The sequence below is a fragment of the Neopsephotus bourkii genome, unplaced genomic scaffold (assembly GCF_033783945.1).
Source record: "Neopsephotus bourkii isolate Nb327-2 ecotype Australia unplaced genomic scaffold, CSIRO-AGI_Nbou_v1 NB_196, whole genome shotgun sequence".
Taxonomy (NCBI): Eukaryota; Metazoa; Chordata; class Aves; order Psittaciformes; family Psittacidae; genus Neopsephotus; species Neopsephotus bourkii.
The window spans coordinates 4,053,813-4,113,968 of NW_026900709.1; the positions used below are offsets into that span (position 1 = coordinate 4,053,813).

The window sequence follows — 60,156 nt, forward strand, 5'->3', positions numbered from 1 at the left end:
GTGCTGCAGCCAGGAGTTCTACAGTCAGCTGAAGTGATAACGTGATTCGTTTCAAACCTGCTACTTACCATTCCCATCATCCCCTTGAGTCAAAACAAGACCGCTGAGGAATTTATTCCCGTGCTACCCTCTCCATGCCACTCACTCTACAGTTATCTACCTTGGCTCTTGTCAGGCGGAGGTTTTCTCTAGATGAAGAACTGTCTTTTATTCTAATACAAAGCCTAAATGTAGCCCTGAGAGGTGAAAGACAACAGAGCTAGGAAAACAATCCAGATTCGTGTTTCTACAGCAGCAGCAACTTCAGATACTGAGAGACAAGTGACATTAAAAAACCCCAGCTGTCCTTAACTATAGGAATTGCTGAGTGGGTTCAGAGGAGAGAATTCAATGCATTTGCATGGAATTAAAAAGACCATAAAGAAATTTAGAGGTCTGCAGCACTGTCGACACCTGTGAGACTCAAGAGTGAGGACTAAAGTGCAGTTAAAACTGGGGCTACTGAAAAGGAACGTGGCTTTATGTCATTTCAAGAACAAAAGCCTTCTTGGCTAGAAGTGGGGATATTCTAGAGTGTACATGTGGACATCCAGAGCATACTCAATTTCTACCCTTGTTCCAAACCGGAATCTCCCTTGTGGGCTTCCCATTGATTAAAAGATACAAATTTATCTGATTTTTTTGCATTCTCAACAGCTGATGTGAAAAGATCTCAGTTAAAAGATTCAATTAATCTTTTTATCCAATGAATATATTGTAGGAAGATTAACTGCACTCAATTTATTACTTTATACATTGTATCATTTAAATAGTTGCAGTTCAGTTTTAGGATCCACTACCCAGCCACCTTGAGCAGGTAAACTGCTTTATAAAAGGTAACTGCTTTGATATACTATCAAAGTATATATAACTTGGAATATTCCGAGCTCACTTCCCCCATCCTGGCCATCTCCTGGGGTGCTTGTCTGGAGTCAGTCAGCGGTGCTCCTGTCACTGCATCTATTTCCCCACTGCGTTTAGTGCCACCATCTACCCCAGGGAAAGGGAGATTCCCAGAGCAGCTGGTGGATGTCACCCCATTGGAGCAGGGTGCTGCAGTTAATGCATCCACAACACTCCTCTCAGTGATCACAGTACGGCACACAGGGACAGGTATCAGACTCCCTGAGTAATGCAAGAGCTGTACTGCCCACAGAGAGGAGTGTTCTGAATACATCTGCTCAGTCTTGTTCCAATTCTCATTTTCATCACATTATTTTGCATTGGCTTCACTGTGATAAGCATTTATAGTTTCTGCTTCTAAAACTGCCTGAAAAAAAGCACAGTTTTTAGTTACAGTCACATTTACCACCTGGAGATGCGTTTTATTCAGCTTCTCCACTGTTAAGACGTGATTTCAAGAGAGCAGCATTAAAATACTTCCTGTTCGTGCCTCCCCACAAAGCCCTGCCAGTGTTAACCTCCCTTCATGCATGCAGCTCCTCCCCACAGTAAGGATGGAAGCACAGCAACTTCATCCTTTGAACATTCTTTCTGCTATCTGATGCAGTTGAATACACTTTACCCAGTGTGAGATATACTTAGCTGAGAAACTTTATATATATATATATACACAGCAGCATTTTTGTGTATAGTCTATTATCTAACATGGCCTGTTAAGTTTAGCCTACCTCTTCCTCCTATGTATTATCAGCATCATCATGCACCTTGATGCCAGTGCTTCTTAGTGAGTTTCTCAAACTGCTTTTTCATAGACTGCAAGTTGTCTTTCAGGGGGTGAGTGGTTCTGAATTTCCACTCATGAGTAGATTACTGACACATCATTATACAAGCTATATGCTCAGACAGCTTTTGGCTTAGACGTATTAAAATCCTGCATAGGTGAAATCACACTACAGGAGCAACTGTTTCCTACAGCCTCCAGAGGTTTTCTGTACAAACATAGCTTAAACTGTTCAAACTCTAGTGTAAGACAACATTTCCCTAGGCTTTTGCATTAATGCAAGGCAAGTCAAGTGAAAATTACACTAAAACATAACAACAGTCAGCTTGTTTTCCCTACCAATATTTACAACACCCTTTAAAAACATAACATTCTTCCAGCTTGTGGAAAACACTAAACACCCTCATTCCTTACTCACTCACACAGTTCAAACTGTCACTGTTGTGCAGCATTTGCTTCCTTGCTTGTCAAAAGCATTAACAAGTTAGCAGAACACCCCGTCATGTAATTCTTCTATTAAAGAGAGACAGAAAACCAAATTATTTTGCAGTAGGAGTATTGCTACAGCAGGATTAACACAGTGAAGAAACAGGACAAAATACAAAATGAATCTGGGAAAAGGTTATACCAATGCATTTAAAGTAGTATGACTTAAAAAAAACCAAACCAAAGAAAACATCAGACACGTTTGTGTGAATTATGTACATGTCCATCTGATGCAGTTACTTATCACATACATGTGACCTGAGTGACTCCATCTTCCTGGTCAAATTGTCCATCATCCAGTTCTCTCAATACTCCATCACTGCTACTGAACCCTGGAAAGCCTCCATACTGGGAGGATCCCTCCTTGATCCAACATTGCTTAGGAGGAGATAAGTGAAACTCATCGGGTGGTTGTCCAGTTTCGACAGGGCGAGAAGTAGCTGTATCTAATCCGACGCTTCTGCTAGAGACTTTGCCTCTTTCCTCCCCAATAACTTGTCTTAAGGATTTCTTCTGAAACACAAGAGGATGTTTAATGTTAGCTCACTTAGAGGTACTTTAACATAAGGCAGCATTTAACACTATTTCCAACTATGAACTCCAGAGGAAAAAAAATCTTTAAGGTCCCTTCCAACCCAAACCATGATATGATTCTGTGAAGAACTTGGTGTAAATACAGCTTGACATTAGTACAGGGATCTCCTGACACGCTTCTTGGAAGCGATGGCTGCCGAAGTCAAAGTAAGCAGGTTGTGAATTAATCAAACAACAGACCTATCAGACTGTGCTAAGGGTCCTCTGAGGCATCATATATAAATAAAAGGTTTATTTCATTTTAGCACCAGGAGCTACCCGTGGCACTCAGATCAGTGATGATGCAGCATCTCCAGAGGCAATGTCAGTGCCTTAAGTCACAGCAGAACAGCACGGCCAGGAAGGCAGAAGTGCCCTGGCCATCTGCCTGGAGCCTTGCTGTCAGCACACGCACTACTAACCCAGGGCACACAGCCCTGTCCAGAGGAGGAGGACATCCAGCTGAGAAGGAACCCAGCCTCAGCACACAGGACACAAGCACTCTCACAGGGGAATATGCACAAATACAAACCCTTTAAAAAGAAAACCAGCCTGCAAATGTTTTTGCCGTGCTCTGGCAATTTCTGTGCCTCCCTTCTATACATTGCTATTTTTTTTTTCCTGAAACCCTTTTGAAACAGTAAAAACAATGGCCCTTGAGGCTAAAGGAAATGTATTTAGGGAAGCTGTTACAGGAGACACTGGGAAATTACACTAAGGGGAAATACCATTGCCTCAGGAGAAACAGAAGGAAATAAGCTTTGCCTGGATGCCACAGTAAGAGGATGGAGAATTCTGCTGAAGGGAAATAAAGGAAAAAAAAGAGAAAAGAAAGAAAGAATAACCTCAAGCACTGTGTGTTTCTATCTTGGACCTCCTCCTCTGAACTATTCCTGTAGAAAAGGAAATGGTCTGTGATGAACAAAGAGCCCACTGAGGCAGTACAGCTCGTAATCCAAGAAGCCTTTAAACCATTACACAAATCAGAAGCCAGGTCATAATGCACTATCCCATCAATATACAGGGTAGAGCGATGAGCTGTGAGGACATAAAACATACCCTCCTGAGAAAAGAGACCCTGGGGGAATAAGAGACCAAGTAATAGGGTTTTTCCCCCCAATTCTTACTGAAGCAGAATTTCCTTTTGAAATGGAAAGGATAACTTTGATCCAAAGATTAAAAACCCAACAATGCCCAGCAATACAGACTCACAATAATTAAACGGTTTTTACTAAAACGTTTGCAAGAGGTTGATAAAGTCATATAGCTGTGTCTATCCACATCCAGGGACATCTGCAATAAGTATATTAAAGTTTCCAGAGCGAAAGTTAATGCTTTCAGATTTCAGCAGCTGTTTTGCACCTGAAATCTATTTACTCACTGCAGAGCTAGCACAACATCCTGTACTAGTTAGGTATTAATAACAAATCTATGAATTTAAATTGTTTGCCAATTCAGACGTCTTGGTAAAAAAGCAATGAAGTAAAAAGATGAAAATTGAGGGGAAAAACCAACGTAACTGGAAAAACAGAAGGAAAATGTTACTCTGCTGAATGTTTCAGCTTCAGCCTGCACCACCTATTTATTCCATGCTAAAATAACCTCAGCACACTGAAATTTACTGGTGGAAAAGTAAAATAATCACTGGTACCTAAAGAGCACATTTAGATACTAAGTTTGTTCAGTCTTTAAACACAGTAGTCCTGATGTAAATGGCTACAAATCAGCTATTTCTTGTTTACTTTCAGTATGTTAATGCTTAAGTCAAAGACTTCTCATTACAACACAGTAAAATGGTAACTACAAAGCACACCATTTTATTCGTATAAACTGAAGCTGCTGATCAATGCACAAGTGGGTGACAGAATTCAAACTGTGAGCATAATGCTCCCTATTTTTAATTTAAACCACATCTCAAAGATTCATCAGTTGCTCAGACTGAATGCTTTCACAGAGCTGACTTGTATTGCATCTCTGGGCAGAATCCAGTCAATCATTCTAACTCGTGTCATGCAGCTATGCTGCCTTTTAAGAGATGCTTATAGGTAGAAATAATATGCCTTACCAAGGAAAGAGTATTCGTATCAGGAGTCTATGCGCTTATTATACAGTGTATTACAAAAAGTAGGGAAGTATCAGGAAAAGGAGGATTATTTCATAATGACTGACACAATTATATTTTTATAGTTACAATACTGATATGAAAATTATACTCCAAAAAATACTTTCAGGAATGTATTAGGAAAGCATGTAAAGACAACTAAGTCAAGCATGAGAGCAGGCATCAGAAGCTTTGAAAGCTGAAGATACTCGGATGTAGGGAGAAACTGAAGGAAAGAGAAGGGAGACGATACTTGGACGCAGGGAGAACTGAAGGAACTGGGAGAAAAGAGCGTATGAATGAGATTAAGACATTGGCCAGGGAGACTACACAGAACACTGAAGTGGAAAACACCCAGAAGCTCAAGTTTTTTGAATTAAGAAATAAATTATAGGTAGTGTCCAAGAACTAGCTGGGAATTGAGATGGCAGTGGAGAGAAAAACAGGACTGTAATTGTGCATGCTGAATGCGGTTCTTCCAGGCATGGAAATAACAATTATCAGGGGACACCATGAGAAGGAAGTTAGGCTGGAGAAAAGCAAAAGCCTGGAGAAGAACAAGAGAAGTTAGAGCGTACTTTAGAAACACTAAGCAAAGAGAAATAAAAGTTACAGTAACAGACTGGATAGAAAGTAGAAATCACAGAGAAAGATCAAATATGGATGCAAGAAATTTAGAGACCCGTGAAACTACTGATACAGATGGAGGAAAAAGAGACCGGGTATCACTGAATTAATAGTGTACAATATTGTGAATGACAGTTTGTAAAGTTCTACTGTGGTGCTTGACATGAGGGAGAACGTACATAATTTTCACAGCTGTTTAAGGCATGCTGGTTAGAGAAGGGTTGAATGGCCACTGAAAACCAGAAATAACAAGAATTAAAATCCTTCCAGGATGTTGGAAGACTTGGCAAAGAGCAGCCCACCTGTAGCTCATTCTTCTGTGACCACAGCAGGATCTACTACAGCACTATATAGTGCAACAACTGTTGTGACCTTGACTCTGAGTAGAACACAGTTAAGTGTCAGTTACTTAATCCCTAAAGCACTTTTATAAACCACGGTAACAGGAGCCTCACTCAAAAGAGGCAAGGAGTTGTTGAGGTCCAGCTGCAGGAATCTTAAATCCTCTACTTCTGCCACACACTTTCATGCAACAGCAACTAACATCCCTTTATCCTGTTACCCTCCAGATTACAATATCCTTTGCACACTTGTTTTCTTCTACAAGTGTGAAAGTAGATGTTTTGGAGGTCAAAAGAAAATGTTTTCATGTAAAACAGATTTCAATCAGAACATTTAAGAGATCCTGAAGACTTCTAAAGAAATAGTTAAGCATAGCCAACCTTATCCACCTGAGACACAGCAGCTTCATTGCACAAAACAGGTTTTCAGCATGCTCATGCTTTTCTCTGTGGGTTAATTTAAGAGCTATATAGCTAAGGAAAAAATAATATACAAGTTAAGCTGCAAAGACCTCTGCAATCTTGACCTTGTTGCAAGGGAAACCCTCTTCTGCCACCTTTTTCCCTTAATTTTGAAGCCTAGCTTGTTTCTGCATCTAACCATTAAGTGAATGACTCATTTTTTTACATTAATACCACAAAGATGTTACTCACCTCTGGTGTCTGGACAGCAGAATTCCACATAACAGGTCTCTGAAGAAAAATGACTTGCTTTGTGGCCAGATTTCCTTCACTAAAATGTAAATAAAATAATTTCAGTATTGTAAAGGCAATAATAGTCACTGTAACAAGTTCATATCTTGTTACATAATATCAATCACATAACAAGCCATAACATAAACATATCGTATCAGTCACATAACAAGTTCATATCAGCTATTAAGTTCGACTTAAGTCCATGGTGAGAAGGGGGACAGACTACCCAGCATTAGCTGCTTTATTAATTCCTGAACACTTCAGTAATCACTTAAAGTAAAGCGTAAGAAGTACAGAGCTGGGTTAAGGTGTTAAATATGGAAACAGATACAGAAGAAAAAAATCTGTATTGCTATGATTATTTAACATGTTTGATCTTGAAAGTTTAAGTACCAGAGCTCCTACTTTAAATCAAAGCCTGCACCTTTACCTCTGCAGTGAACCTAACCTTCACTGTAACATACACAGCAACATGTTGCTACCTATTGACACCACAATGAACAGGCCCCACCTCAATAGATCCACAGCTTCAATAAACCTCTCAATACTTTATGGTACGAAACTTGGAAGTGACATTCTTTACTGCTAAGTAGAAAGTGTTTTCCAGTTGCAACATGACATCTTACTGATGCAGCTGGAATAAGCTTGCTATTTCACCACCTACAGTCTCAGCTCCACATGCATGAGATAAATGACACTGGTTGTTTTGTATATGGGAAATACATGCACAGGAAAGACCAGAGAATATGGTAGGAAGATAAATAAAGGGAAAAAAAAAGAAAGAGTAACTTCAGTTTTCAGTGCTGGAACTTTCAGAAATGTTGATACTGTTGTGGTAAATATAATTTAAAGAAGTATGTTTTTTATTTTCTACCCCCAAAGAAATGCTTTTAGATAAAATAAATATGAAAGGACAAATTTGTTCCTCAAACCAAAGAGATGTTACTGACAGGATGTTTCACTACTGTTGCACTCTTTTCGTACTCACGATAAACCCTTTTCAAGTTTTAAGGTATTCATTTTCAGCATCTTTCCACCAGAAATTCGGTCAGCACATTGATGGCTTATGTGCTACAAAGCCTGACTCTGTGACACCGCAAGAGTGCAATAATTTCAAGACCAGAGGTCTAGGATAGAAGGATTTAAAGAATTCCTCTGCTGTTCTAAATACAAGATACTACATTTTGACACTCTTCTCCCATCAACTTCTGCAGCATTTAATGAGAGCTTCAGGCATATGAAAGAAAGGCACTGAAATACTTCACACAAGAGTGACTAGATTTAAGAGCATGATGAAGAAAAGTAGCAAAAAAAACCAACAACCCACCATAAAAGAGACATGTAGTGAGGTCATTTGAAGGATTTATGATTCTATCTAGTCTATCAATCCTAAACCAGTATTATTATGCATAAGCTGATGGAAATAACTACTAAAGTAATGTAAGGTTGTACTTTAGTATGGGTATGTCACAATCTGTAAGTACCACACACAAAGTTGAGATAACTGGTTCAGGTTTCATGCCATGGCTAGGACTGACAGAATTAATTTATAATTACGATTAGGGACTTACTCCAAGAAAAATCAGGCATTAAAACTGTTCCTATGACATCAGGAAGGGCTTGTTAACAGCCTGCCCCAGCAGAGCTTCTGGAAGTAAGCTCTCAAAGTACACAAACCAGCACACTCAGCTGCATCTGATCAATACTTCAGTGGTGATGGTTTTGTGACTGTGTTTAGTCTCTCAGCTGGACTGAAAGGAAGATTGTGAAATCAGGTCACGGCGTATGTTTGCACATCTTCCTTGGATAAGAATAGAGAACTACCTTAAACTCCAGCTTGTGGGGAAAACAAGGAGGCAAAGGAATGAACTCATCAGTTTCCTGCTCTGAGAGCTCCTACCCTGCTATTTACATTCATTAAAAGGAAATGTGTTACAATTTTATGTCCTGACAAGGAGATCAACAATCCTGCAACCTCATTCCAGTTGGCTAGGCATCTCTCCCTTCCCAGTTATGTCTGTTTTGATAACATCAATTGGGAAACCTCTCCTCTAAATGAGAAGGCTGAATGCAGTCCCTGGCATGGGGAAGAGCCTACAGCTTATTCTGTAACAGTGTCTGCATTTCTTCAGAGAAAATCAAAAATCCCCAAACGTTAAGCTACAGCTTGTACAAATTCTACTAGAACAGAGGAAAGACACGATGGTGAGTAGACAATAAGTAAATTAACAATTTTCTAAGTCTGACCTTATTAAAATGCCACACACGACAAAGCAGCTATGAGCTTAATTCACAAAGAACTCAATGACAGTGGGATTTCCACTGAATTTAAATGAGAAAAAGCCCTTAGAGCAAGCCACTCCATAGCTTCCCTTGCATCTCCCCATTCCCTCTTTGCCTCATCAGTCAGGGCATTTTGAGAACTTGCATTCAATAGTTTGTCATAATAAATTAATAACCAGAGAGTCAGTGTTTTGCACTGTGTTTGCTTGCCTGCTTTCCAGCACTCAAGGACAGTCTCACTGCCCCTTTTCAGGGACTACAGTAGTCTCACTGCCCCTTTTCAGGGACTACAGTAATCAGTGAAGGGAAATAAAGGTCATTGCAGAGCAAGGCTGCTGAAGCCTTTTCCTGTCTCTTCTTTTAAGAGGGATGAAGAGCAACAGAAACTCCTTCGTTAAAACACCAGCAATTTGCTTTCTGCTTACGCTGCACTGGCATTATATTTGTATTTCTACATGTCTTTATTAAACAAATCCTCCAAAACAATCATCAAGCTGGAAGCCAAGTAGTCCTGCCAATGGCTCTGATTTTTTATCTATTTTTATAATGCACAAACGTTTCACATACAAAGCACTTCATTCTAAGGTTAATCAATGTTTTCTGAAAAATGAACAAAAGGACCAAGATGATGACTTCTTTTAACCCATCCAGGTGTTCTGAATTTCCCAAAATAATACCCTTTGGAACTGCACAGAACCTAGACTTTCAGTTATGAGAGAGACACCAGCCTGGGACAGTCTCCTGGCTTAAGGGATCCATTCAATGAAAAGTTTAAAACACCTTAGAAATAACTCTAGTTTTATATCACAAACATGCATGAAATTCTGTAAACTTGTGATAATGACATATTAGTAACTGCAGCAGTACTAAGTTACCAGAGAAGTAACTTCTAACGTATTTTTCCCCACTCACTAGATTTAACTCCTAAGATGACTATTAATTTTATGCTTGATACACAACTTCTGAACCTGGCGTAATTACTGTCAATCTACTGTCTGAAGACACTTAACTAGTAAGAGCTGTATATAATGCAGGGTGCTCTTCAGGTCACCAATATTATTGTGGATCTGTCTTGGATTCTTTTCCACTTTTTTAGGTCAAAACTCCTTTATTGACTGCTGACACAATATAATTCCCAATATATGGATGGATGCAACAAATATTCCATCATATGTACTTTTTTGTTTAATCATGCTCTATTTTCTCACATTCCTGCAAAAAGAGAAACACTGACAGAAGATGGGAATTTCTGTGGGTTTTAGAGCATGCTGACCAAAATAAAAAAACCCCAAAGCCCCACTATGCTTATTTTTTAAACAGCACTGCACAAAACAGCAACTCAGCAGGTTTCCCAAACATTACATTTACCATTGCTCTGTTTGTAACAGCAAAGATTACATTTCTCAAGAATAAGTTTCCTGCATCCAACATGCCTTAGCCACTGAGGTAGAAGTTAAAGGACTAAATAGGCCTACAGACTGCTGCCCCGCCTGAAACAGGCCAATGATCCATGACACTCAGCTGTTACATGCACGACACTTCACACAACAGGACATTTTATTTTATGGAGAGGAACATCTGTAAAAGAGAAAAACTCCAAACAACAAAACCATACAGGAACAGACGTGACAGCTGGTGGTTTCCAAACTGCTTCACATCCTAACCATGTGAAAACCAGAGAAGCAGCACAACAGTGCATGACAACACTGTCACACCGCAGCACTTGTGTTAGCCTGATGGTCACACTCTTCATTTTCAGACAAGCAGTGGGCATAATGGCTAGGAACAGATTGTAGATGTGGGATAGTTTTGCAGTGAATAGAAGAGGAAGACAGAGAATACAGCAAAATAATATGGCTACTAAAAATGGGGAGCAGGCTGCCCTGCTAACATTTTATTACTGGATAAGACTTTTATTTATGTACTTTGTCCAATTATATTTTTAAATAAATACGAAAATATGAATTTGCCAGATCATCCCAAAACGATGCTCATTTTGTTTTTTTCCAGTGTTTCTGAAGCCCACTAGTATTCAGGCTGGGTTTTGAGGTCAGAGTTCCAAGTCTGGGAACAGACCAGCTGTTCGGCAGCATAAAGTGTCCTTCTTTATTGAGACATTTGACTTGCATTCCTAGGATAACCCACCCCCACAGTAATGGCATCGTTCATATCAGACACATAGTAACCATGTTTCTTCTCCTCTATAAATAACCAACATCAATGCCTCAAAATAGTATTTATCAATCACTACTTAGCCTATCAGGATGGATACATTCTTTTTTGGACTCCAATGAATTCTTAATCCCTAATTAGGAGTTCTTGCTCATGGGCTTTTAAACTCTTTTTAAAGAAAACTGAATAGCACTGTTTTGTACAGGCATGTAATCCCAGAATGCTTTGGATTGGAAGGGACTTCAAAGATCATCTACAATTTTGCCTGTTGCAAGCACAGACTGATAACTCACAGAGTGACTGACCAGCAGCTGCTCAGGACAATCTTGACCTTGCTGTCCAAACCCTACAGGGATGGGCACAGTTAACCTCTTTGCAGGACAGAACTGGTTTGAGGCTGAAACCTCTGTCTCATCCTATGACCTACAGCACACCATGACTACTAAAAATCTTTCTCTCCCATTCTCCACTCACATCCTTCCAGAAGTAGATCCAGATCCTGAAGGCTCTCAAGGTCTAAGGTCTGGCCAAAACTTTCAGCTGTTTATGAAAACCAGGCTCAATGTTTCACGTACCCATAAGTCACCATGTTCAAAGCTGAAACATTTAGGCTATGAAATTTTGTTTGAAGAACTGAATGGATAACCATTTTTTTCATATTCTGGAAACTGCTCCTTTCTGGATCAGAAGCTTTAAAAGTTCAGAATTTAATACATTACAGAGAAACACAAAACAAAGTCCCTTAAAAACATACTAGCAGAACACACCATACTGTTTTACCACAACTTCTTCTGTCTCTGCATTTAATCAATTGGTTAAACTATTAAAAACACAGCCCCCAAGAAACTACACCACCTTCTGCCTGACCAGAAAGACCTCCTTCTCACATGGGTGAGTTGATTTAATTATGCCAAATCACTTGAACAAAACTTCACTTTCGTGAAGCAACTCTCTTAGAACCTTTCATTCACATCCTTTTTCATGCTGTCTTGATTTAATACAGTGAGGTCTGGATCCAAAGATTACTCAAGTCCCCCACTCTTTCCATTGTCCTTAATGAGCCCTAAACCATGCCTCAGTACATTTGTTTTCAAACCTTGGCAATCCTAGTCTAATGGGAGGGGAATTAAAAAGAAGGAAAAAAAGAAGGAAAAAGGAGAGAAAATGAAGAGGTGTATGCTTAATCCAGCATTTCATTTGACAGTTTTTAGCCTGATACCATAAAGAAAAGCACAGTAATCTTTTTGTTGTTGCTGTTAAAAAAAAACAACCAACCAACCCCAAACACCCCCCCCCCCCAAAGCTTTATAGGGAATCCAGGTCTTCTATTGAGCTCTTATGTTTATAAAGCCCCTCATTCATCTAAATAAATACTACAATAAAGAAATGAAAGCCAATAGTTTGGTACTGTATTTGAATCAAAACATATTGTCTACATCAAAGAAGAGTAACAGCCCAGTAATTTGCTGGATTAGCACATTCTTCTCCCTAATTTGCAATAAGCACAACATGACTGTCCTGTGACAACATGACTTTTAACACAGTTTAAACGAGTCATTCACCAAGGTCCTAAATTAGTGAAACATTTCAATACTTGTTTAAACTTGAAGCACACGAGTAATCCCATTCCTGAGGACTGGCTGTGTGCTGAAAAGTTTCCTAAATAAAATCTTTCATGTTTAGATATAAACAATGGATTTAAATTCAGGACTATCAGTTTCATTTGAAACTCACTGAAGCCAGCAGTCCTAAAACAGTATCATAAAAAGGATTACACCATAATGCTCCTTACATCTCAAGTTTTATATGCAGTTAGCATTATTAGCATTTTTAATTCCTTTTACATTTAAATACCCAAGTAATCATTTGATAATTCTGGGAGGTACACATCAAAATGCTGTAATAGATTGTTTGGGTACCTGTCATGTCGTACGATAGGTGTAGGCAGGACACAGGTCAGGAGCCATCCAAATTCAGCCAGCGTGTGCAATAAGGGTCCATAATCTGTTTTAATTTCACACCCCTACATTAATAATCATAAAAAGTAGTAAAGTGACTCTGTACATGTTTTATTTGCATTTCTACAGAAATTAAAACGACTCTCCTAATTTATAATGACATAACCCTTTGAGAAGACACTAAACTGTGCTGTTTGCTGTAGATTCATTATTTCAAACTGAAAACCATTTCAGAAGTTTAAGACTATGGAAGACTACGAAGTCAGATAAAACACACTAACTTTAGGATATGAGTCCCGATTCAGCAAGACATTCAAAGCACATCTCACTTGTTAAAGCTTGTCATGTTGCTAAATTAACACCTAAAGATTTTTCAACACTATAAAAGGCATCTCAATGAATTTAGGTTTTTACTTCACATGTGAATAATAAGCATCTCATATAGATAGATACTTCATGTATATGAAGTATATACTAGCTATGTAAGTTTTGGTGGTCAGTGGTTTGTTTGGGGGGTTTTGGGGGGTATTTTTTTCCCTATTTTCCTCTCTTAATTTGAAAGGTCTTAGTTTTATGTTATTTCTTGTCACATTGGTTAAGTGTATTTACCATTGAATGTTTGAAAAGTAAGCCCTTCGTATCCTTCAACAATGATTACTTTTGGATCTCATTAATGCCAAAAAAATCTTACAATGTTAGAGTATTAAAAAACATTAGATAATTTTATTGCTCTACCATGCTACAGTAGTACATGTAAATTTACTAGGAAACATGAAGTCGTTCATACTTAGCAGTGAAATGTTACTAAGAATATACATGTAAAAGCATAGTCTAGTAATTCGCAATCAATTTTTTCTTGTGCTGTTTCTAGGTTTGGCTATTTTCTTCCCCTTTTTATTGAAAATTACTTCAGCAAATTGTCAGTGGGACTGCATTTTTTGAAATTATGTCTGAATTGGTCTGAAAGAAATATATAAAAAAATCCAACAAAACCAAACATTTTCTTTGGTGACTGAATTTGCTGGTCTGAATGCTTGCAAGTATCAGGCCACAGTCCCTGCAGCATATTTTTTATGCATGCTGATCAATGGCCACAAGCCTGACTTGATTTTTGTGGTTCAACACTTTGGCTTATGCAGGTGGCTTCAAGAAACCACCATAAATGTTCATCAATCACTAGTACAAGCATTCTAAGGAAAAAAAAAAAACAAACCCAAAGAAAAATATAAGTAGGAAATAGCATTGCTAAATAATCACCAGCTTACCTCAATGACTGTCCATTGTTCGACAACTATAGCATCATTTCCTTTTCTGTTAGAACCTGGAACCCCAGCACCTTCTTCTTCGTAGATAAATAATCCTTCTAAAGATTTAGGCAAATAGTCCCCTGTGAACATAAAGGCAAATATAAACTGAAATATAAAGTTTTAGGTTGGTATCTTGCTGAAATATGTACATGGACTTGTTTTTTCTCATTGAACAGTCCTTTAAAATAAAATAAACCAAGACAGTGAACAAATTTCTTGTTATTTCTGTTATTTCTTGTTATTACTGTGTCAGGTGACAACCTGATGAAGTATGTGAGTCCACTTATTATTCAAGCCCCTTTACACTATACAAATTGAACTATGGACCATTTTACTTTCTCAAAAGCATTAGCCACTTCAATGCTTGGATCTGAATTCCAGTTTCCTGTATTCAGCATATCCCCTGCACCAGATGGGCATAAACCTTCTTTACTCAGCTTCGACATTGTATGCTGACAGTAAGTGTGGCATTTAGTGTGGTGGGAGAGACCATAAAGATAAGTGAAGCATGACGTGCCTAGCTACTGTTACTTGAATAAATACAGAAATGGCCACAGGAAGAGCCTCAAACGGAAGTTAACTCCTGCTGGGAAGGAAGTTTCAGAGCACAAATCCCTGACTCACTTGTTGAAACCTGAGAGTATCTGGTTAGCCCAAACTGAAGCTGAGCATCAGATATTGGTTCATTTTATGGTTTTGCTTCTCCTAAGAGCCACTGGAAGCCTTTTGTACCTTAACTGCTGACTATCTTGAACTAAATGTGAGCAGTAAAATTATCTGATTGCTTTTGCCACAGACTCGAGGAAGGCAGACAGATTTAAAGAAAAAAAACCCCAAACACCTAGCAAACAAAGAAAACTTCTGTAACACAAGTGGTCTGGTTTTAAAAACTGATGAGATTGGCACAGAAGCTATGCTATGTAAACCAGGAATTCCCATTTTTTTGAGCACGCATGTTAATGTACCATAAAATACCAACTATTTCTTCATACTATTTTTTGCTATATTGCATGTATCAGATTTATGTAGTTTAAGTTATGATTAGATATTTGCATGCATACATATCTCTTCAATGTATTTGCAAATATATCAGACATGTTGTTTTTAGATGCACAACTATAATGTGACTGTACATGGAGCCAAATATACAGCTTCAGGCACAAACATGAATATCTGCACAGCTCCTAGCAATTCATAAATACTCAATCTTAGAAACTCATGGACTTTTACCTTTCTTTGGCTGCAGGTAAATACTTAAAATGGGCAGCCCACCTACAACATGGTTGCATATTCCCATTTTTTTCAAATATGATAGAATAACTACATTTTAAACACTATTGACACAAGATAACTCCACTCATTGGTATTTTGACACAAACTGATAATTCATAAAGTGTAGAATATCAAATTCACTTCTACTGAAAAAGCTACATGTGGCTAATGGGTTCACCTGCCCATTCTGTCAGTTACAGTAGTTTATCTTTGTTAATATCGGTACTTAAAGATTAATAAAAATAAAAAATGCTGCATTATAAATAAAATAAAGCAGAAAAAGCAAAAATATTGCCATTGCCATGGCACTTCTACTAATCTTAGGTACTTCTATGATAATGAGAGCCTTTCAAGGCAGTTACAAACGGCAGAAACACTACAGTGATCCAAATGCCTGATAAAAGGACTTACCTGGATTGCTTTTATGACTGCATCCTCTTTTGGCAGCAGAACACAGAAATTAGTGATTATTAGGATTTGACAATGATTTTTTAATTCTTTTAATGTTAAAACTTTCTCCTACCTTAAATTGGGTATTGCGTTTTGATCCTGGTAACAACAGAATTCTGCAGACTCTACAGAACATCTGTAGAGTCCAAACCAAAGGAGGATTTCTGCAGCTGTCTGAGTTGGATTGGTGTTTTTGTTTTTATTTAAATGGTAGATAAAATTTGCTCTTTTCATTAAAGCTATATAAAAGAACAACTACTGCTACATATATCTCACCGTTTAAAAGCAATCAAATAAAAGTGAGGTGAAGATGACAATTAGATGTATATGCAGACATGCAAGAAGTAATTCTAGTAATGAGTCCAAGTGCTTAAATGCTTTTCCTTTCCAAAAAAGCATTCTAGGTTTCCCTTAGCTGAATACCAAAATCTGGTTATAAAGCTCTCCAATATTCACCTCAAGAACAAATGTTTTAGCTTAAGAACTCGGTAGCTAAATTAATTTCTTACTGTGGTTACAGAAACTTACCAGCTGCAGAATTCCATTTACATAGTGACCTGTGCATTTGAATATTGCCAGTTTAATTCAGCAGCATCCCACCCATAAATCTAACTGAAATACATACCAGTCAAGTGGGGCTGAAGCAGAAGCACCAACTGCTGCAAAGAAGCAGCATGAAATCCCTAAGTAAGTCATAACCTGGGTATTAAAGTTATTCACATAGAGAAAGGCAGACAGCTACAGGGGAATGAAAAGACTGTAAAACTGTTGTTGGACAACAGCTGCAAAGATTAGTATCAACAGCTGCCAAAACCAGCCCTCAGTGAATTATAACATACCTCCAGAGAGTTTTTTTCCAGCTCTAAAATATCTGTAATGAAAACTAGGAGTTTGATTTCTCACCTCTCCTCCCCCAAAGGAAACTTTGCTCTTCCACTGACTTCAACAGATAGGAATTATAATTTAGAGCAAAAAAAGATGACTAATGCAGACTGCATGATTAGACAGTTTAAGTGCACAGAATAGGCAGTTTGAGAGAGAGCAGCTGCCAAATTCAATCTGTGGTACATATTATGATGTTGATTTGTTCCTCTGACAATCACTAAATGTACTGTATTGCAGAGCTCCAGAAACGCCGTGATTCATACCCAAAACTGAACTACTGAGAACAATGAAAACTGAGTTCTCATTATTTGTTTTGAATTTTGAAGGATCTACATCATCTAACTTCCAGAGATTTTCCGTTTTCCTTTTTTTTAAAGCCCTTTGCTAACCCAAAGCTTACAAAGGGGATGCTGAATGCATTTTATTTTAAATCAGAATATCAGAAAAAAGCATTAGACACACAGTATTAGAACTACTCAAAACCCCAGTGATTCTATCCTCCTTGTATAATTCCTGTAAGAAGCAGATGAGTAAAATGAGTTATGAAAGCCACTTTAATACATTATTAAGTAAAGTACTACACTTGATTATCAGCGTGTGTACTGCAAAAAGTGTTTAAGGTCCTTGACACCTTTTTGCAAGACTCTTCTCCACTGCAGCCCTGTGTTTTGCTTGCCTACCGTGAACTGCCGTAAGTGATTCTGAAGGGGCACCAACAACTTAGAACTCACGAACAAATCCAATCAAAGTATCACACAACTGAAGTACAAATTCTAAGTTTGTTATCAAACAATATTTATTACAATAATTAATAAATTCTGAAACACTTAACTATGTCAGACTTTCTTGGTCTATTCCCCTAACACTTGGGTACCACTCTTTTTGCATAATTGCGCAACAGTAGCTACATCCTATTTTTTTCAACACTTCTAATTTCTGGCTCTCAGACAAATTCAGTTCAAATGGAAATTAATCTTTTAATTACACATTTTACCAACAACAAAGTTTTAGAGTTCAAAATACTTCAGTCAATGAAGAGCTGCTTCTGTTATCAGCAGGGATACAGCACTATCTCACAGCTCTGCCAAAGCGCCGGATTTGTGCTCAGCAGGGTGTGTAGCAATGGGCACTCCTGACATCAGGCCTGTGTTTGTTCACTGGGAGGATGAAGGCTAGCAACCCTGAAGGAGCTAGTATGATCTGCCAGAATAAAAACTTGAGATAGAACTGAAACTGGCAGAATAAAGACGAAAATGTGAAAATCCTGTGGCCTGAAGCTCTACCATTGTAACAATCTGAGTGTTAACTGAGCTGGTAGATTCTTGCAAAAGAGTAAAGGAGGGACCAGGGAAAACTTCTCCCCAAGCCGTGTAAAATGGTCTCGGAGGATCTGCCTACAGTTGAGGGCAAGGAGAAAACCCAGATTTCTCTATTCTGTGTACGTCTACATCTGACTAAAACAACCTGCAGAAACATCCTGAATCTTCAGGATCAACAGTTGAATTTTAATGCAACTTGGGTGTTTTGGAAAGAATTTTTAAGCCCAGCAAGTAGCTGAGAGAGCAGGAAGTACGGAAGTCTGACTTAGGTAACAGTACAACAAGCACAATGAGAACTCAAAGCGCTCTTTTGTCTCAATAGAAGTATTCAACAGAGCCCGGCACAGGTATCTGCAGTGACCAGCAGAATATAAGCATGAGGGGAAACATCTACCTAATTATTTTTCTTCCCCCCCCCCCCTTATCTTTTCCTTAAAAAACAACAAAACCCCCCCCAAGCATAAAAGATTAACTTCATGATAACACTACACTACTGCTTTGGAAATCCTCAGTTTGATAAAACAAAGCAGGAATTTCAGTTATTCAAAGCTACAACTGCCCAAAATCCCAAGTTATTCTCTTTTCAGGTGTCAGATTCGATAAATTTACAATGATTATCTGACCATGGTTACATACTGCCCTTCACACCAAGCAGCAAAACATGATTTACCTTTTACACATGATGTATTTCTACATAAACAGACAAAAGCTCCATGATATTTGGGGACAGTACTCACCTTTAGAAGTTTCCCAGTGTACAAATGAATCAATTAATGACAATCCTTGTTTATAATAAAATGTGGTTAATTCTAGCCAGTCTGCTTCCAGCGTACTAATAACTGGCCCCTTTCTTGTTACTTTCATAGACAAGACGCCCTCGTGATAGGTCCAGCAGGTAGAATCGTCGTCAAAAACATTGAAGACTGTATACAGCTTGTCTAAGAAAAAGGAAAAGAGAATGAACCTCTGGAAGACAGTGCTCCAAAATAAAACCACTATTAATCTCTTATGTCAACACGGGTTTCTAACTCTAAGCAATACTTTCAAGGATAGTTTCCTGATGTGACTGTACTCAGCTTGAGCCCTAAACACACTCAGGATAAGTGTGAGGGGGACACACTCTGGGATACAAGAAAAATTTGAACATATTACACTTGGGTTGTCACTGGACCTTTTAGGTGGGTGGGTTTTGCATGGAGACAATACACTAAAGCTACGAAAACCCCAGTGGAAACAGGGTCCATTTCTGCTACTCATGGAACTCTGACTACAAATATTTGAAATTACTTTAATAGAAGACTGAAGACAATTTTCTGTTTGTTGTTTTTTTTTTTTTTAAAGTACCAGGAATGCTTTGTACAGTACTGATTTTGACCCATTACTTTCTGAAGATGACTTAAGTACCCATATAATTAGTTACCTACTGGGGTTTCCCACACAGTAAATGGTGAGTTAAGAACATAAAACCTGCATATCCTCAAATGCTTTTTATATATATAAACTGCTCTCAGACCATCTTAACAATTCAGTACCTGAGCAGCTTAAATTAACATAAACCAATCTCTAGAAAGCAGTAGTATTCACACTGCCAAAACAAAGGAACTTGGTTTAGCTGACACCAGTTAAGATGCTAGTCTCTCTAGGCTCTAGAAATAGGGGGAGATTTCCAAAGGTGGATCTGGACTGTTAAGTAGTCCAATTCAAACTCTGGGAGAACCTCTGTTTATCACACACAGTGCAGGTGACATCAGGTGCCTGGAATAAGGTGCGCTAAGGACAAAATTTGGAACTCTATCAGTAAGAGATGACTCTCCTTTTTATACAGTTTTATTTTACTTCCTCCACAAGTGGTTGTGTTAATCCCGACAAGCCTTCGTTTCCTTTCCCATATACTAAAGTGAGATCACTGTCATTTTTATTCAGAAAAAATACTACCAAGTCTCCTAATACAACTATTCAATTGCTCATGAATATCAGAAATTGGGCATTTGCAAGTGGTCAAGATTCTTCTGTTATGACCTCAAAATCTAGAACTCTAGAAATGAGTTTTGCATCTTTTGAGCGGACCTAAATAGAAATGGCATACTGAAGTGGCAGTACATACCTACATGGATGTAAGACTGCCTTTGAGAATTCACATCAGTGCACTGCTTGGTACTCTAGCTGGCCATACCGGAATATACTAACGAAGCTCCTTAACAGAAGAACGAGTTCCTGCTTTTTACTTAGAGGTTTTTTATTCTGCTACATGTAACAAACCTAGTATTTCAAATTGTAAGGAAAAGAGTTAAGCTTTAACAGATTGTTCTATAAAGGCTGAGTTGTACACCAAAACTCCTTTAATAAAACTGTTAAGGAATAAGAAGAATTTTCTCAGTGCTTGGAGTCATCATCATCCTGACAGTCTACAGACTGGAGAATGGGCTTAGCTCTTAACAGGAAAGTGAAAAGGTTGCTTTTGAGAGCAATTAAAACATGTCTGGCCCATCAGGGAAGAACCTATTATGTCAAAATGTAATCTGACATGGAAGTTTCATGCTGCCCACTTTCTACACAATTACTATCTTGCATTAGTTCTCATGCTTTACTTCTTCCTTTTTACCTTTCCCTCCTAGAAAGTCAGGAGGCCTTACAGTGCTTCAGTATCAGAAGTCACTGTTTCAGGCACTCTCTCACACAGACATAGGCAAAATATCTTCTACAACTAAATTTTCTACCACAGCACCAATATTTCCCAGTGATACTTTTCCTTCCCATACTACTTCCTTTTCAATGCTTACTTTTCTCTGGTGCAAATTCATTTTTTAACAATTATTCTCTTTGATTTCATGGTCAATGCATTATTTTAAGTGCTCTCTTTCAGGATGCTTTTTGAAGGCATGTTAACCAGAAATAATCCATTATGAACAGATTTGTTTAGGTACATTATGCAAGGTGGCTAGAAGCACATAAAATTACAGCTCTAGCTGGAAGAGGCTCTCTTTGTTGTCAGTTTCAAACAGGCAGAACTGGAATAATCATAATACATTCTTGGCAATATATTACACGTTTATTATTTAAGTGAAAACTATAAGCATTTAGGAAAAGGATTTAAAACTTCATCCTAAAATTTTTTTACTGCCACATATTACATACATATGAAGCAAAAAAAAAAAAGGTACGCTTGCATCATTTTTAAAATCAGAATTACACTGCAGGCAATTTTTGTTGGTTTGGGTTTTTCCTTTTCCTTTAAACTACAAACTAGAATTTATAATATTCTATATGAAAAGTGAAATATTGTAATATATTACCACAGTCCACACACACATAGAGAAGGTAAATTCCGTTTCTTCAGCTGGCAGCTTATGTAGAAATATATGCGGATTTAACAAGATGCATCTTTGAAAATAAGTACTTGATACAGTAGAACATACTGTTGTTTTTTCTGTTTTAAAACCACCTTATTTCTGCAGTAAACAAGCAGCATTTATTACCGTCTCCTTTCCGGGGTTTAACAGGGCTGACTTCTCTTCCAAACTGGAAATCTGCATCCTGTAACAGACTGCTTTCTCCTTGCATTTCCTCCTCTATTCCGCTCTCAGATGAGTGACCACTCAATGTCCCTTCATGCCAGTTTTTATAGTTTTCATCAGAATTTTTTCTTCTGTGTTCTCTATTTCTTCTACCTAGTGTTGATTCCAGTTCTGCACTTCCATCTGTGCTTGTTCCATTACAGGCTTTAGGTTGAGGAAAATGTTGTGTTACAAATCCCACAAACTTCTTTCCTCTTTTAGCAGCTTCGTTAACCTGCATTTACAACAGCGATTTCAGAATTGCATGTAAATCAAAAAAACCAAAACCAAACCAACAAACCTAATCACCACCAAACTTCTATATATGTGTTCTGTTTAACTACTGCTGATTTTCAGGGACATAAAGACATTACACTATACTACAGTAGGGTGGTTTGTCTTTGCACACTGCCCATGTTTCAAAGTAAATGGAAGTCTTCCAGCATGTCTTTGGACTCAGGCCAAGAGAGGTGGCCAAAGCCAGTACTGACTTCAGTGTACTAAGTACTTCGTTTCAAACAAATGCAAAGTATTTTACTTGTTATGTCACAGTGACAAGCAGTACAGTGGCATGATAAAATAGTACTGTTTCTCTAAACATGTGATAGAAGTCAGTCATTCTAAAATTACTGACCACTAATGCTATAGAAATATGTTTGTCATGTGTCGTGATTCATTATCCTCAGGCTTCCTCAGAGGCCACTCAGCTTCACTATTACTGGGAACAGCGAAGAAACAGGAAGGAGGGAGCTAGAAGCAAAATAAAACCCACTTTACTCTGCTTTCAGCCAGTGGTGGGTCTTTTTCTCTGCACCAAACTCTCAAAATATAACTGTAGAATATGCATCACCTATGAGATGTGTCTGTTCCTGGTGGTAGAGTTTTGGTTTATTTTTTTTTTTTACCCTGGGATAAGGAGTGCTGCCATTTAGAAAGCTGATCCCACTGCCATCTTGTGCCACAAACCCCCCTGTGCAATAAAGTCCTTCCAGGAAAATACAGAAACCCCAGCCCAGAAAGAAGAAATCACTTGGGAAATACTGGATTTAAAAACCTCTGTGATAATTTCAGAGGTCATTAAAGATCTCCAGTATGCTTTCTCCTCTACTACTTTCCTTGGCAACTAAAGTAAAAGATATCACTGTAGCTCTTGTAATAACAACAGTTTCCTGTTTCGGCAAGTCTTCAGTTCTGCAGAGGAAGTTAAGCACAAAAAGAACTAGCCACTGGAAGTTCAGTTTTCTTTAACTACACAGTATTTTTAAAAGCTATGCCTAGTGGGTATTTTATATTTGCTATAGAATCTTACTTAAAAATTGAATGTATTCACGTTCATTAGGAATACCCAACTTAACCCAGAGCAACATAAAACTTCAGATTTTTTTTCTTAATTCCAGAAAAAGCTATCATACAAGCATTTTATAAAGACTGACTGAGTCTGGGCCTCATTCTACTTTCAGTGGTGCAAACTGCCAGTTTCCCAAAGCTTTACAGGGCTTAGTACCAAGTCCTAAATTAGAAAAAACAACTAGTGAAGAAAAAATAACTGCCTGCACTTCAAAAAAAGACTTTTTAGCTTTTATGAAATAACCCAAGGTTAAAACTCAAAAGTAAAAACCCATCAACCACTCAACAGAATGTATATATATGGTAGAAAAAAATATCTGAAGAGAAGTTTGAAGAAAACCCTCCATTACCTTTTCTAACAGTTCTTTCACTACCTCGTTTGTCAGTGTTTCATACATTAAAGGACATTCCTCAATCAGCAGCCTGGGGTGCCTTTGTCCTCTGGGTGCTGCATGCTTCTGGCTAGGACACAGAAAGAAAGCAGTCTTTGTCAGTAGTTTGCTGCTAACTTTGGCAAATGCTTGCATATAGAATTCTTTTCTTTTGGAACAGTTATGAATAAAACCCTGGCAATGCTTCTTCATACTTTTATGTAGAGCTCAGTGGGGTTTGGTGTTTTGTTCTGTTTCTTATATGAAGTGGCAGGTATTATCTATTACAATGTCAGGGTAAGAACAGTAATATTTAAGAATTTCAGTGAAGACTGTTAATAGACATCTTTTGGAAATTGAGCCTTACTGACAAACAGCCCTGCTTTTGTAATAAATAAACCACAAAATCTCTGATAATGCAAAAAATACAAATTTAAGCTATAAATGTAGCAAGGACAAACCAGGTTCAGTTTTGTAGAAAACACAGTATGAATAGAAATGGATCTTTTACACTGTTAACATGCTACTCTATTTTTTTGGTAAGTAAAGCAGAATTGCAGCTACAGGATGAAATACAGTGTAGGCAAACACTAGAAATACTATGCAGTAACAATTACTTTGGGTTAGGTAATACTTAAATCACTCAGATATGAGAATCTGACAAGCTTTAACTTTCGTTTAAATAACAGTACTCATCGTGCTGTATCTAAAGCCAGTTAGGTTACTACCCGAACAACAGTATTTGGTGTATATCAGTAATATAATGGGATTTTATTTGATACTTCCTTCACACAGTTTTTTGCTTTAGAATGAAGCATCAGCGAGAGACCCTCAACTGTACATATGGCATACCTGCATAGGAAATTGGGAAACTACACCCAGCAATTTCACATGTAGGCTGCAGGGTCTTGTCTGCCACCTATTCAAGGGCCTAATGGTTCAAACCATAAATTCATAAGGATGCCACATCTATAGAGACAGGACAAGTTGTGGGGGTTGTCTGCTGTCAGTGTTGCCTCTTAGAAGCCTCAGCTCCAGACAGTAAATATTCTGCTTCTCTTACTCAAGCATTTGCCCACATGGACAACCTTCACCTCGTTTGCAGATGGATTTATAAAGGAGAGCTGTATGAGCAGCAAATGCCACAAACTATGCTTGTTTAAGCAAAGTGTTTGAGAAGCGCCCTCAAACGAACCATGTTTTACAGCAGAATTACTGGATTGGCAAGGGGCACCTTCCAACTCGCACCCTTCCAGTCTTCCAAGAAAAAATGAAAGAACCTTTGTGCCTTGCACTATGACTCAGGATCAAAGCAGGAAACATGACAGCTCTTCAGTGAAGTAATGCTTTTCTAGTTATTCAAAATAAGATAAACAGGTTACCTTCTTTGCATTCAAAGGAACTAATGGCAAAGTTTCTTTGTACATTTTCTCTATGAACACATGGTGACTACAATGCAGTGAACATGGGTATAATAAACAAGACTATGGAGCTTAAACACAAACACAAACCGTTGACTATCCCTCAGTATCAAAACCAAGCTTTTCTATGAGCTTCATTCACATAATGAGTATTTCCTTCTTATTAAGATGGAAAAATAAACTCTGACAAACTAATTCACACTTTATAGGTCATTTTTCCTAAATAATGCTTTTATGGGAAGAGTGAAAACATGAAAGTTTTGAAATTTAAGAACAAAAAATAGACATGAGAGAATTTAAAGCAGCTTACTACTCCCTTAGTGTTTTGTGTAATCTTGCATTTGCTGCAGGTTTTAAGACAGATGATACTTTACTACAAAGATGTATTAAAAGTAAAAGGGTAAACTAACAATTTATCTTCCCACAAGTGATGATATGCAACTTTGGATTTTGTTTGGACATATTCAGAGGCAAAGTAAACATTAGCCTATTGCGTGCTTCATGTTAATGAATAAATATTACTAATTTCATTCTCTGAGGTGCTCAAGTTGGTAATAAACTATGCATATGTTGAGCAATCCACTTATAGACAACTTCAGTAATGAATCAAAGTATTCAACTTATTTCACTGTTACCTTAATTTTAATCGTGAAAGAACCACTCGATACATGTGACTTGCAGGGAAACTCCTTCTACGTCCAATTGGCAGCATAATAGGATGAAGAGCTCCTACAACATATCCTTTGCTGTAATATTCTTCCACCTTAGGTGCTATATCCAACACAGAACTGATCTTGATGACTTCTGGATTTGAGGAAGCTAAAAGCATTGAAAGCAGAAGAGAAGCATGTGATTCTGTGTATGCCCATATACTTTTGGGGTGAGCTCCTTTTATATAAGCCACACAAAATCTATCCCAAGGCTTTACTAAGAAGCTACACACCTACTTATACAAGGAAAAGCAGACTCACAACTGATGCAACAGTATTCAACTAGTTGAAGTACATATTTTTTACTAGTTACTCTGATATATTTTTAATCTATTTGGCAATGCTTTCTGTAGGATCTAGCTTTGCCAAGCTAATTCAAGAGCTACATCAACATCTAAACACGCAATAGGTCTGAACTTAAAGCAACTATTTTGCCTAGCCAAAGCCTCAAACATTCTGAAGCAATAACCTTCAACCCTAGTTGTGAGGCAAATTCATGTACATGGTCCCAAGTCCCTTTTCCAGCAGACCTAAGCGCATGTCACTTAAGTAAGCTATGTAGTGTCAATAATTTCTAAGAGGGTCTCTTGGAGTGTGTGCAAGCATTTCCAACCAACAGGTAAGAGCTAGGCACTACATGGCTACTGAGGGAGACTACAGAAATAAAGGGAAAACTCTTTGAAGAATGGTCTGATCCACAGCTTTCACACAGAGAAAAGGAAGATTCCACACTGGTAATATATGATATATTCTGCCACAGTCAGTCTGTGGCAGGTCAGGATTTCCTGTTCCCCTCAACTCCAACTGGAATTGCAGATGCTCCCAGAAAGCATGAAATCAATACTTATGCACAGACTGTAACTAAACAGTACTTATGCCAGCATATATTTGTCATCATCAAAATCTTCATCGTTTGCAGATATAAATTCTTATGACAGCTTGGGTTGGAATTTGATGGTCTTTATCAGTGACCCTTGCACCAAGAGATGTACTTCTTTGTGTTCTAGTGGGTCCCTCCCTTTCTTTGCAATACTTTCAGTTCATTAAGACCAGTGTCCAACTGTATTAAAGGATGCCCTAACTGGAATTAAGTGACCTCACAACACTTGTTCTGAGATAAAAACATTTGAACATGCTGCTCTAAACATCCCCTTTCAAACTAGACAATAAGCTGAAAACAGTTATATACACCCATTCACCTTTGATTCTGTAATATTTATATAAAATACATAAATACAATGACATAAATCTCATTCACCAATATGTAAATGTACTTGTCAAGAGTTAATTTCATGTTCTTACATCCTCTTATATACCTTCCCTCTACTGTAGGTGGGCAACAGCAAGGAATTGAAGGGCTTTATTAAAGTCACAAGGTCTGTCTATCCTACTGGTTTAAAGCATCACAAACCAGATATATGAATATTTAGTTTGCTTAAATCTTGAATTCTAGGAAAGTGAACAAGAATTCTGTTGGCTCATGAGTAATGTGTTCTGTAAAACATCAACCTCTACACTGCTTTCCCACTATAAAATGGGGATAATACTGGTATAGATACATTATGGAGAGCTTTAAAAAACAGAAACAAAACAGCAACAACAAAAAAAAAACCCATCAGAAACTAATGTTTTCCAACACTCCAGTGGTTTTAAATACCAACTTTTACTAAAGGGAAAAAGGAAGGGAGGCCTACTTTGGTTGTCACCATAAGAGCTTTAATAGCTTAGAAAAACTATCAAGAGAAACCAGAATCATGTATACTACAAGAAATGCACTACCAAAGAGTATCACTAGTATATATATCAATGATTTATTGCTGATAACTAGCAAAGTCAACCTCTTAATGTAAACTCTGCTGTTTTCAGTCATAAGGAATGGGCTGTTTCACTTTCTTGTGCTATCTTGACTTTCATTTTTTTAAGCAGACAGTATATCACAGCTTGCCTTTCACAGATAGATGATATTTTGCCCTTCGGAATGCCTCCATCCCATGATTCTACTCACAGTAAGTCTAGAAGACATTAAGTATGTAATGCAGAAACAACTGCTTTACAGCCCACAAGCCAGAAAAGCAGGAATGTATGATCATAGCTCATTTTACAAATGTCTTAACCATTTTTCATTAAGAAAATTTCCTTCCTAATGTAGTGTCAACAGGTAGCCAAAATACTTTCACTAGTAACAGAACTGCAGCTAAATCAGTAGCTGTATAGTAAACTTCAGATGCATGACATTGAAGATGATGACAAAACAGCTACTTCATACATATTCAAAATGCTATTCAGAGTGACAAGAACTTCACAGCATGTCATCTTAGTGGGCTTCATCAATATTCCCTCTTTTCCCTAAGAGGAGGGCTGTGAATAAAGCATAAACATCTGCTTGCGTAGATACACCGAAACTACCTCTACATTATGGCTAAACTGACCTCAAAAATAACAGCTGTTTTCATAACCAAGATATGCCTCATGATTGAGACTGCAGAATTTACAGTCCTTGACAGGCATTTAAAATTACACTTCAGAGTCCACTGCTCCTTTGCCTTTGTACTATTAAATCCCACCAAAATAAAAGACTGGCTGTCATTTTCTTGTTAGGGATTCTCCTAATGCAGAACAACCTCCACAGAACTCAAAGCTGATTTTTACAGTTGGAATGGGAGTATTCTGGGGACCAGGAAGAAAGAAGCCAAGGTACAGTACACTGCTGGTAACCAGTTTAGATGCACAAGGACTTCAGCCAGTGGATTTAGACTATAGCATAGTTGACCTAGTCTGCATCACGGCCTGGGACAAGATCAGGGACTCATGAAAGTCTCCCCAGCAGGCTCACTTCAACTTCAGATGACGAAGCAGGGAATAAGGAATAGCAAATTGAAGTAACACATTTATGCTTGCTATAATTTTATCTTAATGCAGGACATAGCTTACTGTAGTATCTTACAAAGGATACTTAGCACAGATTTTCAGTTTTACTTGGTACTACCAAGATAAAGTGGTGGTAACAAGTCACTCAGGCAAATGGCAGTCTCAGATGTTGGGGAAGATACTGCTCTGGACACCACCAGAGAGCCATGAAGACAATATACATCATATACATCTTGACAGTGGAGTGAAAACTTTGAGCTAAAGTGCTAAAAGGCTCTCACTTAGGTTTCATCTAGCTAAAGGATATTCAAGTAGCAGCAAGTATGCGAGTGAACTGAAGGGAAATGGGGGCGGGGAGGAAGCCCAACATATTCCCCATAGTACTTTAGCCAATCCCTGTATTTCATAAGCAAACAAAACTCAGAAATGCCTCCAAGACAGTAAACACTTTTTTTTCCTGTACTCATTATCCTGGCTCTAAAAAGTAAAGACCCCAAACAAAAAGTATTTTAAGGCCAAATAGACACACAGCTAGAACCATTCAACAGAACAGTTTAAAATCAACTTGCTTACAGTTAGAAGTCTAAAAAGTTAGGCAACTATTTGAAATGGATCTCACTTATTTAGCATTTAAAACTCCACAGTCTGTCAACGAAGCTAAGCACTTCTGAATATCAGACTGTACAGGGGAAACCAAACTTTTACTGCTGTACTGAGAGGTTATTAAAATAGATGCACCTTTATTTGCACTTGTTTGATGTGCTCTTTCTTTAAAGTCACAACCACCTTTACAACAAAGGCTTTACACAACACTTTCAGAAACTTGTTACTTTAAAGCACAGCAAAACTATCCAGAACAATGAATGATCTTCAGTCTCAAAAAAAATTGTTTCGTTATCCCTTCTGTTATCAGTAGGTAAACTAGGTATGCACTTGGCAGCTTAGCTTTACTTCCAGTACATTACCACTACTACAGTCAACATAACATTTCTTCAAAAAGAACAAGCCGATGAGAAACTGTTTGCGGAGAGAAACAGAAAAACAAATACAGTTGGATGTCAAGTATAATAATAGAATGTGGCTTCTAGAAGTATTTTGCAGGTTTTTGACACAGATTGATACATGAATAGACTGATACAAATAAACCTGTTACTATGGACCTTTAGTTAAAACTAAGCAGAGGCTAAGTTTTGTTTACAAGCAAATTCCTAAAACGTAACACAACATGCACTTACACTTTTCTCCCTTTATTCAACCTTTCTAGCAATTGCATTTACTTCAAACCCTTATTATCAAGCATTTCCAATAGACTGGGTTGTTATAAAAGGCAAGTTACTACAAAGTGACTGCAAAACTGAGTTGTCTGTTCTCAGAGGGCAGCCATCTGGGCTTGTTTATATTTTCAAGTTGGTGGAACAGGGAGTTGCTCTGTTAGAGACAGGACACCCTCGGGAAGGAAGTATCCCACAGAGCACTGTCTGCCTCTAGCTACGCATACAAATTTTGGTTTATTTCGGTCACAATCTCAAAAGACTATTCAGCAGCTACAAGTAAAGCAGTCAGAAAAAAATAGTAAGATGAAACTGTAAGGCTCTTACTAAAATACCTGCTGAGACGCTGGGGTGGGCATAAGAGGGGAAGCTACTCCTGATATACATGTAAGCAACAGACTTCTGCATAAAGTAGCAAGGACAATGACAGCCTGTTTTTGGAAGTTCAGTCCATTTTTACAAACTGTTACTCACTTAAGGCTCAGCACAGTGTGTTTTCTGAACCATCACACTGAATGCAACACAGCCATTATTCAAAGTGAGTAAGGATGGCAGCATCTGACTCACAGGAAACTACGAAAAATCTCTTAACAGTTTTTTAGCCAGCTTCCTTGACAAGGTCAGCTGTGTAATTTGGAGGGTTTGGTTGTTAAAAATACTTCAGCAGTTTCCATTGTAATTTTATATAAGTGAGGACCTTCACCATGATTTGTGTTTCAAAATAAAAGTCTTACTTTTATCAAAGCTAGCCAAAATGTGTCTAAGATTTACTGTAAGTTAAATAAGACAGAACAGAGTTAAATCTTATTCCTTGCTTTCTCTGCATAGTAAACATAAAAAGATACCTTCTAGAGTAAAATCCAGCAATACATATTCATAAGCAGAATCCGTCTTTGTTTCAACTTGTGGTCTCTTCAATGTAGAAAAGATTTTTCCAGGGCTGCTATCATCTGGGTCTTCCAGCTTTCTCAGTCCGCACCCCATGGCAAGATCTGCAAGTGATTAAATTGCAGGAAAAGGCTGGGGGGAGCAGCAAGATCTGTCGCTCTCACTACAGGGGAAAAGAAAAAGTATCCAAGTAATTCCCTTTGATTTTGTTTTCTATTAGCTGTAAATCCAGACAGAGAAAAAGTCCAGTTCCCAAATCAAAAAGCCAAGGTACTTTCCATTCATTTTTTTATATAGAAACAGCAAGCCCGTGATGATTTCAAGCTACAAACTTGGCAAGAGTAGGCTTGATTTCACGGCAGTGTTAGAGCTGCTACAAACTAGCAGAGATTTTCCATGCCACGTCAATTTACAGCCAGCCCCCTATCAGGGCTCTCTCGCAGAGGACACCAATAGTGCTTTGTTTGTCCTTCTAGACTGGCTGGGGGGGGCGGGGGGGGCAGAAGGGAGTAGAAGAACTGAAAAAGAAAGTTAGAAGCTTGTCTGTAACTACTTACCTCCAGAAGTTCTCAACAGCAGTGAGAGGGAAATAAAGCAAGTTAGTCAGAATGAAAGAATGAGAAAAGAGCCTCAACATGGTTGGAGACGAAAATCATTTCCAGAAAGGAAGTCAGCTTCAAGAGGAAATTGCTTCTGGCATCTCAAAGGGCAGAAAAGTAAATGAAAAGCAGTTTAGTCCTTATTTTAGATTTCAAAGTTTGGTTCCTATTTCCTTTCCACAGGAACTTTCCTCCAGAGTGAAAAAGAAAAAAAAAAACACAAAAAACATGAGCAGAGTGTAATATATTGCAATAATATAAAAATAAAAAAGTAGTACTTTCTTGTCAAGAAAAAATAATCAGAACCTACATTGCTAAAATCAACTTAAGTGATTGGTTTTGATAAACACTGAAAAATGACACTGCAATATTCCTCATTTCAAATAGCAACTTCTTCAAAGTTATATATATCAATATAGTTACAAAATTTTGTTCCCCTTTTTTCACGGTATTGAACAACCAAAATCCTCTCAGGCTGACCTCAGCTCGTACAGCCAGGGACTTCCAACACTTTCCTAAGTTTCTTGCTTTAAGTCCTTAAAACAGTATGATTTTAAGAGTTCTTATACTGCAAGTCACTTGTAACTGCATTACACCTGATGCAGACCATGATAATACATGGGGAAAGACTGATTTTCTAAGGCCTTCTACTACTGGAGCAGGCAGTTAGAAAATGTACCTTTTTATTTTTAGACTGGATCTACAGAACCTAAAAATCATCTACATAAAACCAGGGATTCACAACACCATTTTGAAGGAAAAGAACTGCACATTTGAATTTTACAAGCTTTTTACTTTTTTTCACTGAAAAACACTGATCTTCTAAGTCATTCACTGCAAGTGAAGCATTAACCATTTGTGGTTTGCTTCCTGTTATACTGCAAGGAAAGTGATCTAACTTTTACTTCAGTAGCTTACCAACAAGGGTAAGTCTGCAGGCTATACCCCTTTTGAAATCCATGTTATAAAGTTACTTGTGTTTGGAAGAATTTTAGATCACTTAGTGCAGACTCCAGGACTGAAGCCGTAATTACTGCTTTTAAGTCCTTGAAAGAAGCTCCCAAGCACTGAAACCCAGAAGGAAATCCCTCAGTGTTGTCTTCTTGATTAAAACCTACAAAAAACATCACAAATAAGCAAAATTCTTCAGCTTCCTGCATGTCTGCTTGCATAGAAATTGCTCCCAAAAACTTTTTTTAGTAAGGGTCATCCCTGAATTGTTGCGATAGCACACATACATGTAAATTGTCCACTCAACCTTGAGAATCCTACTGCTCCATTCCATACAGTCCGTAAGACCCACTGTAACCACTTGTATAAAGCCATGGCACGACTAAGATGGCTGTCAGTAAAACCTTTTTGCAGCACTAGTCCAGTTGCCAGCTGGTTTCACTTTTGTTGTGTTTTTTGGTTTTTTTTTTGGTTGTTTCTTTAATTTAACTAAAGATAGCTACATTTAATGAGGCCAGAATATTGTGTTTTGAAGTCTTTGTGGTAAGGTTTAAACCACATTTCAACCCTCTCACCAAGACAGGATTTTTCATAGTATATAATGAGCTCTTCAGACACCTACACAGAAACACTATTACAAATAAAAATAACGGTCCTTCATTTGGGTAACCCTACATTAGTTAAGTAGATACAAATTTCCATTCGGAAGTCAGTCAACGGCTACCACTGCAGATGTGACTCAAAAGCCATTACACTAAACCAATTAAACCAAAAATCCCATGTGTCAGGATTAAGAAAACCAAACCCAACACTAACCAAGAACTAGCACCATCCCTCACAGGAGATCAAAATGACGTTAAAGCACTCAAATGACTCCAGAGAGGAACAGGATCCTATGGCTTCTGGATTCAAGAGCTAATTAAGTGGCCCAATACGCAAAGGCTCTGAGAACTGGTATCAGAGAAAAACAAATCCCTTAAACAACCTTGTGATTCACCAAGGTGTGGTAATCACAGCAACCCCCACTGAAAGAGCATGTGACTCAATCAATAAAGTCAAAAGGTAAAACAGTATTTGGACCAAACACTCACTTCAGGTGATAACCAACCATGTCTGCAGCTTAGAAAAAGCACATCTGAGCACCACTTAAAAAGAAAATTCAAAAAGTCACCATTATCATTGGCTGTAGACCAGTCACCACTGACAGAATATTTTTAAACAGAACATAGACACAGTAAGACACAAGGGGACAAATCACAAACCCAAGTAAAATTATTCGGATTTCTTCAGAAACTGTGGCTACGTGAACAGCTACTATAGGACTCAAACCCAATGCATTACTCCCCCCCCCAAAATTAATCATCTCAAATTACAACACTTTTGACCTTCACAGTTCCTCTCTGAACTTCTTTTTAAGCTTACTTCCTTTATTTTATGACTCAAGCCAAATGTAAAGTTTTCGCTTGGGACAGGATAAGAACATAAAATAATTCCATCAAAAAATTCTGCAATTCAATTGTCAAGTATTTTTCATATCCCCATCCTCAAGAACTATTGTTTCAACAAAACACTGGCAATTATGTCTTCTTTGTGTAGAATGATTTGATTAAAGCTGTTTTGTCCATAATTTAAAGATATTAAGAAAGCAGTGGTATTTCATTCTGAATGCTACTTGGTAGCCTTTAAAGGCTTTTGTTCTCCTTTAAAGAAATAATTTTGTGAAGGTACCAAGACCAGCCTTGTTAAACATGTTGACCTGAGCCGAAAAGGCTGACTTTTTTGCAACAGCATTTAACTTAATGTTCTAAAAATAATTAATAGAGATGACAACAGTTTGTTTCAATGACTGCATAAGCACAGTTTAATGATGAAAGTTCAATGACATTTTTCCATATTTTTGTAAATACATACTCATCAATACTACAATTAAACAAAAGTTACAATCCAAACGGTAAACACTGACGAACGTGAATTGAAACTTTTAGTTACTAACCCAGAACTTTACTAGAAGTTAAACTTCAGAAACTTTATTATTCCTATATTACAAGTAGTGTCAACATAAAGAGCTTTAGATTTAAGATTACTAACAGTTCTTTTAAATGAGATCTACAAATTTATTATTTTGTATATCCACAGTATCTCGCTTACTAAAGCTGCAGTAGCTAGATCATCTGCATCTGCCACATAGTATGACATAACCCAGCCATATGATCAATTAAAAGTCACATATTTGAGAATGAAATTGGATGTTCTAGTTTATCCAATTAAAAACAACTGGAAGTATTACGGACAGCATTCACTTTGCCTTTAATATACACACTTTATGTAGACCACAGCACCACTGACAGAGGTACAATATGATCATATTGGGCCCTTGAAATTAGTTTCAGTACTTCTTTAAATTATTTGTGACCCAAAAATCTAAGGCAGCCTTATAAGACCTACATTTTCCCATTACATCTTGGCTACATTATTAAACATTGTTAAAAAATATTACTGTTCTGCTTTCTATGTATCTATTTGGATTTTCTGCATAACAACCTACAAGGATTACATACAGGATTGCACACATGTATCAAGACACTAGCATTGTATTTTTGATCCTTAAAATACTGATTTAAAATGCATATGTTTTTTACTAAAATAGGAAACAGAATAAACTTTTATACAGGTGAATCAAACCTACTGTAATACTTCCAACATTATAAACCTGTTTTACAGTGACTTTTGCTATAAAAAACTATTTACAAACCTACACTTTGGAACTATGTTAAACAGAGAAAAACAATTCAAGGGAGCCATGTGTTCTACTACTTTCTGCTTTTGCTACTAGAATGCAGTTTAGCCATTTACTTAGTAACAGCTATTTTTAAAATCAATTTCACAATACAAAGAATTCCCAATTAAAAATTAAAAATGTAAATAGATTTTCAAGGACTATGAATACACTTCTGATGCTCAGACTAGAAGCAACAGGAACCAAAGATATTAGTGAACTACAGAATTCTACTTAATGCGCAAAAAATAGTCCTCAATCAAACAAAATACAGGAGAGAGGTAACTTCAGGAACTTTTCTGCTTACAGGTTTTTATTCAGTTATCTTATAGACAACGTTAGCACTAGCATTTTGCCATATAAACATAACATGAAATAGGCAACGGTTGGTAGAAATACTGTATCAGCTAGCTCTGTAGAAAATACTAGCCAAGTCTCTAAATTCTAAGGGGTGAAAGCCAGAAAACCGATCTAGTTTGCTAACACATGAACGTAACAAGTAGTGCACAAAGACAGTTATTTGCTGTTAGTTACTGAATGCCCATAGGGTAGAGCTCTAATCTGACGTACACGTGTAAAGCCTTGTAACTATCAATGGGAAAATGCAGAAGACCCAAGAGAATGTAACCCTTCTCCAGCCCCCAAAATCGGCGAGGGACCAGGCACTTAGCAGTTGCAGTTAACTAAATGACTTGCTTATAAGAGCACAAGAATCTCCCACATTACGGAAATTTTCAGTGTCAGTAGAGTAGAACTGTGTAGTTAAAGAGAATTAAAAAAGTCATGTATGCTAGAACATCAAGATAATGCCATTGTAGGCTCTACCTGAGGAAAGGATGTAGTTCTCTCACAACACATACCATTTGTGTGTCCCTGTAATGGAATTCCAGAAGTCAGTTATTGTGCCCCAATTTTGTCTGCAGAAAAATGCAACCACTGGAAACTTAAAGGTTCGGTTACGACTGGTTTGATGTTATGCCATCATTCTTGGCAAGCATTCTGAAGAAAAATAAGCTACAGTATCAACAGAGAGCCCTCAGGATTTCTACAGTGACCTACAGCTCCTGGAGGAAAGCCACCATGCAGAGCATCATCTTGGTGTCTTATAGGTTTCTCAAGTCAACAAGAAGCATTGTCAAGACCTGGTGATACAAATCCAACAGTACCTCAGTACCTCCACAGCGATGTTACAGGACCCACAGCACAATGCTGCAGGTATAGTTATGTGCCTAATACTGAATATACTTCCCAAATGATCAAGTGCATATGCAAGTAAAACCAAAGTAAATGTTCTCTGAAGCAAGGGCCATGGGATCAACTCATTATCAAAAATTTAACATCTGCAGCAATTAATGGAAATAAACTACATTCTGTGAGTATCTGGACTAGGGCCACAGTCCGATAACATGTAAGTGACTGCACAATATTTGTACATTTACAAGCTAGCTCCTCAGCTGAAAGGACTTTCCTGCAAGGACTTGGGATTACATATTATGAAGTCTGGGTCAAGGCGCATTTGTTTCATGATACAATAAATAAGGCTCTAAGAACCATTCTTTTGCGCCTTTAGAGACAGCACCTCGTTAAAAAAATATAATAATTGACTACATAAAAATTTCTCCATGGAAATCTCTTGCTGTCACAGTGTGCCAAGATGTCTGTAATATATTTATATTGATGAATTCTAAAATCTGAGTATCGAATGGAAGAACAACTGGACCGATGTTTTTTAGTTGTACAAAATGGCTCAGAAACACAACAGTCTACAGCAGATGATTATTTCCCCCCTCAAGAATGGGCTGAAATCCCCATGTATCCAATGAACTGTGTATCTTTTTTTATACGAATTGGTAAAATAATCCCCCACAGCTGCTACAGTAACAAGTATTTTAAAATAGAAGCTATTAAGTTACATTTCTGCAGATTTTTCTACCTAACAAAAGGCAGAAAGTCACTTGAAGAAACTGGCAACCAAGTCATGGTACATGGCACCTCCTTTCACAACAATTTGCAAACAGTGTAAGAACAGAACTGGAGTCCACCTCTCTTCCTGCACAATATGAAAAATGCTACTAACTGCTATAAATCTTTAAATATATTTACATACTGCACACAGATTATTTACTGACTGCAGTGCCCACTCTATAAGATGCCTGAATAATTAAAAAAAACTCAAGCAAAAAAAAAGCCCCACAAAAAGATAACCCCCAAATTATGACAGAGTAGATAAAATTGAAAAGCTGAAGGATATTTACATAAAGACCTCAGTGCTACAGAAGCAATAAGCTATAGCCTGCACTCCTATTAACTAGAAGCTGTATTTTAATCTTTGAGGAATCAGCCTTTTATAGAACAGATGCAATTCTAGCGGGTGAGAGGAGAAGCAAGTCAAAAAAGAGAAAACTATCTCCTTGCAGCTAAAGAGGAAGCAGTGTTTCATCTCAACTTGTGATATTGCCAGGGAGTACCTAAGTTGGGCACAGACAACAGAAAAAAAGTAAAAGAAGCAAGGAGTTTTCATTGGTGTTGTAATAGCAGTAAGTTAAATCTTGCCTTTTCTACATCTAAAAACATAGTATAAAACCAAATTTATTGCTTATCGTACACAAGAAACGTCAGCTTCATATGAGAATAAACTAGTCATCCAAATTTATTATAAAAAGTTATTATTCTCAAGTACTAAAATGATACGTAAATTATATACCTTAAAAAAGTGAAGAACACCAATTGTTAAAAAAAAAAAAAGGAAAAAAAAAAAAAGGCAGGCAAACTCTTTTGGAATTAAAATAAAATGCACAGATTTAAATAACCAGACTTCAATCAGCAGCACATAAATGCTGTCAGTATGTGGGAAAATGGAATTTACTTTGTAACTAATGTATCTTTAAAGTTAATGTAATCCAGAAATTAAATGTTAATTTTCCCTTTTAATAAAAAAGATGCTAATTTTCAATCTCTGTTAGTAACCAAAGTTTATACAGTAGGCTGTGTATCAGAAATCTCCATTTTGTCCTGTAACAGTCTTTTTACAAAGAAAAGAAATGCAGGATAAAAATTATGGTTTCATGTGTTTTTACCTGTCCAAACTACAATACTTCATTTGATTACTTTACAAAAAGGAGTACTATTTGACTTTAGCATTTTCAGGCAAATGTTAGGAGTTAGGAAGAACATCTGCTCCATGTGACAGGTAGTAGATAGCTAAAAGAAAATAAAATTTGGTTTACAGTCTGTAGAAGGTGGTATGAGAATTTTATCTTCCATTCTGTAATCTGTGTCTAGGATGAAATGGGGACTTCATGTGCATTGAGGTTTCAGACTCTGATGAATGATGTGAAAAATTTCTTCTCACAGAATGCAGCCTCAGTTCCTAAAGAGAAGGAAAAATGCTGTGTTGCTTCTTCTGTTTCAAAGGGTGTCCTATTTACTTCATTAATAATGCTTCAATGAAAACTTACAGTCCAGTTTGATACTGCGTCAGCTAGACAGACTTAGTTCAAAAAGGAAAAGCAGATTTCCATTCACATAGGTGAAGTCAAGAGTGGTAAGAAATATCTTTATTTACAAGTATGGAATCTTAGAATGAGTTAAGAATTAATTTACTTACAAAAATAATCAAATGCTGTTCATTGATCATGTAGCCTCAGTAAAAGTGCCAAGTTATTAAAGCAACTGTACCCTCTTTCTAACTGGACAGGGAAAATGCACTTTTATAATATGCTACAGTGCAAAACTATTTTAACGAATTGTATGTTTGGTTTTTTACCTTTTTTATTTTTGTATTCTCTGTAATGTAGATCAGAGCAATGCATTACTATGGGAATTTATAATAATGCTAACATATTTTCTTTTAGTAGCTAAAACTCAAGACTTGTAAGACTTGATCTGAATAACAGATAGCTGCCCTATTTGTAAACCAACAGATAGGCAACTGGCTGTGATTAAATAGTATGTCAGTGGATGCCACTAGTTGCTGACAAACACATGGCAAGATTCAGGAAACAGGGTTATCATTTTAGGTGCCCACAAGAACAGCTTCTAGAATGGTATTCTGTTTTTATTTCTTATGATCAGATTCTCTTACAGTCTCCCTTTCTGTCTCAGCTGCTCTGTATCCCACTTGTGGAACTCCCATCTGTTCTATTCTCTTCTTAACCAATCTGAGTCCTTTCTTCCCAGTCCTATTAAGCCATATGACAGACTAACTAGCCCTGTTTTCTAACCTCATCCTCCTAGCTCATGCCTTTTCAGCATTAACATTTTTGTTTTGCTAACCTTACCCACCTTTTAAAGCTCCTTTCTGGCTCTGACAGTTTCCTAACACAACCAGCTGTAACTCTTATGTTGCTATCAGGATATTCAAGCCACTTGAATCTCAGGATTTCAGTTTCTTTCCATCATCTACTAGCTCTGCATCATGCTGTGTGTTACCTTCTTAAGTATCTAGCTTCCAGGGCCATCTAGTGCCAGTCTCCCTGCTCACTTTAGCTTCCATTACATCAACCTTACAGTCCCAATCTATTTCTCTTACTCTTCTTTCAGTTTTGACTCTTACTAGACTATTGAGGAAACAAATACATTTTCTCCTCTCTATTGCCTGGTCCCAGAAGAAAAGAACTATGCTCAGTTTCACCTCAGCAAACTTCTAATATTTTTTCAAAGCTACATCTAGAGATATATCACACAGACACATATACAGACGGTGAATCACACCTTAACCAACAGCAAGCCCCTGTTACAAACCACTGGGCTGTTCAAAGCCTATCAGATAAGAAATTGACACAAATTGTAATGAAACAACTGACCGCAAGTTCCACAGCAGGCAGCTGCAAGCTGCTATGGCGATGATGGATCTCAGCCACACAGGAAGGACTGGACAAGAAAATCAGTGCAGGCAGACGAGAGCTGCCTAAATGGCTTAATACTGAATGCTCCATAGTGTCTGTCAAGTAAAGAGAGAAAGAACACACAGATCAAAGCAAGCAAAAGAAAACACCCCACTAAACAGGAATGAGAACAAACTATTAGAACTAAAAAGAAAAAGATTGTAAAGAGAGCATAGAATGGAACAATGCAAGAAAAAGCATGCCATCTAGAGTTTTCAATGTTAATGTTAAACTAACAGATTTGGTTTCGGTGGTGTTTAAAATGCCTGCTTTACAGGCAATGGACTTTACTACAGGTGGTGACAAGCCTCTTGTTAAAATACGTCATAGAATCGTAGAATAGTTAGTGTTGGAAAGGACCTTACGATCATCTAGTTCCAACCTTAAAGTTTGGATTCATGTGTCTGAGACTAAGGTAACTTTGAACAAAGGGTTTTTTTTCTCTCTCTTCATTTCACTGCAAGTGGAAAAAAAACCAAAACAACTTACCTATACAGAAAATATTTTGTAAGGTTTTATTATTTTGTTCCAGATGGAGTATCATACAATAACACACTACTTATTGTACAAGTACTAGTATAAAATTACTACGCTCTTCCCAAAATTACACCAAGACTTCCTCTTAAAAAAACAAGACAATTTATATATATACAGATGCATGTGTATATATACCAACACATATAAACACATGCATATTTCAGTGTTTTATACACACAGAGAACCTAAATTTTACCTTCTTATATATATATACTGTAGACTGGAATTGCTCAAACAAAAAAAATACGTTGGACTTTAAAAAAAAAAAAAAAGGAAAGAAAAAAAGAACAGCCAAGAAAACCCCAAAACTCCCCTCCCCCCCCAACCCAAACCACACAAAAGAACACCAAAAAAACCCCAACTTTAAAGCTATCAAAAAAGATTGTGGGGAATAGAACAAAGTAGTGAAATGAACCAAACATGCAAACAAATCTGCAAACCAGGATATGTTTCTGTCACCGATAGGTTCTTATTGTTAGAGGACTTAATCAGGTTTTCAGGAAAACACCTGAAAATACTTACTATATTTAAAGGGTAAGCTTTAAAGAAATACTATAGCTGTGCACTCCAGTTTAGTGTGCAGCACTTTCAGATTTGCATTAAGGAAGATCGTCAAACATTGTCAACTAAAACTGGTCTATTGTGGTGACAAGAGCGAAGAGTTTAGAAATTCTAAGACTGATTCTCCCTAACAAAGCTAAATGTCCAAGCTCAAATAAAGAAAACACCCCTTTTAGGGACCTAAGAAGTCTGCTATAGGAAAAGACACTATAATCCTATATGTCAGCCAAAACATTCTGTTGGACACAGACCATATAAACAGCAAAAACCTCAGACAGCCTGGAACCATGCCTACCCCTGACACATATACTGTACCTGGAAAAGATGACTGAGAATAGAAAGACACAAAAAGTATGAGACAACACAACAAACCCTCCCCACCTCCATGTCTGCCTTTTACACCTTTGCTCAGTTTATGCAGACTGCAGTTATGTTGCTCAGCTTCCCCAGGCCTGTGTTGCTCATGGATCTCCCTCATACACACACACTATCCACTAAGTATTTACCAGGCCAGTGCCTCAGAACTCAACCACCAGAACAAAAATTTAACTCACAGGTATTTCTCCCGGACCCGAAACCAAAGCACATGAATTTCAGTCTTCCCTCAAGTTTCTGCTGTTACTGTAGACCACACAGACCTTGCTACTGAACAGAATCTCACAGATGTCCTCTAGGAGCATCCAAACATTAATCTCCAAATTAGAGAATGACTTAGAATCTGAAACACTGCACAAGATCCAGTAGAGATCAATCCCACATCCCGGCTTCCTAAAACACAAGTGTTACCTGGCGGACTTTAAAAATGAATGTCAACCTTAGCCATTAGTACAGATGTGAAAATTAAATTACTTCCACAAACTCACGAACAAAACACACAGTAATCACCAGAAGAAGACATCTTCAAGTAAATACATGGGATCATTAGCAAACACATGAACAAGGGGAGGGGATTAGTATTTTTGATTCAAACCTGATCTGAAATACCAAATTTGGATCTAAAAAATAAACTATCGCTGGAAGTTGATGAATGTGTTTCTCTGCTTTTCATTTAAGGCTATTACAGATATTGTACTAAAAGTCACATCACCAAAAAGCTATGTAAGTGGCTGAATAGAGAATGAAATACAAGTTAGGAAATTGCCAGAACTGAAGCCTCCTTTGTTAACTGCTATTACCATTAGTGAACCGACTTCTCTTTTTATGCATCCACAACAGCAATGGAACAAACTTAGAATTGTTATTTTCTTCTTCAGCAAAGCTTTCATCCATTTTGTTCACTTAACCTTGTGACATCATTAAAATACAACTGTAATACACAGTTTTAACTTGCGTCTGGAACCTTGAAGAAGTCTACAACTGCCAACAGTATCTGGCTACTGGCTGTACCCATCCTGCCCTCATGACTTAGAGCTCCTAGAACAAAGTGTATGTTTATTCCTAACACAATTCCTAATGTACTGGAGGCAATTCGCACATGACCTTTAATATAAGGTTGTTACTTTAGGCATCTGCTCTCTCTCACATGGCCACTACTTGGCAATTTTCAAGCAGCAGACACATCTGTTGGGGTATTTTAACAAGACCAGCATTTTTGTGAAGCTGGGGAGCAGGTGGTAATGACACAACCAGTTGTTAATACATAGCAGGCTGCTGTCAACATTTGCTCCTTATTTTTTAACCCAACCATTGTTGAGTGCTCAGCTACAGTAATAGAAACAATGCAAGCTGATCCTGCTTGTTATATGTAGGATATTTTCAAAGCTTTGAGCGGGTATGTGAAAAGGTAAGGTGAAATTTGAAAAGGAAGAATTATATTCCAGAACTACTAGTTACTACTAAACAAAGCTAAATAACTAATAAGAACTAAAACCTGTCAAAATCAACTTGGCGTCATCTTGTAATTAATGAAAGACTTGCTGAATTCTGACAATTTTAAGGGTTTAACTGTACCTGTCAATCTACCCGGGACGTGAACAGACAAGAGTTTCAATTACAGGTAACAAACTTTAAGAAAATGGGTAAGAATGATCAAGAAATACAGTGAAGGAATAGACAGGATCAGCAATTTCATGCTCAGTTTCATCAAGTTTAAATCTGCACTGCTAACACAAATCTTACTTCCTCTACCCTATCCCAAATGTATTGTATACATACAAGAGTTCATGTAGTTGCTTGATAAACCCGTCTGAGGAACTGATCCAAGTGTGAGTTAACCCTTTTTGGGTGGAGGGAGTAGGGCTTCATCTTTAACTACATCAGTTCCCTGACCTGGTATACCATAGCGGCTAACAAAAACCTCTACCAGCCCAAGGAAACGGGTTGTGTGGAAAACTGAATGAATTGCTGGGTTATGCTAGCTTTGGCTGTAAGTGAAATCACTTCTAAAGCTATGAATAAACACAGAAAATACTGTATCAGGAGGTAAGTAAGAGTATGAATTTTCAGCTCATTTCCTATGCCACAGTAACCAAACATGCTTTGACTATGCATGCATATATGCATGTAAGTTAACACATTATCACCTGTCACAAGGTAAACTTCTTTGCCTTTGCTATAAGGCAAGGTAAACTTCCTTGCCTTTGCTATAAGGCAAAGCATGGTACTATGGCAATTACTGTAGAAGAGGAAGAGCTGTTGTGCTCTAGATCTACCTTGTAACTTACTTCATGCTATCTTGCTCATATAGCCTTGGCCCTAGGAAAGATAATAAAAGTCAAGTTTCAAGGTGAAAAAGCTTCTTTCTCTTTCTGATACAGTAAGTATTCACTCATTTTTCATTCTGAAATTACTGCTGCTTTTTTAAGTGTTTTCGTACACTGTTAGAATATAAACCAGGTATTATGATCACTGTGTTACACCAACTTCCTTTTAAGTATTCCTTAAAAATATGAGTCACTCAAATCATGTCTCAAATTCATATTCAGCTTTTTTTTTATTAGAGTACTTGCATTTTATTCCAAGACAACACTTAATGTTACAGCCCCCTCTACTGGAAGTATTTAGAAGCTATTGTTACACAACAGTCTGGAAGAAAAGATTTTTCTCCTAAAAGAAATGTAAAAATATTTAAAACCAAACTAAAATGCCTATAGTGTGGCTTTGATTCATTCACATCCAGTCTGCCATTTGTAGTTGAATAAGCATCTTTCACAGAAGACTAAGTGCTGTAATATCAAGTAAAACTACAGGCACCTTTAGTTCTTTGTTGTCAAGCAAATCTAGGCTAAATGTAGTTTAGACATTATTTCATATGTTGTGTCAACAACCTTACTGATTGAGTTAACCCAAAAGGATCTTAAACTGGAACCCCCAAACCCCCAGCAACTTGTATAAAGTGACAAGGAAGAATCACATTTTAGAATGGCCATTCAAGAATCAGAATTACACAAAAAAAAACACCCACGGTTGGCCAACCGGCATAATTTTTCATGCTCCATAGTCCAAAATCCCACCTCTCCGCAATATGAGGTGCTTATGTAAGGCTGCAAGTAATGAATTCAGTTTCCCCAAGACCCAGAGACAAGGATTTGTAACTGCCACTTAAAAGAACTGAATGAGGTTCACTGTTTTGTCTCAAAATATATTTTTCATATGCAGTTTTCTTTGTACCTCCAGTTTTAAAATACCTGTATTTGCCTTTTGGGGTTTTTTTTCTAAAACAAGCAATACCCATGTCCTCTGTAACGAAGCCTCAAGTGTAGAAAAATCTGGTTCTCAGCAACATTTCTGTCTTCCTTACTAATTCATTAATAGAAGACTTTTTCATCCCTTCCCCTCTTCTTTTACTGTTCCACTTCAAGAATGGGGACAGCGGTAGCAGCATGCCTGCTTTAACTACCTTTGATACTCACAGGCGCAGGCATGGCTATGGCATTCTGAGCAATAGGCTGGTGATGTGGTGCTTGAACTCCATGATCAGAATACACCTGGTATTACAGAAAAAAAAAAAGGCAGAAAAACTTGTTTCACAATTGTATATTTTTACAAATTTCTCACATGAATTTAGATTCCTTAGAACTTCAAACAATATTTAAAATACTGACTTCATAAAAAACAAAATTTCAGTATTAAAAAAAATATTTTCCCCACCATACTGAAGTTTGGTAAAATCAGTTTATCTAGAGCAGTGTCAGAATCACTCTTTGACAGATGTATCACACTACTATAAATACATTTCACTCAGCTCTGACGGGAGCAGTGTTTAAATGTGTAGATTAGCACACTGAAATGCAGTTCCCAGCATTATCACATTTACATACAAGTAATACACGGGCTTTTCTTTGAATTTTATACCAGCTTCTTAATTTCCATACTGCTTCCTTTAAAACATCAACAAAATGTGTACCTGTGAACTGAGAGCATGTTACATCCAAATATTCCTTAACCCATTTGATGTATTTTCTTAAGTGCTCACAGGCTGCAAAATTTCTCCAAGTTGATATCCAATTTATGAAATACAAAAAGTAAAATAATAGCACTGGTAATATTTATGATTTTATAAACACTGAGTTACATGCACTTAAAAAATAAGAAAAACTCCAACAACCAAAGTCATGTATTATTCAATACCTTTATAGGGAAATTAAATTAAAATATGTCAGGATTTGCCACTTTAGATGTTTGAAATACCAGTTTTGGAACTTCTCTTGTAGCAATAAAATACTCTTCAACTTTTGTAACAATACTCGATTACTGTCCTAATTTACCATTTATTTTGAGATCCCTGTTAATGAGAAATGAATTATCAAAGAGGAAAAATACCAATCATAATACACTTAAGATTTTATACTGAGTTTTTCTGTAGCAAATTATTTACTTTCATTTTTAATATCCAATACATTAAATAACTCTTAACAAACATTAGAAATGCTATTGATACAGAAGCAAAAAAAAAAAAACAGAAAAGAAAAATATTTAGCTGTTCAACTTCTTCATTTATTCTGATCTTCAGAGTATTTAAAACTGAGCTGCTGCTCACAGAGGAAAAAAAATAACTTCAGGAAACTGTTATGGCTTGGGTATACTAATGCAGCATTCTGAAGAGTCTGACTCCCATTTTACTTGTTATTTTCAAACAGAACAAAACAACCTGACTAGTTTTTATACTGCTATCTATCACACATTTGTGACCCCTCTATAATGTTTCAAATTAAAGCATCCTCCTAGAAAACTGGAAGAGATATTCTTGAGGACAAGTGATTTAAGAGGAGCAGCATTAACTGTGGGGGTAAGTACAGGGAACAGTTGATGTTAAGTGCTCTGAACTACCTGTGCTTCAACTAAAATAATGTTTTTCAATTACAGATAAAAGCTTTAACTGTAAGTAAAGTTTTTATAAAAATACCTCTGGAGCTGCAGCTTCTACAAGGAGAGGTGGAGGTACACTTCCACTTTCCTGGGTAATCCCTATCGGCTGATAAACTACTTCAGATGGTTGCACATACAAGAATGAAGGTGAAGAGACAGCAGACTGAAATAAACCACATTACTTTCATAAATAATATGATTTATGCACTATGAACACCAAAGATTCTTTTAGATTTTTATCTTCATTATTATTTCACAAAGTGAACAGTAGACCAGTAGGGAGAAAGGAGGGGAAAATGTCTCCTTTATGTCAGATTTGTATCTGATGTTTCAATAAATGCTATAATAATAAAATGTTATTTCAGATTTTGGTAACATTTAAGTGTTGTGAATAGTGGTAAAGTTCACTGTAAGCGCACCAGACTTTTAAACTAGATGCAAACTAATGTTAAAATACTGAAACTGTATTTACCTGTGGAACAGACCACTGCCACTGACTTGGAACACAGGGGGCTGGTGCCTAAACTCAAACAAAAACAGTATTACTTACGTGATTAAGAACATATGCATACACCTACTGTAATTCCCAACATACTAGAGTCAAAACCATCTTTAATCTATAATCAACACTTAAAATATGATTTTCATTAAGCCCCCAAGTAATTCAGGAACTTGGTTTCACCTACATCCACTCAGCTTCTGACTTCAGCATTTCATTAACTTCTAAAATGCTGAAACATCTTAAGAAGCATGGCTAATTAAAAAAACAGAAGATACAGAAGGCACTTAACTTGCCAACACACATTAAAAAATACAGACATACTGCATAAATCCAGTAGTGGGCCACCAAGAAGATTGAGGGACTAGAGAACGGATGTATCTGGATGCTGAGAGGATTGGGTTTGTTCAGCCTTGAGAAGGATAAGGGTGGGAGGGCTGCTGCTAAGGGATGACAGCATAAATATGTCTGAGCCAGATTCTTGGCTGTGGTGTTCAGAGCACGAGTCAACAGACACAGGTTGGAACACTGAATATTTTAACTAGTTAAAAAGAAAATACTTTTACTGCGAGAAGTATCAAGTATCAGAAGATGCTGTCCAGAAAGTTGTGCAAACTCCATCGCTGCAAATATTTAAAATTCAATTGGACAAGTTCCCAAGAAACTTTATCTAACAAGCCCTGCTTTGAGCAGGAGTTTGGCTTAGATTATAAAAATTAAGGATGATACTATACTAACCCAGTTGTCTAGCAACACCAAGCAAAATTTTAATTATTACATTTCCTCACAGTTACATAGGCAGAATAAATTATATTATAGTTAAAAGATCTTAAGTGAAATGAAAATGTCTTCTATATGACTATTTTGAACAATCTTTTTATTTCCTAAGAATAAACAGAGCCAAGACAGTGCTGCAAACAAAACTGCATGACTGGAAAGAATACTGATGGTTAGAAGACAATTTTCGTATACATACCTGATACTGGTATGTAGGAGACTGATAAACTGGTTGAGCCACCATCACAGGTGAACTGGAAACAGAGCGCGACTTGAAAAGAAAGACGTTAAAGTCTTAATGAAGCAATATAATGAATTGCCACTCCTACTAAGAACAGTTCTGGAGTACTGTAATGCTGAGCTACCTCCCCTTTCTTTTGAAAATGGATTTAACTTACACTTAGATTCTTCAAAACCAGTTTCTAAGGGACTACATTAGAGATGAAACAACAATCTTTGGTGTATTTACTTAGTTCTTTCCAGAAAGCATTAGGCTATCACCATCTAGAAATGCTGAGGCCATCAACTACTCTGACTATAGATACATTTCTTGTAAATACTTCAAGCAATCTAAGCTGTCACTGAAGTTTTCCTACCCTCTCCACAGCCCCAACACAATCTTCCCTTTCCCATTCCCTACCTCACACCAGGCTCAGCATTCATCTGATTTGAGTCAGCCAGTTTAAGAAGCTAGAAACCTGCCTGAGCTTTTTGTGGGCCTAGTTTAGGTTGAAAAAGGAATCAGTGAAAGAAAGGGGGGCAGAAATGTATGGCTATGATAGAGGACAACACAGCTCTGTGAACCTGCAGTTCTGACTAGTAAAGCCTAGTATGTGCAATTTGTAATTGGAAAAATTTGGTGCTATTTATTTGAAAAACAGTGAATATGAGCCAGAAATTTTGGGAAATCTGTTTTTATTCATTACTAATTCTTCCACTAAGTTTTCCCCCAACATGAAAGGATTTTCCACTCATATACGCCTGTGAATGCTGTCTAAGATCCCCAAGGCTACTAAAGGCAAATAATCTACCAAATTACCTTCCTTCTAAAAAAAAGTATTATTCTTGAAAGAGAGTATGTGAATGGCTATAAAATAACCCAATTTCATTTTTGCTTTCTTGATCTAGTACTACATTCTCTTTTCATCCTCAGTGTAAGAATTTGCACCCAAGAACACCTCAGTCATGGAGGAATAATAAATGGAGCCAATCAGCAGTCAAAAGCACCTCCTTAGTAAAACAAAACTTCTCCTGCAGCAGGGCCCACACTGATTCTGAACTACCCTGTCCTATAGGTCATAACAAAGCAAAAGTCCTCTGCAGAAGACCAATAAACTTAAGTAATACTTAAAACCATTAAATAAATAGGCTAATACAAGGAAGCCATTTAAACATCAAACATGAGCACAGTCTAAGAAACTGGAAGCAGGATGGACTTGAAAACACTGCACTCATCCTGGTCCACAGAAAAGCATATATGCAGAAATAACTGACTTACTGGCCATGGCTGCTGAACAGAAGCAACTTCAGATGTATGAAAATAAGCCACTCCATTATGGTATACGTAGGGATATCCACTTGATGTAGTTAAGTACATTGTAGCAGTTTCTGGTATTACAGTACCTGAAATTAGCATTTTAAAGTTTACTTACCAGAAAAAAATATTTTTTTAGATTTGTAGGCCATAAAAAAAAAAAAAGAGGAAAAGGTCACTTTTTATTTGCAGAGGAGCAAAGCACTCAAAGGAAAGAACATGGAGCAGTGTGACTAGTGCCACCTCAATTCCCTCTCAAACACAAAATCATCAAAGCAGATGGTCACAGGGCATCTCCAGAGGTAGATGGGAAAGGGGTACAAAAGATAACATGCATATAAATTACTAACCACAGATGCATGTATTTTTTTGACATTCAAATGTTCAAAAGTAACTTCACATTGTAGGAGATTTTAACTGGTAACCTCCACAAACTCATATTCAGCTGATACAGGATCCAAGCACTAAAAATAACCAAATTATTTCACTACAAGGTACTGCCTCCTCTCTCAGCACACAGACCGCACTGCTGTGTCTGTTTCTGTGATGGCACATGACCTGGCATAAGTAAAAACTGGTAACTAGATGTCAGCAACAGGGATACTTCTCAGCAATGCTGTCATTACGGTGGAGCTGTAAGCCAGCATGGATTGATCCCAAAGCAGAGTTTCACCTACACAGCCCTCTAATAGGTATTGACAGCCATCATTATTCAAATAAAGGGACAGATCCCCATGCAGATGAGCAGAAGTGTGGGGTGAGGTGTTTTTTTTTTTACTACAGCAAAGTTACAAAAGTACACCTCATTCCCTGCTGCACTTATAAAAGGAATGTATTTTACAGCTCTGACACACAGCCTTCAGTGTGGAGTAACAGAACAACATGCCCTGGTATGCCAAAACCTGATGGAGCTTCCCTTAAAAGCTGGTGATTCATATCTATTTTTTCAGCTGTTTATTACAGAAATAAAACTGCTTCTGGCAGGAGATGGCATCTTCTCTGGAATAAAACCTCCTTTTGTCTCCCCCAAAAGAACATCTTAACAGCTTACTTGATCAAGATAAAGAAGTAACCTGACAAAAAACTTATCAGTACCCCTTTTACATAAGTGTTCAGTCTGAAAAGCAAGTAAAAATACATACGAGGATTCCGTATTTGTTGTTTTCTGATTGCCGGACCAATATTCAATTTCTTATCCCTATAATTAAGTTTTTTAGCCTAGAATTAAAGAAAGAAGACATTGTTTTCTACACAGACATGCAAGAAACAAAATCATACGTACACAAGTCACTCATTAGGTTTCACCTTCCCCTGCTTTTTATTTAGAGTGCCTCTCAAAAACCCCCAAAGCTATACTAATTCCTTTTCTATCCTAAAGAGTTCACATACACAAAATTAATTATTAGTAATTTCAAGTACTACTTACTCTCATGGGGCCTCCTGCCTAACAACTGGTACCTATGATTCTCAGCAGCATTTTTTCATTTTACGACTAGAGAGTTACATCAGCTCTGACAATCAAACATGTTTGCATAAAAGACAGCAGTTATCTTCCCAACGCCCAACAAAGCTTTGACAGCAATTGATTTTCTAGTAGAGCAAATGAAAGCAATTGTGAAGGATGAAGTCTTTATGGCTCTATATGTACAACGGACCACATACAGAGTAGGGAAGTAAAGACTATGTCAAAGTCAAGAGCTGTACTACGAACTGGCAACTCTCTTCCCTAGTTCCAGAAAACCTCAGACTAAATCTTGTATTCGGTCTCTCTAAGCCATTTTCTCAACTACACAGACCAGTCTGAAGAGACCTTCAAATGCAAGCTGGCAAACAAAAGATGGCCAGACAGTAAGAGCTGTCCAATATTAAATTAAGTATTTAATTTAAGAGATAAACATAATGGGGACTATCACTTACCTCTTGTAAAATCTTCTGTGCATCTTCTTGAGTTTCAAAAGTAATGAAGCCATACCTAAATAAGAATTATAAAAGCTAACCCTCTGAAGTCTTTTTTTTTTTTCTTTTTTTACATACACTGCACATCATTACTTGATACATAGTCTAAGCGAATGAGCAGCCCCTGTGGAAAGCTGCACATACCTCTCTCTACATTGCTCTTGTTACTCAGTGTGTATCTTTAGTTCCTTCATTTCTACTAAACAAAGACTTTGACCTGAAGCTCTCACTCACTCTGGATGCCCAAGATGAGACACTTGGGATGTTATTTTTTTCTATACTGTACTTCATAGCAAAGCTCCCACCTACTTCAATGATAACTGTGAATGATTTATACTTGCACAAGCACTACCTACTATACTGAGTTCTCAGACCAAGCAGCAATGCAGAGACAATTTATTCTTATCATTCTTGACATGACTAGCATTAAGCAAGAGTTCTGTGGTATTCTCATACTTTGTAACTACTGCAACAAATCAAAAAGGCTTTCTACACAAACTCCTGCTGTATCAAACCCCCTCAATTCATTCCCACAAACCTATGCCATTGAACATGCTTTGTGCAAAATATCTCATCTTATAATTCAGGTCTGTACGACAACACATACTTTCAAAAATGCTCATTCAAGTAGAGAGTCCAATAAGACATTGACCAGCTCGACTTTTAAATCTGCAAGCTTTTCCTGCATTGCCTTCTCTAAACAGATTTGTAAACATTTCCAAGTTCAAAGAACACAGAGACGATTTTCCTAGCTTGGGACCTTATCTACACAGACTTTTCATTCTATGTGCTGTCTGGACAATAAACTAATAGACACAATAAGTCACAAAACCCTTTAAGTTTCTTAAATCACTTGTCAATGAGATGCAATGGACTGCTTGGATTTCAACAGAAATACCAACACCGTTGAAACCAATTATTTTCCAACATTTTTTTGTGAGACATATATTGGCAATCACAACTGCATAATAATTGGATATTCTTGGTTATTGTATCATATGGACACATGTATTGCAAGTCTCAGGTATCTCTTGGTATTTAGTAAAAGGGTAAGAGGCTTGGTTATAGATCTGACAGCAGAACCAAGTCCAACATGACATGTAGGTATAGCACTCTATGCTAAGACCTGCAGCTCAGCATGTAATTTGCGATATATTACGGCAGTATTAAATGATGAGATTCAGACACCAAAGACTTACTGCTCAGAAGAGAGCTTCTGACCAAAGTGAACTGTTACAGGTACAAATTCTCATAGACATTCCTTTCTGCTTCAGCCCTCTTTCCACCTTTCTATGGAAGGCGAGTTCCTCATCTTACTTCCTTGACCACTGCATTACTTGGGTTCTAGCAATAACCTTACTACCCAGGCTTAATCTTTCTTCAGATCTGCTCTTTGGCATTTCTTTTATTGTTGACCTCTAGTCTTAGTTCCCCTTTCTGCAATCACAATTTGTTATCAAATTTCTCTCCTATGTTCTTCTTCCATAAATCTTCACACAAAAATCTCACATTACTGCCATGCACTCCAGCATAATCAGATGTACCTTGCCTCTTCCTCCATTCTTAGGCTCCTGTCTGCACTTTCAGTAGTAGAAATACATATGTTTAATAACTAAACTACTATTTTAGGGTTATGTATTTAAAATACTGTCATAAGAAAACCCTGAAAGGATTATTGATTTTGTCCTAGTTGCACACACCTTCATCTTATAATAATATAAGCATAAAGTTTTACAGTTATGCAAACTACAAAGACATTTATATGTAGATGTTAAAGGGCAAGAATACATTTTTGCATACATGGATTAATGGGGAACAAATAATATTCTCAGCAATGAAATTCATAATCAAATCTACTATAGTCAGTCAGCTTTCTGTTAAATTTTCAATTCCCACAACATACTTATTCTACTATACCAACCCCTTTGATACTCCAGCTCTGTCATTTACTATCTTCACTTCTTTCACACTGCCATACTGAGCAAAAAACTTCCTCAGATCATTTTCATTGGTCTAGTACAGTAAATCAAGAAGGGGAAAAAAAAAAAAGTTGGTTTGCGTACTGTTTTATTCAATGAATACTTACTGTAAGACTTTTAATAAATATACTTTGGATAAAGTTCGCTACAAACTACTGATAACCCTGGATAGGAAAAAAAATAAATCGCCATGTATGAACTTTCACAGCTCCTATTTAATTACTGCATTTTTATATATATTAACAATGCTAGAAAGCCACTAAAATATTAGAACTTACCTTTTAGTGGATTTACGTAACAACTTTTACAGGCAAGACCATTGAAACAGGTTTACTAGATGTGAATTTCAGTTTCCATAAATTACATACTAGAGTGCTGTTTACAATATGAACATTACTGTGATGTTTTCAAACTTCAGAGTAGCAAGAGTATGCAGGCTTCCAGAAAGGATATGCATAGGTCACATATGAAAAATATCCTCACTAAACAACAGCAACTTAATGGTCAAATTCATCTAATCTATAATCCCACTTTCAAAAGTACATTTAATATAAGATTCCACAGGTATGTACAGGCACACCATAGAAACTTGCCATTGTAAATTAAGAAAACAAAGGTCCTTTTAATGGAGAATGTTCTAAATCCACATGGAGGAAACTGTTCGCTTCAGAGTATGCATTAAGTCAGACAAGCTCCTAATGTAAAAGCTATGTGAACACTTACCTACCTTCTGTGAATCAGTTTTCTTCTACTGTGTAAGCATATATCAAACAGAGTGCCCTAAACATATTTCAGATGTTAAAGTTCTGTTCTACGTGGTCCTTAGTTAATACTATACCTAATGCTTGAAGAAGTACACTTACGTGCATAGATGCCTGTATGCCAACCAATTTCCATATTCACCTATACTTTTCGCTGAAGAATTATATCAGAAGTACTACTCTACCTTTAAGTGAATGACTTTTATTAACTGTGTGTATACAATTTTATATATCCTCTCCTGCACATCAAAGGCTTAGCTGCTTCATCCAAGTTTAAGAAACAAGAAGAACTCAGTAGAAACAAAACCTAATTTGAACAACCTTCATAACTGGAAAGAATATGACGTTAATGCTGTTTTTGAAGAATTCTACCCTCCAGACACGTTTTACAAGAACAAATAATGCAGCTTGCTCGCTACAACCCCCAGGTCCAGCAGAGAGCAACGATGGTAGAACATTACTTTTTATCTCCCCAATTAATCTGAGTGTTCAGGCACTGAAACACTAGAAAATACCCAGTCACTCTGAAAGTGCAAGGAGAACCATCAGACAGAAGTACACTGAGTAGATGTGAAATGCTTCAAGATTTTATTAAGGCTCGGTAACTATGTCTTCTCCTTGCAAGCTGTTATTTGAGAAACTATCCACCATGAACAAGTCAAAAGAATTCTGGAGTCCAGAACCATTCTCCTGAATAGATGATCACACTTTGCACCTAAATGGAAGCGTGAAAGCTTGTGCATGCAGGAAAACAGGTTCAGGAAAACAACTGACAGTTTCTATAGACCAATTGTGCAGCATATGCTGTAGTGTTTGCACATTAAAATGCAAAAAGCACATTGCAAAGCATGACAATGTTCGAAAGACTCATAGGGAAGATTTTCCTTTCCTTGAAATTTTCTCCTATCCTAGCTTCAGGAGTAGCAGTCATTTTTCTCAGTAGCTGGTGCAGTAGCTGGTGTACCACTGCTACTGCTGAACCCAGGACATCTCCAATAAACACTAAAACATTATTTGCTTAGAAATGAAAGGCCTGTAGATTAAATTTCTCATTTTTGGAAGACTGTCTTTTTTAAGCTTCAGGCTACATGTAGCACAGCTGAGCAAAAAAGCCTATGACAAAAGAGTTGAAGGCTAAAATAGGCCAAGAAACAACCAAAGAGACTTTAAGACTGATCAGTGCTGAAAGTGTCATTCAACACCTCAAGGACACGAGGGATGGTTCCACATGACTGTAAACTTGGAAAGCCAAAGGTTTATCTGCAGAGCAGTGTATTAAAGGGAATAAGAAGGAAATACTGTTCTAAGATTCACAGTGAAAATCTGCAAGTATCTGGACAAATGCAGTATCCAGAAGCTTAACAGAAACACATTCAGGACTTTTCCTGCTCGCAACAGGACAAAGGTACTTGTCAGAGTCTTAAGAAAGGCAGGGTATGCACCACTGAAGAAAGGGTTCTTCAGGCCAAGATGAAAATGTACCCAACTGTAACCTGTCTTACTTATTTCTCTAAATTTAAAAGGGCCAGATGTTTCCCCTTGTTAAGAGCAATCATTGCTAAGGTGACAGACCAACTGGTAAAACAATAAAAGAGCTTGCTGGAAAACAAATAATCTTGTATTAAATGCCTCCCTTTTTCACAAAAATAAATAAATAGCTTTTTTACCACCCCTCCCTCCAGCTGAGTTAAGACCCTTGGGGTAGAAATACCCCAAACCCCAATGCTTTTTGCCATAAGATTCCCATCAGAAAACAGTTCAAGAATGACATATATAGCCTACAATTTGAACAGAAATTTAAGACGCTACTTGATATTAAGTCATAGAAATTGGAAGAGTTGCTAAAAAGTCAGTAGTGGTTTCATGCCTTCTGTTTCTTCCCCCAATGAAATCCATCTTTATGTTTACAAACACACTTAATTCCTGTTGTTGCAATTAAGATTCATAGTAAATTTTTATGTATAGCAAGCGAACCATGAAGTCAAGAGACGCTTCAAAATTAACAATACTACAATTAACAAAAATACTGCCATATTATGCAGAGTAAGTGTTTTAAGCTTTGAAACTGCCATCAAGAAAGTGAGACATCATTTTACAGTTCTAGTAATTTGCTTACTATTTATGCAAGAAGCTACTGTGCCTCTTTGCCAAAGCCCAGATATACTGAAGACCTTGTACAACATCGCCTTAATTATGAATGCCTCTATTTAAATTATCTCAGCCAAGTGTGCCAGAAGAACCTTGAATTTCTTGTGTTTATTAAGCAAAATTGTCATTCTTCCTCCTTTTCATCTGAGTCACCGCTCAGAAGGTCCTCAGCCTAGAAGGATTAAGACAAAGAATATACTCTTGGTGGGAACAAAGAAACAGCTAAGCAGACCAAGGATGTTTTGCAAAAGTCAATGATAACTCCTAATCTGAAGTGGTAAGAAAGAAAAAAAGAGTAGCTGATATGAAGATCTGGTACATATCTTGTCACAACCACTGAAAGCAACTGAACAACATCAGAATGGCTCAATACTCACCGCTCTTTGAGGTTTTTAGGGTATATGTGAAGGCACAAGCATTCTAAGAATCCAGATTGCTACTGTAAATTGCCCAAAGAAGATTTAATATTTGTTTTAAAACAAACACTTGCTCTGAAAAAAATTACTACGGTAACTGAGGAATACATGCACTGTAGCTCCTTCTTTGTATGAACTGGAAGAAAAGCGCTAGAGGAAAGGAAGCTACTGACATTTGTTCTGTTTGCTATCTTTAACACTGTGGTCACAGTTTATTAAATTACATCAAATGTTACACAATAAAAATGCTTCTACATACTCTTCTACCATAAACTCTGCTGATGACAAAAGCCATCTTCTTTGAAAAAGAGAAAATTCTGAAGAACCAGTAATGTCAAAAGCCTTTAGGTGTACAAATGGACAACTCTGTAGTACAGTTACATAAATTGAGGCTCAATGTTTTATTCTCTACTGCCCATTTGAACATTGCAGTGAAGGTCACCTTACCACCTGAACAAACACACATGACTGTATCCCACATTTTTTTCCTGTTGATTTTTATACAGTTATAAATTATCATTTAGTAGAAAAATAGGAAGAAATACCTTAAAATCAATTCCTCCTACAAAGACACGATTTGGGGTAACTGTTCCAAACCTTGGAGTACTGGTCAGACTATTTAATGGCACGAGAGACGCAGCGTTGGGACATGAATATAAAGATTCTGTTTGCATCTGATTTGGTGCCTGCTGATGGAAGGAAAATATTTTCAAGTATTTTCGGTTATCTTACACATATATTTCTCAACAGAAAACACATAGATTTTTTTTTTTTTTGGACGCACAGCAAATGCTGAATAACTGAACATGAACCACGTGTTTTTATTCAGAATGCAAATCAGCAAGCATTTAAACATAAGCTTAGTTTTAAGCAATTCAATAACTTAGTGATACACTACTGTCTTCACTTTGACTTTCATTTTAACACTTTTCTGAATGAGACTTTCAAGGCCTAGTCCTCAGTCTTAGTTTTTCTGTTTGCACAGCATCCTGCTGTATGAATCCCAAGTTATGAAGTCTATTTCAGAGAATAATTTATGCCTATTAGAAACCCCTTCACTTAAGCCTGTATAGAAAAGGCCTTTTCAACTCAACCTGCACTCACACACACACACACACAATCTACAAAACTGATCCTCTGCAACTGCTTCTACTTGATTTTCCAAGTGTGAAGCACCGAAAATTCCACCATATAAAATCAACAAGCTCATTACAACTGATGAAAACAGTTCTTGAAGACTAGTCTTTTAATTCAACACCTTGGCCTACACAGTACACAGTGACCCAAACTGAAATTCTCTCTGTGGAAGAACTGCCAGGTTGCCCTTGCCCCAGTAAAGAAACACAGTACAGTGGGAACTTCATGGAAACCATTATTTAGTGAAGCCTGACTGATGTTTTAACTTCTGCATATGAACTGGGAAAAAATACAGACCCCCATTCCACTGGAAACTGCACAGTCAATCCTAACAGTAACTGTAAAGCAGCCATATAGTGCCATCACCATACTTCTCCAGCAATAGAGGCTTCAAGAACATTTTTGCCATGGTGGTTTTTCTTTCTTCGTCCCCAATTAAACTAAACCAAACCAAAGTTTACTAAAGCAAATCGTAGGCTATCGTGTCCTGACAGTACCACTAAGGAAGGAGCCCAGTGTAAAAGGCAAGCAGCTACTGCATTGCTCCTACTGGGAACACTACCATCACAGTAGTGCCTAACCTGAAAACACAAAACCAAACCAACCAAACCCATCAATTGCAGGCAAGGAACAATCATAATCACTACAGTCCCAAAGGCTTTAGAAGGAGGAACATTTTCTGTAAAGAACAACTTTTGAAGGGTGATAAATCAAGTTACTTTCTTCATCTCTTGCACCAAATACAGTATTCTACTTGTATAATCATCTGGCAATTGTGTACAACACTGAAATTTAACTATAAAGTAACAATTAACAGTTGACACCACTGCCAAAAGACATTCATTACCTCAAGGATCTCAAATTTAATTTTCTCTATACAAGCCAAGAGTTTTAAGTCTCATTAAAAAAAGGCAAACAAACCCAAATCCCAAATGGAAGAAATGAGGAATTGCACACATCACTTGTGAACTCCCAATTCAGTAAACCCCAATTTAAAATGTTACAATCTGTATTCCGATAGCCGTCTCAAAAATAATTTCCTCTTTAATGCCAATGTAGAAGTAAAAACCCCCCAATATTAAAAGATCTGTGTGCACATCACCAAATAATTTGAGTTTTTGCAGGCTTTTAAACTCAGTATCTGTGTTTTTTCATAGAATCACAGAATGGTTTGTGTTGGAAGGGACCTTAAAGCTCATCCAATTCCAGACCCATACCATGGCCAGGGACATCTTCCACTAGACCAGGGTGAACCAAGCCCCGTCCAGCCTGGCCTTGAGCATTGCCAGGGATGGGGTAGCCATTTTTTGGGGGTTATTTCTTGCGTTTACCAACTGCTCTTTAACCGAATTGATAAACTTTCATTTTTATGTTGAACACATCCACAATCAGGCAATCAAGCACCACGAATACCTAAAGATCAATCCCACCTTACTCCCTGCACACCCCCTTCTTCCACAGGCCATATCCCGTAACGACATGAACCAGACACCCATCTTTCCCAGGTACCGGGTACCGCTGCGCACTCGAGGCGAGCGGTTTACCCCAGCTGAGGCTGCCCCCAGCCCGCCGCACCACAAAGCAAATGGCGGACTCGCGCGGCACAGGGGCCAAGCCCGCAACGGCCGCCGCCTTCAGCGAGGGGCGCATTACCGGGACAGCTGCGCTCCCACCCGCCGCCCCGCTCTGCCTTCTCGCCGGAAAGCCCCCCCAGCCCCCCGGGAACCGGCCTTGCCAGCGCTCCCGGCTCCTCACCGCGCTGTCGGGCTCCATCTCCCCGTCGCCGCCTCAAGCCCCGGCACGTTGCCGGCACGCGCCAACTCTCCTCAGCTCCGCCTCGCGCCCAGCCGACGAGCAACGGGCAGAGAGGGGCCTGCAACGGGCGTGGGAACACACAGCGGGTGGGGGGAAGCGGGCTGCAGCAGGGGCCAGTGACGGGAAGGAGGCCGAGGAGCGACAGAGCAACCCTACCTCACCTCAGCTGGCCCCGCTCTCCCCAGCACCCCTGCCGCCGGAGAACTCTCTGCTACCTCGCACTACTCTCCTCAGCGCAGCAGCAACTCCGCCTAGCCTTCCCTTACGGCTCCCTACAGATCCTCACCACACCTTCACCCGCCCCTTCCCCGGGCGGGGTCACTCACCACCCGCCCCACCTCAGGGCGCTGGGATGGGCAGGGAGAAGGGAGTAACCTCCCGTCGCTGGAGTCGGAGACGGTACAGTGATCCCCAGCCCCGGCCGCTTCCCGACGGCCTATCGAGCTGCTTGTGCCCGTGGGTGACAAGCGGCCAGTGTCCTTTTCCCTCCCCTTCCTGTGGGTATCGTGTCACCGGCGAGCCCCCGCGCAGGAATAGTACCCGGAATGGACGCCCTGACGAGATTGACAGGACTACCCCTCGGACCTGCGCTGTTTTTGAAGCACGGGAACCTCCCTCCAGGTCTGTCCCGAGGCCCTGGGGAGGTAGGTAGCAAACCCCTCCACCGGCGAGAGAGGTAAATGAGGCCATGCGTTTTACCTGGCCTCTGATCTCAACCAGTGAGGCCCTTTCTGGGTCTGACTCACCAGAGGCAAAAACATAGTCTAGACTTTGCAGCTGTCAACATGAAGAAGTAACAGTCCTTTCTGCAACTCGAGAAGGCTTCCTAAGGTTCACAGAGGCTCACAAGTAGGCTGGCTGCCCTGAAAATGGCTGTGCAACAGCAAGCCTGAG

At 37.8% G+C, this 60,156-nt stretch overlaps 2 protein-coding genes across 4 annotated transcripts; both read right to left on the minus strand.

Moving 5' to 3' along the window:
• Positions 1–765: 765 nt before the first annotated feature.
• Positions 766–31,429, minus strand: RFTN2 (raftlin family member 2). 3 transcript variants are annotated; one of them, XM_061377134.1, is made up of 10 exons: positions 31,181–31,429; positions 30,581–30,727; positions 25,522–25,705; positions 23,445–23,556; positions 21,670–21,982; positions 18,931–19,131; positions 14,226–14,347; positions 12,922–13,025; positions 6,506–6,584; positions 766–2,722 (listed from the first exon to the last, which is right to left on the minus strand). In XM_061377134.1, exons 2-10 carry the CDS (start codon positions 30,717–30,719, stop codon positions 2,453–2,455), a joined length of 1,524 nt encoding a protein of 507 aa, XP_061233118.1. In that variant the 5' UTR covers positions 30,720–30,727; positions 31,181–31,429; the 3' UTR covers positions 766–2,452. The 3 variants fall into 3 exon arrangements, with proteins under 3 accessions (XP_061233118.1, XP_061233109.1, XP_061233127.1); XM_061377125.1 differs by having other exon boundaries at positions 30,581–30,786; XM_061377143.1 differs by lacking the exon at positions 31,181–31,429 and having other exon boundaries at positions 766–2,719; positions 30,581–31,085.
• Positions 31,430–34,016: 2,587 nt separating this feature from the next.
• Positions 34,017–59,409, minus strand: BOLL (boule homolog, RNA binding protein). The gene is made up of 14 exons (XM_061377153.1): positions 59,203–59,409; positions 56,856–56,999; positions 52,928–53,019; positions 50,968–51,022; positions 50,193–50,268; positions 49,549–49,551; positions 49,015–49,139; positions 47,716–47,787; positions 46,713–46,760; positions 46,278–46,403; positions 44,785–44,859; positions 43,585–43,627; positions 39,755–39,891; positions 34,017–38,319 (listed from the first exon to the last, which is right to left on the minus strand). The coding sequence occupies exons 1-12, from the start codon at positions 59,218–59,220 to the stop codon at positions 43,598–43,600; spliced, it is 864 nt and encodes a 287-aa protein (XP_061233137.1). The 5' UTR covers positions 59,221–59,409; the 3' UTR covers positions 34,017–38,319; positions 39,755–39,891; positions 43,585–43,597.
• Between the last annotated feature and the right edge of the window lie 747 nt (positions 59,410–60,156).

Coding starts and splice junctions, on each gene's coding strand:
- BOLL (XM_061377153.1), bottom strand. Junction 53,020..56,855: donor TAGGAGGAATTGATTTTAAG/GTATTTCTTCCT, acceptor TTACTGTACTAG/ACCAATGAAAATGATCTGAG. Junction 44,860..46,277: donor TAGAAGCTGCAGCTCCAGAG/GTATTTTTATAA, acceptor CTGTAATACCAG/GTGTATTCTGATCATGGAGT.
- RFTN2 (XM_061377134.1), bottom strand. CDS start 30,719: ATGGGGTGCGGACTGAGAAAGCTGGAAGACCCAGATGATAGCAGCCCT. Junction 25,706..30,580: donor GCTGGATTTTACTCTAGAAG/GTATCTTTTTAT, acceptor CAATGCTTTTAG/CTTCCTCAAATCCAGAAGTC. Junction 6,585..12,921: donor CCTATCGTACGACATGACAG/GTACCCAAACAA, acceptor TTTACATTTTAG/TGAAGGAAATCTGGCCACAA.